Raw genomic sequence first — 51502 nt, forward strand, 5'->3', positions numbered from 1 at the left:
TCACACACTGTTTGAAATAATATTCTCCCTGGAATGACTCTTGTTTTCTGTGAATCCAAACAGGCTCTGGTGAAATTATGCCAGCTATCACTTGAATACTTATAGGAGGTAACAGGCACACTATCCCACCGCCACCATCTTTTCCCCCCCAAGTGCTGTAACTTTTCATTCCACTAGTCAAGATAAAGTTTTCTCATAGACTCTCAATCAATGACAAGTTTTTATTTCAAAAATAGAAGTCCATTCTTTCATTTGGATATTCTGAAGAACCGAGCTCATCCTGGGCAACCCGCAGGGTGGCTATCCAGGTACTGAAAAGGGAGGCATTTGGTCACCATGATCCAGCAGTAAACTCTTCATGGGTTAGGTTTTGAGTTCTTAATGCTGCTCCTGGTCAATCAGTGACTGTGATTTTTATCCAGACGCCATCCAAGGAGAGCAAGTGTTGAACCATCCTTAACTCATACCCAGATGGAGCAACTTCCGCAGGAAGGCTGGTCCTCCCCAGTAACCCCTGCAAGAAATGACATGGAAAAGAGATTTGCCTCAGAAAAGGTGGGGGTGACTTCAGCCAGCAGGATGTTGAAAGGGAAGGCAGACTGCTCACAGAGCATGATTATTAGCACATAAAGCAAGATTTCTTTAGTGAGGTAGAAAGATCCCGTGACAAGGAAGGGACATCCTGCTTTGGGTCCTGGCTTTGACACTGACTTGATATGTGAGCCTGGATAAGCTGACTCAGTTCAAAAACCTGTATGAAGCCTCTAATACATTCAAACTGCAATCTTCTCTACGCTCATTTGCTCAGAAGTTAAGTATATGTCAGGGTTTCTCAACCTCAGCTCTACTGACAATTTGGACTAGATATTTTTGTTGTAGGGACTGTCCTTGCCTTGTAGGATGTTTAGCAGCATCCCTAGCCTCTGCTCACTAGGAGCTAGTAGCATCCCCTCCAGCGTGACAACCAAATATGTCTCCAGATATTGCCAAATGCCCCCTGGGGGGCAAAATCACCCTGGTTGAAAACCAGTAGTGTAGATATCATGAATTACCTATCTCACAGGGGTTTGGAGAAGTCAAATGAGAGCTTTATTTTTTGGAACAAAGAAGAGGAATTATTAGTTTTTATTACTCTATTTGCTTATTGAATGCCTACTATGTAGCTGTGTTTTATGTGTTATCTCATTAATCCCCATCCTGTGAGGTAGGCAATGTAACTTTCATTTTAAAGATAATAAACCTAAGCACAGAGAGTTTAAGCAACTTGCCCTAGAACACACAGCTAGTAAATGGCAGACACATGAGTCAAACACAGGTCTGACTGCAAAGCTTATGCTTTTAATCACTGTTTTATTTTTCTTATAATAAAAACAAAAGTAAGGTAGCAGATGAAAAAGTATGTGACATGTGAAAGTGATTTACTATGATTATTATTATTATTTATCCAGCAGCTAGAGAGAGCCAGAACATGGAAGACAAAAGGCATGGTCACTGCCAATAATGTAGAGAAGAGGCCATGTCCCCTGTGGGTGGTAGATGTGCCACAGCCTTTCCCTCACCCAGGCAGCCTCTTCCCACCAAGTCTGGCTGAGGCTTCAGAATCCTTCACAGGCTGCCCTTACTAATCCGTGAGAAATGGGACAGCAAGGTGGATCCCGTTTGTCAGTCCTGCTTTGGGTCATGGTTTCTCCCAAAGCTGGAAGGCGCCCTCAAAACAACCACCCTGCACAAGTGGGTGCAATATGCTAAAAGGCATCCTCTACCCCAGGCGATGCACTTACCTTAGCATCATGTTCCAGTACAGGAATGGCATCATGTTGGCCTTCATGAAGTACATGGTAAGTCGCTCTTTGCTCTGGTCAAAGGGAAAGGTTTCCAGTGGCTGACCGTTGTAATCAAACTCAGCAAGAATCACACGGTTGTAGCCAGTCACGAGGGGACACGATGTGTAGCCATCATACTAAAATTGTAATGGGACTGAGTTAGAAAGTGGCTTTTTTCATAGTATCATATAGACACTTTAGAACTTATTATTTACTCTGAGAAGTTGCAAGTTTTTTCTTTTTGTATATTCTAATATTTTGTACAATGAAAAATGGAAATTATATAACAAAAAATATACTAATTCCAAAAATCACTGCCTGTAGTACAGAAACTAAGAAAGTGGCAAAACCCTGTTTCCATGCAGAATGGAAGACAATAATTAGGACAGTGATTCTTCCAAGGCACACAAACCTTCTTCCTTGGGGTTTGATTCTTCATAATCCGAGAAATTGTTCTGTCAAGTATTCCTGACTGGGCAGCTATAAGAGAAATGGAAAAGTCAGAAAAATATAAGCATCCAGATTTTCCATGAAAACTAATTTGCAAATAACTTTCACAGGAACCAGTTAAGAAAGCTCCATTCCCCATCCCTTTAGATTTAACTAGACCACGACCCTTCTTACCACTCAAAGTTCTGGCTGCCCGAAGGGGTTCTTCAGTACACCAAAGGCCCTCACAGATGTCTCCTTAAGTTTGAAACTGAAGAGCCAGCTCCCTCTGGCAATTTTGAATGAGGGGACTAGAAGGGTGGTCCTCCCCAACCCTACCCCGCCTCCTCCTAGGGGTCGATGGTGTCAGCTTGGACTGTGTGCCCAGCATGCCCTAGCCATCTGGGATGTCCCTGTATCCCTATTCAGACAGCCTAGCTTGGTAGCCCCAGGTATATCCAATTAGGCAACACACTGAGCTTTCCTCTCTACTGGACTGCTCTGGCTGAGGCTGGACCAGATATAGACAGACAGACAGATGGATGTTTTTAGTCTTTGATGGCAAGAGTGGGAGACTGCCTTTTTCCTTATGAAAATTTTCAAACTCTGCAGTTCTTGTTTCATCTATCCCATCATACATGAGTTTTCTTTTTTCTTAGAGTATTTTTAGAGCAAATCATAACAATTCACCCATAAATATGTCTGCGTATATCTCTAATAGATGAGGAATTTTTTAGACACAAACACTATAGCATTTTTACATGCAAAATACTACAATAATTCCTTAATATCATCTAATCCTAGGCTGTGCTCAATTTTGAATACTTAAACCTGCCCTTTTACAAATACAAGCAGTTTGTGTCTCCAGAGGTGGAAGACTGGATTTACTTTTGAGGAAAAATAGGTTACCTTTATACTGTAAAATGATCAGTAAAGTGGTTATTTTGCAATCCCTGAAATCAGAGGTCAGCAAATTTTTTCTGTAAAGAAAAATTTAGACCTTGCAGGCCGAGAGGCAAAAATCAAAGATATTATGTAACAAGAGAGAAAATAAAAAATTATATTAACAAAAATTCAAAATATAATAATTTTTGTAATACAGGTCTACTAATGAGAAGAATGGACTTCTTTTTCTTAGGATAAGAAAAGGAGTTATTGTTTCCTACCATCAAATCGATTATAAATGTTCATTGGTAGAAAACGTCCTCAGCCAGCTGTACAAAAGCAGGCAGCAGGTGCATCTGCCCAGCAGGCTGTGGTTTTCTCACGCCCAAATCAAAAGAGAAATGAATTTTTTTTTTGGAATGAGGGAGTTCAAAAACTGAGGAGTAAATAACTCTGTTTAAAAATATAACTAGTTGTCTTCACTGTGGCCCAGGTAATATGCCCTAATGATCATATTTTCCTTTTGGAAAACTTTGTTCCTCTTTGAGGACCATAAAGAGTTTGGAATCTGGACTCAGAAGACCCCAGGGGCCGCTGCAGCAGGGCATCAAGGCCCACAGAAAAGGAGAGAAGTTGGCCAGTGGGTGCCACCTGCTTCCGAGAGGTTAGGCACTCACACTGCCCAGGTTGAAGGTGTACGTGTGTGGAGGCGTATGTGAGTTGGTTTTGTTTCTGTTTTAATCCCCTTCTGTTATGCCCAAGCCTTCGTCAACTTTTGTTAAATGCCACATCCTGGTCTTGGCTGTGCTGTGGGTAATGAAGGCAGAATCTCAGGGCAGGGAAAAGCAGAGGAAGAGGCATGAGCTGCAGAAAAGTCTGATTCAGTGTGGTAAGATGGGGTCTGGCTCACAAAAGCATAGTGGTCCGGATTGAGGTAAGACACCTGGCTGGTGGCAAGTAAGGATGGATTTGTGGAACAAATGCAAGCATGGCCTTGGGATACTCAGGGGACTTGGGGAGAAGAACCTAGTGAGAAATGCAGATCCACTTGGCTTGGGGAGAGCCAGGACTATTGTTCTGTAGACACTACAGAGAAGAGCAAAGAGACTTTCACACCTGTGAAATGACATACAAGGAAGAGCATTCACTGCAGGACTGTTGGAAATAAAAATGAGTTGGAAACAGCACAAATACAAATTAAGTGTGGACTTCTTAATAAATTCTGGAGCAACCATATAACAGAATACAAATTGTAAAAAAAAAAAAAAAAAAAAACATGTAAAAACAACAAAGACACTCTCCACATGGTCAGGGGGAATGTAGGAGCTGAGCAGACGGAAGGCAGGCTGGGAGCAAGACTTTTCACCCATAACTTTTTGTTACCATATTTAATATTATCCATTTGGAACACTGAACTAAATGTATGTTTATCTGAAGTAGGCCAAAAGTTGGGTAATCTGGGCCTCACACACATCACAGGAATTATATATTTTCCACACATAAAATCAGCCGACTCACATTAAGAGAAATGTAAATTCAAAGGGTCACCCCACCGGCTACCCATAAATCACAAAGAGAAAAGACATTTGTACAGTGGAGAGAACCAAGGGGCACATATGACCTGAACCTAATCTTAAGGAAACAACTAGATGATTCTAAATTGTGAAATATTCTACAACATAACTGGCCTGGACTCTTCAAAAATTCCAATGTTATGAAAATAAAGTAACAAATGTCAGAAGGTCTGTTCTAGATTAAAGGAAACCAAAGAAACACAACATCCAATACAGTGTGTGGCCCTTGACCAGCTTATGGATTTAAGGGGAGTGTAGGGAGCAGAAGGGAGATAAAAGGATATTTTTAGGAAAACTGGAGAAATTTGAACTGGATTGTATATGAGATGATTTTATAATACAATGTTCAATTTCTTGGGCACGATAATGGTGTTGTGGACAGAGAGGAGAAAGTCCTTTTTCTTAGGAGATGCAGGTTGAAGTATTTGAGGGTAAAGTATCACAATGTCAAAATTTACTTTCAAATGACTCAGCAAGAAAACGTACATAGAGTGATAAAGCAAATGTCACAAAATATTAATAACTGGTTAATATGCGGAGGGTATATGGGTATTGATTGTACTTTCTTTCAAATTTTTCATAGGTTTGACATTTTCGAGATTAAAAGTTTAGGGGTAATTACCGCTAATAATGAGAAAGATGTTCAGTGGATTTCCTAGAAAGTCTTTCTCGGGTTGACATAGTCAGTGAAAGTAACACATGTTCTGCAGGTGTTTAATTCACACAAAACACCACCACTCCCATCAGCAGGGAGGTCTATGTTTTATAGCAGCTAAAGAAGACAGTTCCTATCTATCGAGGCCAGAATCTAAAAGGCAGTTCTCCCCATCACTGCTGGTGCAGAACATCGAAGTGAAGAATTTAGTTTTCCAGGCTGAGGCCTTAAACCAATCAGGGCACGCTCCACTGTATTTGTCCTAACAGAACAATTTTCTGGTCTGCAAGCTTTCATTGACTTGCATGTGTTTTCTGGGGAAACAAATGTTTCCCCAGCTCTGCGATGTTTCAAGCAGAAGAAAAATTGCCAACTTGTCTGGTGTAAAGGGCGAAGAAGGCCAGAGATGCAAGCGCGGCAGTATGAGAAGTAACAGAATTCCTGAGAGCTGGAAAAGTGGTACCCTCTCTCTAATGCCTCCTCCCCTGTAAACAGCCTCTCTGACCTAGAAAAGGCAGATGAGGTCATGTATTCTTGTGCAAAGCACTCAACAGATACTTTCTTCTTCACACAACACTAGGTTCATTGACAACTTGCATCTGTGTCAGGGGGGTCAAAGTCATTTTTAGGCCACAGAAGTGTCCTCATTATTAATGCAATGCTGTTTGTGCCAAACTTTTGTTTTGGTTATGATGGTGACTTAGGGTGACATAACCTTGAATGGGAAAGAAACATAGCTGTCATCTTACCTACTGCAGCAGCTGTCTTTGATGTCGGAAGATTGGTGCAGTCCCCAATCCCGAACACATTTGGGTATCTCCTGTGCTGCAGAGTTTCTTTATCCACATCCACCCAGCCAGCAGCATCAGCCACAGGACTCGTCTTGAGGACATCTGGTGAGCTCATAGGTGGTGTAACATGAAGCATTTCATACTAAAAAAGAGAAGAACTTCCAAATTTGTGTTTTTTTCCATATTTCTACAGCCCCACAAGCTCTCCTGCCATCTCCCTTACGCTGTACTATGGCTGCACAGAGCACTATACAATTAGTGCTGATACTGATCCGCACTCTCTCCAAGATCTTACATGCTCCCATGCAGTATGGTGACAAAACAACCATTCTCTCGGTTGACTTGGTCTCCCCATAGAGTCCACGTGATCCCTTTGGCAGTAAGCATGGGGGAATCTGAAATACTGGGAATCCAAAATACCTCACTAACATTCTGAAAGAATCCATCGATGTTTCTACTATTACTAAAACAAAGGGGGTGGTGTAACTCAGCCACTCTCTCCCTGACTCTCAGCTGTCGCCTCGTGAAGTTGGGTACTTCAGTTTTATTCTGCAAAGAGGTGCTCAGAGTCCCTGAAATTTGGAAAGGCCACGTTAGGAGCTGGTAAATGAGCATCATTCCAAAATAGGGTCAACTCTCAAAACACATAAGGGAAACCATAGAAACACCAATTTAAGATGGAATAAAGGGTGGTGAGAATATTGGCTAGCACTTTGGAGGAGAGAGGGGTCTGATTGAATACTGGGTTTACTGAACAGTGTAGTGGGCAGAGTGGACTTTTTCCCAAATACCTATACCAAGGTTACCCTTGGCAACAGTGCACTGACCCATCCTGATTGATTTTGATGGCTCATTTAACTTTTTTGTTTATGAAATATTCTTTTTTGTTTATGTAATATTTTTGCAGTTTTTTTATTCTTTTATTTAGTTTTAATAAACTCCATATAACAATTTCAAATTGATTTAAACGTGCACAGAACATTTCATCATGGTGAAAACTTTAGCATCTTAAGATAATCCCAAACTTGTGATAGTCAATAGCCCCTGGTTTCCATAAGGAGGTCCATGCCTTCATCAGGGCTTGGCAATCATTGATGGCAGGGGGAGTTAGGAAGTGACCTCTATTTATTCCCACTCTCAGATAATTATAAGCTTAATTAACCTTCAGGCAGAAAATGTGCTGCAAATGGTCAGTGCTCCTCTGCAAGGTAATATTTACGGGCATGGGTCCCTGAAGCTGGGTCTGTTAACGAACATGCAGACTGAGCACATGTCTGCAAAATAATGGATGGACTGGTCAACAACCATCATCCGCTAAATTATTAAGGCCATGTCTGTAATTCTGCAGTTAACTAGAACCACTTTTTTAGTTGAGAGCTAAATCTTGTTAGAGTCATCTCTATCTGAGTTAATTGGCTTGAGTTACAGAAGTACACATGAGTTCCATAGATCTTTTCTAGAAGGAAAGTTAAATATTTCCACATCATCATTGTGGAGACATGAAGTTTTACTTGAGCTAATATCCTACACAAGAGAAATACTAGAGTCTGCTTTATAGATTTATTGAAAATTAACATTGAGCATTTAGTTGTATGTTGTTCTTTATCCATTCTTTCCATAAACTGTATAAGATAAATAACTTGGTTTTCCTTCACTAACGTAAATAATCTATTCAGAGTAGTGGTTTTCAAACTTTAATGTTTATAAGCAGCATTTGGAAGACTTGTGGAAAATGCAGGCTGCTGGGCCCTACCCCCCCGAGCTGCCAATCCAGCAGGTCTGGGTACAGTACAGGAATCTGCACTTTAACAAAATCCTGTAGTGATTCTGACACATGGAACCTGTAGATGACAGTCTTAGAAGCTCTGGTTGAAGGGACAGGTTCATTTACAATGAAAAATAGAATGCTATTACTCGGACAAATGACTTCATCTTGCACTTGCTTGTCTATAAAGAAAGGCATTCTACCAGATAATCTCCAGAATCCCTTCTCGTTCTAGGACTCCACGATATAAAACAGGCTTAGATTTTTACAAATCTAGGAGATTTGGAGCCGTTCACAAGCTGTCTACAAGTGATCACCGGGTGCATTTAATTCTTTTACAGTGGTGGTTCTCAATCCTGGTTGTACATGAGAATCAATAGCGGAACTTTTGAAACTCTCAATTCTCAGTCCACATCCCAGTCTAATTAATCAGAATTTCTGGGGGTTAGACCCAAGTATCAGCATAATTAAAGCCCCTCAGGTGATTCCAATGTGCAGCCAGGGCTGAGACCTACTGCTTTAAAGCCTTTTCATAGATTTTTTTAAAATTCACATTTTAAGAGTGAAATTGGGTCCAGAAAGAAAATCTCATCTGAAATCTTATAATTCAAAGGAGGCACAAATATCTTCTTTCCTTATAACCCTTTAGGAAAACAATAATCATTTATTTATCTCAGTCCCTGTCTGCAACCTCAGCTATCCACAGCACAGCAGGAACCGAAGTAAAAAAGACTAAATAACAAAATTAAGCTCATGCACTCAAGCTCATACACTTTGTTCATAAAAGACCAAATCTGGGACAGTTACAGCACCAAAATAATTAAGGATGGTAATGAATTATAAACCATTGAGGGGAAAAAAGGAATTCATGAGTTCATACCAATAATTAATTAATTAAGAGAGAAGGGAGGGCTTTTGCTAACAGAATGCCAAGAAGCCTACCAGTAAAGGTGGAGGGAATGCCGGATTGGAAAATCTTCATTTTGCAACCACCACAGTAAAGACTGGTTTAGGCAAAAATCATCAGTGGATGCTAAATCTAGTGGGAAACTTTAATGAGTAGGGAGTAGGGTGTTTGCATGGTCAACAGTGTCTCCCCACAGACTTCTTATTAGTAACAAGGGAGAAAAAGAATAATAATTATACAGTGGAGAAACTAGACCATATCTTGACAGGTGATCAAAATGAACATAATCAATGAGGGGCAGATGAACATAGTGTGCTTTCAAATGTGGTACCCAAGAAAGACACAACGTCACTTATGCAGTATTTCAGTCTAAAAAGCATAGCCTGAAACTAGCCATAAGAAAACATAGACGAACCCAAAATGAGGAACATTCAATGAAAAGATAAAAGCGGTGGGACGGGGGCTGTATTATTCCAAAATGTCAGCGTCATAGAAGACAAAGAAAGGCTGTGGGAATGTTCCAGATTAAAGGAGGCTACAGAGAGACATCAATTAAATCCAACACCCGACTGTATGTAGACTGGGTCTTGTCCTGGAGGGGGAAATACAGTCGTGCGTCACTTACCGCCAGGGATACATTCTGAGAAACGCATCGTTAGGCGATTCTGTCACTGTGCAAACACCACAGAGTGTACTCACACAAATCTAGATGGTACAGCCTGCTACACACCTAGGCTATAAGGTGCTAATCTTAGGGACCACCGTCGTATATACAGTCTGTCACTAACTAAAACATCATTATGTGGCACATGACTGTGCTATAAATGCTATTGAGTCAACCAACAAAACTGGAGTACAAATGGTAGATTAAAATATTGTATCCATGCTAAATTTACTGAATTACCTATGCTGTGGTTATGTAAGAGAATATCCATAACTCTTAGGAAATTTATTGAAGTTTTTCAGGATAAAAGACCATGATGTATGATGGACATAACTTATCTGTAAAGCTTTGGCAAAATTATATTAAATTATATTATATTATATTATATTATATTATATACACAAAGAGAAAGAGAAAGAGATCAAATGATAAAGCAAATGGGATAAAACTCTGTAATAAGTGAATCTAAGCAAAGGTTACATACAGTTTTCTTTGCACTATTTTTATTTTTGCAACTTTCTCTAAGTTTGAGATTACTTCCAAATAAAAGTTTTAAAAAATTATGACTTTGAGTCATCAGAGACATTTTAAATGATAATTAATACACACCATTTAAGAAAGGAACGATGTATGTAATACATTTTAGAAAGAGCTTGCACTAAAAAGCTTAAAATGTGAAGTTTTAATATTTGGAAGATTAATCTTTGGCTCACCTCAAAATTTCTTTTTATGGAATCCTTCATCCTTCTAAAAAATGCTAAATGAATAAAATGTGACTGTGCAGTTTTCTCATTGCTAACATCTTTCCAGAATGATATAAACAAATGACTCTTCCATGCGTGCATCTCCAGATGCCTTTACAGCTTGTTCTTAATCCTCATACACCTCTACAAAAGTACTATTCCCACTTCCCAGAAGAAACAGACATAGAGGCCAAGCCCATACACAAAGGCTAGCTCTTTCCACGTAGGGTGTATCTCCACCAGATCTTCAAGGATTTTAAGTGCTTCCTTTTAGGCTCAGGTGAAAGATGTTTAAAGACAGCCTCTTCCACAGGCAGAAGACACCCCTGTCATTCTTGAACTACCCACAGCAGGGCTATTTCTCACATAAGGTGAGACAGTCACCAAATCCTGCATTTAAGGAAGCGCTTCCTGAACTCTGGGTAATCATGAAGTTGTGAAATATTTTTTGGCTGCTTCAAGTGACTCAATGCCAAGAAAAGTAGAGACACAAAATAGGATAAAAATTCCCTAAATACCCCTAGATAAACCCTCCTCACCTCCCATGGACACAGCCTCTTACCTCTCTCTCTTCTCCACCCATTTTGGTCCACCTTCCCCCCCATCACTGCCCTAAGATGCTCATTGTAACCAGCCTCCTGCAGCACATGATGATGGCAGACAGGAAGGTGGGAGCCATGGTGTCGCCTGCGTCGATGGCATTGTTCAGCTGACCTCTTAACCTCGCCACTCACTGAAATCACTTGGGTCTCTCCAGGTTTGTCCAGATTCTCAAAAACAGCCTCTTGTTTATCGGCTCGGACTTCAATGAGGTTTTGCTTGTAGTTAACGGCGAGGTTCCTCTCCTGGATGATCTCCTTCAGGGCATCTGCATACTTCTTAACCCCAAAAATTGTTCCCAGAGAAGTGTTGAAAATGATATTGGCCTTGGATCGCTTCCCTGTCTGGGAAAAAGGAAAGAATAGAAACAACCAACACCAAAGCATTGCTCCAGCAACCTTTTTTTAACCTAGACAAAAAGTGAAACCCTCAGAAGAGAACTTATTGGCTTTCTCTGTCACTATTTACTGGCAGGGTGAGGTGTGGACCAATCCACTGCCTCCTCCTTATTTTCTGTCAGCGACACAGCAACTAAGTGTACACTGGAACCAGGGGTTGAGGTGGACACTGTTCAGTTAAGGGCCAGAGATGAAGGTCAAGTCCAGGGAAAGATGGAGCTGAATTGTTTATTCATATACTCATTTGTTCATTCACTCAGTAAATATTCAATGAGGTCCCAGGGTTGGCCAGGTCCTGTTCTAGGTGCTGAGGAGGCAACAGTGAACAACACAAAGTTCCATCCCCTTGGCTCGTACGCTACAGGACTGTTCACATGTTTCAGAGAGGCTAGTATTCTCCTGAAGGCCTAAGATCTTATGGCAGCTGGAAGAGAAACTTCCTCTCGGGCCATCCAAGACTTGGGAGAAAAGAGTTATGAACAGAGTATTGTGGGAGGGAAGAAAGAGCTAGTCTCTTCCTCTTCTCCTCTGTTCAGCTCCTTTCAGGATTTGCTCACCTGGATCACACTATTTGAAAGAAGTTAGGTGGGTAAGAACCTCAAAAAAACTCCAGGTTGTGCCAACCCAGAGTTTTCATGAGCCAGAATGGCCTCTCTTAGAAACAGAAATGATGACTGGAACTGTTCCTTCATTCTGCACCCCACAGGGTTGGTGCAGGTTTACAGAACTCAGGTGAGGGCTTCCCAGTGCTGGTTCCAGGCGCACATGCAACACCTCTTCAGTCCCATCTTCCCTCCCCTTCTCCCCACCTGTGCCACCTCTTCAGTCCCATCTTCCCTCCCCTTCTCCCCACCTGTGCCTTTACAGAACCACAGGCTGCTTTGAATCCTGCCACCATCTCGAGTCAAATCACACTTTGGTAAACCAAATGTGAGATCTCACACAAAGGCAGGAGGGCGAGAGCAGATTCCCCACAGCTTCACACCAGGTGTACTGGAGCTGCAGACACTGGCTCTGACACAGGGTGTTTGAAGAATGCTGAGAAAGCAGCCCAACCAAATATCTCTTTTGACTAAGTTTTGTTTCTTTTTTTTTTTTTTTTTTTGACAAGAAAGATTGGCCCTGAGCTAAGATCCACTGCCAATCTTCCTCTTATTTGCTTGAGGAAGATTTGCCCTGAGCTAACACCTGTGCCAATCTTCCTCTATTTCATACGTGGGTCACCACCACAGCATGGCCACCCATGAGTAGTGTATGTTTGCAACCGAGAACCAAACCTGGGCCACCAAAGTGGAAAGCACCAAACTTAACCACTAGGCCACAAGGCGGCCCCATCCACTAAGGTTTGAAGTTCTACATGAACTTTCTATTGCCTTTAGAATTGGCATTTTGCCTATTATATTTCCAAAAATATATATCAAGAGCCAGAAAATATTCATAACCTTGAACTTAAGGTGGAGCAGTTGAGGTCATTATGTATAAAACTAAACAATATGCAACTAATTGTCTAACTATATGGAAATATTTAAACAATCTTTAACATATTGCTCCAGTAGACTTCTATATACACAATAAAAAGTATGTTACAAAGACTATTTAATAACATGCAGTACACCTAAATTTGTATACATAGTATGATTGTAACCATGTTAAAAAAAAAAAAACAGGTATAGGGAAATAATGGAAGGACATGTCAAATTGATGACAGCAGCTATATTAAAGCAATTGGATTATGAGTGATTTCTTCCATTTTCCATTTTATAAAACTTCCAGTTATATAATTTTGTACATATATAATAAAAGTTTAGAAAAGGTAATTTGACACAAATAAAAATGGAATTTTGGCAGTCATTGAATTAGCACCGTCTGCCTCCTTGCCTCTGTCCCTGGGAAGGAAGCATACCTTCCTGAAATAGGCTTCCGATAAATACATGATCTTCTGTGGGGCTCCAGCACACTTGACCGGAGTATTTGGGAAGGTGAAGATGGCATTGCCCTCCTCGAAGTCCTGCAGGGCTTTCCATGTCTTCTCTACTGTCCTAACTGAATAATTGGACCCTATTTTGGGATGGTCAAAACCTTCAGGTAGGCCTTTAATCTGCAACAAAGCACACGAAGAAATTATTTTTTAACAAAAGTGCAAATGGAGTTCTTGTTTATAGGCCTTGTTCTCGGCCATTTCTACAAGCTCTCAAGTATTGTACCATGTCTCAGTACAGTTATTAGCCCCCAGTACTCACACACAATGGAGCAGGCAGGGGGGTGGGAAATCTGCTAAGACCAGAGCTGTGGTGCCTGGAGTCACCTGTCAAGCTGCAGAAAGGGCTTGGCCCAGGGGAACCCCTCTGCCTCCCTGGCCTTAAGACCATGATTGAACATATCTCTTTCCACCACGAGAGTGAGGACAAGAAGCCAGCCACACCTCCTTTTTGGAGAACCAGCTGCCTTACTGGGAAGAAGAAGCATGATAAGCAGAACCGAGAGCCACGTTGTCTGTAATTGCAAACTTAAATTCCCCTTTATTAGGTTGGACAAGATCAAACTCTTGGTAAAGGCAGGTAATTAAAAATACGGACTTGTGAACCCCCAGACCTTGCTTGAGTTCTGGATTTTCCACTTATGAGCATTGTGACCTAACGCTAATACCTAATGCAAATTACCTTATATCTCTAAACCAGTGGGTCACAATGTGGTCCCCAGACCAGTACCACCTGGGAACTTGTTAGAAATGCAAATTATCAGGCCCCATCACAGACCTACTGAATCAGAAAGGTGGAGGCAAGCCCAGAAATGTTTTAAGAGGCGCTCCATGTGATTCTGACACACATGAGAAGCTTTTGTTCATCATCTGTGAAATGGGGATAGAAGTAACTGCTGCATAGGGCTGTTGCCAGGAATAAATGAGACCATGCATGTAAAGTGCTTAGAAAAATGACATGCACATGGTAAGAGCTCCATGAGTGTTAGTGCACTCCTGCCAGGAAGATTAACTGGACACTTGTCTTAAATGTTAGAAGGTTCACAGAGTGCAGTGAAGATGGCAGAGATTGAGTTAAGAGACTTGAGCACCAGTTCTTCCAGCAAGAGCAGGGAACCATCAAAACTCAGTCATCAAGACAGGCTGGTCCTTCAGAACCTCCCAGGCTGTTCTCCAGACTTCAGACTGACCATCTCTGGAGTCATGGACACCTATCCCTCAGGTCCCAAGGAAACAGAGTCCTGTGATCGTGTCTATAACATTCAACGTTAAGAGCAACTATCCCCCTGATTACTGATCATATCTCCCACTAAGTTCAAGTAATTATATTAGCAACCTCAACAACAATTATTTATTATTATAAAATCACCTTGCCTTTTAATGTTTCTGCAGTTTCACACCTATGATAACTTGGATATTCACTATGCTCCTATGAATGGGGTAGGGAAATATTATCAGCCCATAGACATAGATGAGGAAACTGAAATAAAGCAAGTTTGAGAGACCCACCTAGAATCTTATAGAACTAGATGCCAGATGCCCCGATCCCCACCTAGGGCTCTTCCCACAGGACCTCCATATCTCCTCACTATTCAACTCACTATTCAAGAGATAAATAAACAGCTGATCTCTTATGGCCTTCATTGTTTTTCTCTAGTTTGAAGAAGTCATTGCTAAGGGAAAAGGTGCCATAAAGTAGTAACCAAGTCATTTTAGGGACAGCTGGTCATAAAGGGCAGTTTATGGGCCCTCATCCAATGCAAGTGGCCTCCTGGGGAACTCTGAAGCAGAAGGAGGCAGTGAGGGTCAGAGAAAGAGATGAGATCTGCCTCCCCCTTTGCTGAGCAGGCAGCGAGAAGGTCATCATGCTGCAGAGACTCCATGGAGCCAGTGGAACAGACAGACAGAGACAGGTGGGCAGAGAGGCTGCCTGGGGTCCAAGAGAACTCAGATCGGAAATCCAGCCCTTCTGGAGGCCCATCTACACTCCTACCCTGGAGATCCAGACACCTTGGTATCCCCATCAAATAAATCCCCCTTTTTGTACACTAGCCTGAGTAGTACTTTAGGATCTGCAGTCAAAGAGCACCAAGTAATACAGTAGCCCTGGTAACATTACCTACATCCTCTTAGCCTCAGTTTCCTCATCTGTGGAGTGGAAATAAGAACATCTACCTCACAAGCAGTTGTGAGGAATCAATGTTAGATTCCTAGCATGGTCTCTGGCACGCAGTAGAGACTCCATAATAATAGCTACTTTTAAATATTGTTGTTTCTTGGTTTGCTGCAAGAGGTTGCAAATAATTCTCAGCACTGGTCTCTTCCAACAGGCCTCCTCACATGGTACTGGGGCTGCGGGGAGACAGTACCATGGAGATGCGCTGTCTTTGCTGAGGCAACCCTGGTGGGGCTTTTCTTAGAGGCATGGATCTCCCAGAAGTTGTAACTGGCACCTTTCTCTATATTGCCTACTCCACCGTTGGTCCTTCTGTGAGACTCATGACCCATGGCACCAAGACTCAACCTCATCACAACGTTCACACCAATGAATGGCTTCTTCGAACATTCACAGAACACATACCAGGACATTTTTACCACCCTCACCCTGGACATGGCATGATTAGAGTTTTTTAGACAGAAATACACTTCAAGGACCCTTACTGAGCCAGCTCCCCTGGGGCCCTTGCCTGGACCACAGTCCTGCAGTTTGTGACCTGGGTACCACTACACTTTACGTGCTCCAACTGTTTATGTTATCCACAGTGCCCAACAAGCTTCTGGAAATTGTAATTACTGACTTACTCTGTGATATTTTAGAAAAATAAATTTGAATCTCACAATTGTCTGATAGCATCCAACTTCCTAGCTCAGTGAAAAGGGAGATCTAAGGAACTTCTAAGGTAGCTTTATATGGCATCGAGCATTGCATCAGTCACTTTGTACCAAAAAACCCAGCTTCTACACAACAAAACCCAGACGTCCTCCCAGTCCCTGATGAACGAACGGCTGGTGTTCTACCCTCAAAGTCTGCTTAAGCTTTCACAATTGAAATCTTACTTTCAAAGGAGAATCTCATCTGTAATACAGCCAACTCAGCCCTACATAGAAAAGTAGTTTTCTTGTAAGTGTGGAAAAGGCTGCTGTTTTGCAAGAATCTCTATGAGGGCATGGACATGCTGAACTCTGACCAAAGCTTAGAGCTAAAACATATTATCATTGACAGAATATTAGAGAAGATTTTTTTTTAAACCATAAAAAGACTGCTGAGAAATAAAACTAGAAGAGGGTTTCTTAGGACTCTTTTCTTGTCAAAATGAATATAAAGCAGCTTAATGCAGTGTTTGATCTTGGCCTAAGTAGGCCAGCGTAATAGAGAAGTAGTTTAAAACGGTACCTTCTCATAGTCCAGCTGGATTCCGAGAGCAATGATAAGATATTTGTAGGAGATCTGCAACACAAAACAATGTGATTTTAGACCAAGATCCCAAAAGTGGCCACCCAAGGGTTGACTCAGGCCCCAGACACGTGCGGCCACCACCATGTTTCCATTTCTGAATGTGAAGGGCTTGGGGCTGTGGGTGGAGGGCAGGGCGGGAGGGAGGAATGCACGCTCTAGTTTGCCATCCTGCCCACCATTCTCTGTTGCCTCACATCGCACTGCTTTCCAAATATTGTATAACGTGCGTGGCCCCTGAGAGCTTGAGCCTCCTGTGCTTTTACACATTGGAGAGCGATAGCAAAGAAAGCGCAATTATTTGTGTGGTGCTTGTGTTAACACTTTTTCATGTTGAGGCGTGGGAGAATGACTTCCTAACCTTAAAAGACAATCAACTTTCTTTAAAATGTATGGGGCCATGTGTGAATCCCAAGCAAATCTGACCTGTCATACGGACTGGATCAATATCATAACTGAGAAACTGCTCCTTTGAGGGTTATTGAAAAGGATGTGACATAATGTACCTGACCTTATTTAATGATCTGTTTGGAACTTAAAATTTCCCTCTTTAAATATGGGTATTGTGATTATTCATGCTGAGGGCAAAAGCACCCGTATTTATCATGATGGAAATGTGGGTTTAGGATCAGAAGGAAGACAAGTTGAGGTCAGAAAGCGTAAGCAAGAAGGATGTGAATGAGAAGGACTTGCCTAGAAAACTGGAGGTGGAGAATGATTGTGGTGAAGGTCAGGAGCCCAGAAAGAAGCAACAGGTGGTGACTGCCACAATCTTGTACTAAATGGAGCAGCAGGCTGAGCAGATCACAGTTGAAGAGTGAGGACTCCAAGACCCAAAAGTGCTTGGCTCAGGCTGGGGGGCTAAGGGGAGCAAGCTATTGGACAGGTCCTGTCCTGGGATCCAGGAGACCAGCTCCAAAGTCACCTCCTCAGTGAGGCCGTCCTATGACTCTATCCCCCTCCCTGCTGGGCCTTCCCAGGAGCTCCCTCAGCACAGTGTACTTGATGCTCTATAGCACTTGTCTATAGGAGTAATGTCTTCCGTACTACGTTGAACACTCCAGAGGATGGAGGTTAGGTCTTATTCCTCATATCCCTAGAATCTAACGCAGTCACTAAATTAAAGGGAGGAACTCAGTAATGTTTGTTGGATGGATGGATGGATGGATGTATGCTTTCAGTTGTTTGTGAAATACACCATTTATCAAAGTGGATAGGTAACATACACATCTTCCTCTGTGTGATTTGCCTATCCATAGAGAGCTGGTGCCCTGAAATTCCTTATTCTGCAGGAAATTGTATTGGGCCCATTAAATGGCTGACTGAACTGTGCTGGGTCTTCAAGGTATGTGAGGTCAGAGGTGGCATGGGGTCTGGGGGTGATGATCCACAGGCAAAACATATGAACACTGTCAGTGAAAAACACCTTTGGTTTGTTCGTGCCTTGAATGTTTTATTAGAGCACAATATTGATTATTTTTAAGGACTAGTAACAGACAAGTTTAAGATTATGAAAAAAATCATGAAGGGAGAATAAACCCTAAGGTAGCAAAGAACAAAAAGAAAGCCTCAAGCTTCTTGAACGAGCTCCAGTTTCCAGGCCAGATGATCTAAACTCTAAGGAATTGCAAAAGCTTGTAGACAAGCCTCTTGAGCAATTTGAGCAAAACAGAGAACAGTCCAGACCTAGCCAGAAGGCTAAATATGGGCAAGTATTCCCATTTTATACAGGGCGTGGGGGAGGTAAATTCTGACACTAACAACTTAGTAAATGGGATGTTCCTCTATTGCAAAATTCTAGTCTCATCTGCTAAATAGATGTCTCTGAGTAATTTAGAAAAAGAAGAACACCAATATGTGTTCACAGACTGCAAACCTGCTTTCAGTCAGTCAGCAGTCAAGAACTATGCTGGCTCACAGTGGGTCCTCTCCCTTTTTTCATATATTCTTTTAAAGGTAATAACAGCAACATTTCTGGAGCTTTCACCTTGTGCAAGGCACTGCTCTAAGTGCTTTACATGTTTTAATTCATTTAATTCTCACAACAACCTAAGGAGGTAGGTATTATTACTAATCCCATATTCCAGATAAAGAAACTGAGACACAATTTGCTCACAAATATTTACTGAGCACTTCTATGTGACAGATATTGTGCTAGGTAATGGACATACAACATCAAAGGAAGACACAATTCCTACCCCTTCAGGAACTCAGTCTAGTGGGCGAGATGGGCGTTACCAGATAACCACACAAATAGTTACTAAATCACAGAATGCTGTGATAGCATGTCTAGGGGGAACCTGACCTAGTCTAGGAGGACAGGGGAGGCTTGCCTGAAGGAGTCACATCTAAGCTAAAGATGAGTAGGGGTTAGCTAGGGGAAGAGGTGAGCACAGCACGTAAAAATGTCCTGGGGAAGAAGGAGCCCGAGGCATTGGAGGAAATAAGAGGAAAGTGTGCTGGAGCAGGAACAACGGAGAGAGCAGATCCAGATCAGGTCTGGAGAAGGAGCAAGGACCAGTCTCCACAGAGCCTATGGGACACATTCTAGACATATCTCTGGGTCAGGGAAGAGGCATAAACATACTAAAGTCTGGATTCAGCAGTACCTTCAACTCAGTCTTTCACCTTGTGAATAGGATAGAAAAGTGTAAACTAAGAATGGAATGATTTGGTCAATTTAAAAATATTTGCTAAAGAATGTTGATTTATGTAAGCTAGGAAAAGCTCTCTAGGGATGTGTTACAGAATTAAAACCTAGAACTTAAATGAAACCATCCTGAATAATGGATAGGGGAAAAAAGCTAACTGGATGACAGAATTGTGAATCCAAAAGATCCAGGCAAGTTGGGAGGAGGAACTAAAACCAACAAGATGATATCTCCCACGAGATGTTATACGCAGACTTCTGATATCTGTCTGTGGAATAATTTCACTTAAAAAATCTTGGAATAGAGTCCCACCAGCTCACACCGACTTCTTCCCCAAGCCTAAAACAAGACACTACACCTTTCCCAAGGGTCTAAGCCCTAGCTGTCTAAACAGGGCTCAGAAGTGAGAACACCCACCAGTGCCTCTCACCTTGAGAGATAAGACAAGTTTATGCTCCTTAAGACGAGCAGGAACTCAACCACAGAGGGTCTGAGCTATTCCTGCCATGCAAAGGGGTCTAATCAAGGAGGCAGGCCCTGCAGTACCAAAGGGGGGATGGGTGTCATAAGGCACAAGGCTCCTGGTCCCCTGAGCCGGCAGCACACCAGCAAGGGAAATGAGCCACGAAGCTCAGTCTTGTGAATTGAGAACAATCTTGTGTTTAATTCAGTCTGCTCTCCTGGGGACGCTGGGGAAAATAAGGAAGCTCACCAACAGGAGGGAAATAATATATAAAATTTTTTATTTAATTAAAATAACTAAATATGTATGTATGTATGTATGTATTTTAGGATGAAAGAAGTCTGACTTGACAGTGGATCATGTGAAAAAAAGGCCCCCGAGGTTTGAACTGACCTCAAGCCCAGCACGAATCAGCACTGTGGTACATGCTAACTTCACTATATCCCACGGTGGGAGAGAACGGTCCCACTCTCTTCTGGGCTGTTCTGTAGAGTTGCCTACTCTTCCAGGGCCTCTTTCATGGGGGCACTAACAAGCCAGATGACATCTAGAGCAGGGCAGTGACGGGACTGGAGACCATGAAATATGAGGAAGAGTTGAGGAAAGTGGGGACAGGGGGACAATCTACCTGAAGAATAGATTTACACAGACGATAAGAGCCATCTTCAAATAGCTGAAGGGTTTCTCCACGGAAAAGAGAGAAGACGTTCTCTCCTACACCAGAGGAAGGACAAGGAATAAGAAAGGTATTAGGGCCACTAACGCCCTGGGGCCCAAGAGAGAACAAGAAAGAGACTACAGGAAGGTGGGTTCTGACTCGGCAGAGGCGGAACTGCCATATAACCTGTCTGTCTAAAAAAAGTCCAGAGGAATCATGTTGTCTGAGACCTCCTGGGCTGGGGATGTGTGAATACCAATCCATCTTAAACTGAATACCAATCCATCTTAAACTCCACTCTCGACGCCCATGTGCCCCAATCCTAATTACTTAGCTCTATTTTTTTCTCTTTAATATATATCACCTTCTAACACACTATATAATTTACTTACGATGTCTATTGTTTATTGTATGTCCTCCTCCCACTAGAACATAAAACCCAGCGTGGTAAGGATTTTTGTCTGTTTTTGCTCACTCATATATCCCTAAAACTGTACCTAGCTTACAGTTGATGCTTAATAAATATTTATAGAAAAGAGGAAGGAAGGAAGGTAATCTTGATCAGGGTTCAGGGACAGACTACAAACAGTCACTGAACTCCTTGAAATTAGATGCAAAATGTGGTACATGTATGCATTTTTCTAGAGCGGTTTTTATCGGGTGCTCAGAAAGAGCCGTGACCCAAGGAAAGGTTGAGAATGCCCACAGCCAATGAGTCCCTGCCTTGAGGAAGGAGCTGGCCTTGAAAACCTTTCAGATTTCCACCAACTCTCAGATTCTAAAATTCTGTGAAGATGCCAGAGTGCCCAATTTGGAGAGAGAGGAGGAAGGGTATTAAGGTTAATAACACCCTGGAGGCCCAAGAACCACGAGAGCCTGGAACAGGCCGGGTGTTGCATGATGGCTGCGCTGCGGGCCACTGTCCTGGGCTCAGCAGCCGCTGAGGAGGCAGGACGTGGCAGATGGCTTCTAAGCCTGTCTCACCATCCTGCTCTCATCCCCTCAGTCAAACACAAGAGGCAGCAGTTGCTGAAAAACTTTGATCCCTGAGTGGTGATTGTGGGAGGAGACTTCTAGAGGGTGCAGAGCAATTATGAGCCTCCAGCTCCGGCAGCAGCAATTCTCAGCCCTGGCACAAACCTGAGAGTCACTCGGTTCCCTTACAACTCTGGCAGAGCGCCCCCTAGTGTGACTGGGGTGGATATTTTCCAACAGCCCCTTCAGGTAGAGAAGCTTGACTGCTTCAAAGGAAAAAGGAAAGAGATGCCTGCTATTTGAACATGTAGCAGTAGTATTTGTTTAATAAACATTCAGGTGCAAGACACTGTACCTCAAGCAATAGGGCAGATGGTGGGTGTTCAACCACAACTTCCTAGTCATTCATTTATTAATTCAACATCACTCAGTCCTTCCATCTATCCCATCCTCCATCCACCACACACCCTCCCGTCCCATGTGGTATTCAACACGCACACACACACATATATACCACCCTCCCACCATGAAGCTGTCCAGTTTGATAACCACTGTGCATTTAATACAAGCCCTCAGATTAACAGAACCCAAAGGAACCTGGTGTTACCTCCTTGCCGTTGTCTGTGTGGATGCAGTTCTTGTCTGGGTTCAGCTCAACCACTCTAGCTTTGATCCATTCTACACCGGATGGAATCACACTCACGGTGGGATGGAAGGATGAGGACAACTGTTTGGCACCAGCACCCACCAGCGTCCAGATTGGCTGGTAGAAATGTCTCTGAGAATCAAAGTATTTGGAGATTCATTTCAATTTGATGCTGATCAAAAGGGTCATAGCTAAAGCTTCATGAGCTAGACTCTCAATTACTCCCTCCTACCTCTTGGCGCATTGCACAGCAAAGTCTCCAGGTTAGCCCTCCCCAACTCCCTCCCATCCCCCACCCAGTGATGTCTCCTATTGCGTTAAGCTCTGAAGGGCAGTCACCGACGCAAGAATTTTGCCGAGATCATCCAAAAAAGCCATAAACTATCCTTAGTAACCATTGTATTATTTATTGCTGAAAGTTGACTTAGTGTTTAACGTGTACATATTATACATATACACACACATTACGGATACGTTTATGTCCACAGATATAAAGAAAAATTAAGCCCAGCAGCCTAAATATGGTTCCTCAGAAGTTTGTGGGACTATGGTAAGTCTGAAAAATTTACAGCCACTTCTGGGGATCCTTGAGACTTCACTAACTTCCAGCTGGGTTTCCCAGGCCCACGGCGGACCGCAGGCACTCCCTATCAATGCTACCAGGCCCTCTTCTCCATTCTCGGAGCTTTTACATCCAAAGCCAGTGGGCACCAGATCCTATCCCATAATGCAACAAATGTCCAAACCTCCACTATTTTCTGGAGTTCTCTTGCTTCAGATGGGCCACTCTTGATCTAAGTTAGTTGTGAAAGTTCTAGACTCAAGAGCAAAAACTAGATTGGTTTAATGGCCTCTGAGAATTCCAGTTGACTCATGGAGTAGACTGCGGGACCAAGAGCTCTCAACATTGACAAAACGCCTCGAATCAGCTGGACAGAATTGCCAATACCCACAGAGAGGTGAAGAGAACAGAGGAATGGCCTTGCAATGTCCCTAGAGCCAGTGATGGATGTGCTCAAAGAGGAGAGGGGGCAGAGGTCTCCAGTTGTGAGAGCTCAATGATTTCAAGTCCATCTTGAACAGAAAAAGGAATGAAAATACAGGCGAGGATTTTTTCAGACTACGAACAAGCATCAGCTCCAGCAATCGCTAAACCAGACGCAGGAGGGAAAATGCCAAATGCCTGAGCCACTGGCAGTTCCTTCAAGATTCCTGTCCTGCATCTCCTCATGGGGCAGGACAAATGGGATTCTGGCCTCCTGAGTTAAATCCAGTGCCTCAGAGGAGCTCTCGTTTGATGACAAAGAGTAGCCCCTCTGGGAGACCTCCCCATGGGTTAGCTACAACACACCACAGGCCTCCTGATACAGCTCTCAGACCATTGTCGTTTAAAATGTCCCTGAATTAAAGTCACTTTAAAAAGGAAAGTGAGAGAGAGAGCCCTCTACTGTCCTCTCAGATCACAGCATAACAATCAGAGATTGCAACATAGCCCTGGGCAGCCTCATTTGGTACTGGGGAGACTTCTGGAAAAGGATTGTGCCTTTCTTGCCCTCTCCTCCCCACCAAACAGGCACCAGGTCCATTTTGCTTTTCCCTCCCAAGGATACAACTCCCAGCTGGTGCACATCTGGTTCCTCGGGAAACATTAGGCAACCCACCAAAGATCTTGAATATTTTTCTGAAGCTTTTGGATAATCCTAAAATGTTTTTCATGAAATAGTGCCTTACCAACACTTCCCAACTTCCCCCCAGGTGTCTGCTGCCTTTTTCTTCCTTATAATCTGTTTATAATCCCCTGTACTTAAATTTCTCAAACCCACTGACACTTTTCCAGAGGCCTCCTCAATGCATCATCCTTTCTCCAGACTGGGACAGCCATAGGAAAGTACAATGGCCACTGATTTTTCTCTGGACATGAGGTGGGAGGTAGAGGATTTTGTGAGTTGAATTGTCTCTCCCCAAAAAGAAATGTTGAAGTCCTAACCCCAGTACCTGTGAATGTGACTTTATTTGGAAGTAGGGTCCTTGCAGACGTAATCAAGTTAAAACGAGATCATGCTCATTTTACTCATACTCTTGCTCAAAATGAGGATCAGATGAGCCCTACACCCAATGACTGGCGTCCTTATAAGAAGGTCACCTGAAGATACTAGAAACACACAGAGAAAACAGCATGTCAAGATGGAGGCAGACATTGGAGTGATGCCACTCCAAGCCACGGAACCTCAAGGACTGCCCACAACCACAAGAAGCTCGAAGAGAGGCGCGAGACAGATTCCCCCTCCCCTCCACCATGGCCCTGCTGACTCCTTGGTTTTGGACTTCTCGCCTCCATAACTGTGAGAGAATGAAAATCTATCTTAAACCACCCAGTTTCTGGTAATTTGTTATGGCAGCCCTAAGAAACTAATCCAGAGAAGAACAGAGAAAGCCAAGAGATCTGTCCTCTCTCTCCCTCCCTCTACCCTCCCCCAATCCCTTTGAGGGCCTGTTTTTTGTGCCCAGAAGGAGAAGCACTAACCTGGGAACATGACAGCACACCCCTAACACAGACACACACATGCGCACACACTCATACACTCAAAAAGAGGAGACTTACCTCACTGGGCTCAATGATGGCCACGTTGTCTGCACCCACTCTCCTCTTCATGCGGGCAGCCATGGAGATCCCACCACTGCCGCCACCCAGCACCAGCACCTCATAGTAGTTCTTGGCTGCCAGACTGGCTCCTGTGTGCAGCTGAAGTGAGCTGGCCTGCTGAGTGCCCAGCCTGAGGAAGCAAGCAAAGAGCCGAGCACGGGGGCCCGACACCACAGAGACCAGGGGGGTCATCTTCAGGCTGGATCAGACTAGAAAGGAACAGATAAGGCTATGAGTCAGGAAGGGATCACTATGAGACCAAAGCATTTTCTTTTTGGGAGGAAGGGGAGGCTGGCATCTGGCCAGCTCCAGTTGGTGCCCACCATCTCACTTCAAGACCACCTTCCCATCTGGCTGTGGTTCCAAAGTGTCCTGAGAGTGTTCAGTTGATAACTAACAATCGGCTAAGCTCTCCCTTTCTCCATTTCTCCCTTTCCGCCTTTCAGGACATCTAAGACTTTCTTTGAACGAAGTAAGCCTTACTTTTTAAGTTCTTTCTATTTATTTCTCTATACCATCCTTGTCCACCCAAAAACTCTAGGGCATCATGTGGTTGTATCCAGCTGTCACCCATTCTCCTCTCAGGCACACTCTATCTTTGGCTTTTCAATCCATCAAAGATGTATGAGTCTGCAGATAGAGACCTGTACAATCTCTTGCCATCAAGGGCTCCTAAGACTTTGCTGAAACAGAAATAGTCCAGCAAGAAACCCACATTCTGCAACCCAGAGTTCAGACCAAGGTAATCAGGGCCCAGAGTCTCCTAGCTTTGCTTGCCCAGGGACACTCAATTTAATCAAATCACTGGTGACAGAAATACAAGCAAAGGCCCTCCACACCTTTGACAATTTCAACCAGATGATAAAAAAGCCATAAAAGGAGCCCTACCTGGTATCATTAAGTTATATTTTATGTAAAGAATATGCACATGCTGCTAACCAGTCTTTTATTATATCCAATTCAGTAAACAATCTTCCCTTAATAGTTCCTCTGAGAGAGACACTTTACCTCTAGGAAAACGGGTTTCTGCTCTGAGCACTCAGTGCTTTGGCAATGAGGAAATAAAGGCTTCTCAGAAACTGGCCTTGGCTCACCCCATCCATAGAACTGGCTTTATATCTTGGATATACCATCTACTTGCATAATTTGGAGGGCCCAGATGCAAAATATCTCCCTCTCTGGGTATTACAGCGTCCAGATTCCACCATCAAGTTCAGTCCTTTGGGTTCAACAAAGCTCCAGCAACCCTTTATTAAAATGCAAGTACCCAGCTGAAGGATAACACTTCTTGCTGCTAAGGTCACTCACTTCTTAACAGGAATGATTTAATTACATGCATTTCCCCCTACTAGAGAAGAGGAAGCCTACATGAGGGGATTAGAGGAAGCTGAGAGGGGAAAAAGGCTATGAAAGGAAGAAGGAAAGGTCCTGGGGGAGGGAGAAATGACTGGGAGGAGAAGGAGGAGCCAGAGTGCTGATTTCAATCAGGATTAACTCTATTCCAGTGTTTTGGCACCGCGACAACCTCCTCAATATTTCAGATCTGTGGGGAGGGAACATGGGGGCCCCCAGTAAGCAGGACAAGCTTGTACATTGTTGCCACAAGTTTAAAATCAATATGAATCTTCTAGAAAAGAACATTTCTCATCCTTTGACCCTGCATTTCCACTTCTGGGACTCTTGTCTTTTAAGACTCAAGAAGACAAACCTTTGCAAAGATATTTCTCATATATTCAGTCATAATATAGTCAGCCCTCAGCTATCTGGTTTGAGGATTGGATCTGATTACAGCCTGGTTACAGAAAAATGTAGGCTCCACACTGGCCAAGGAAGGCTCAAGTTCCAGAGTGTTTTAACCAAGCTTAATTTATGATTACTTCAACTGAATATTGGGGGAGGGGCAGAGATAGCAGTCTGAATGTTGAAACTTTGGGGAAAGGTTAAGTAAAATATGGTTACACAAAATTATATAAAGACTATTGTAGGGGCACTAGGCAGCATGCCCCCCTTTAAAACCATGTGTCCTTGAGGCTCCTTGTCTGGGCTACGTGCCAGCACTCAGGATAATAGTCCTGGGGTTGGTTAACCCAGCCACTTTCTTGTGGGCTAGTTAGCACAAAGATCCTCATGGTCTGAGGGAACATGGAGGCCCTCCAGGGGGGTTCTGGTCCTTGGAATGCAGGTGAGACAGGGACAGTCTCCCTTGGCAAGCGGGTGGCCTTTGTTCCTCTGCCTACTTAAGCCAGCTTCTCTCAGAGGGCAGTAGCAGGTGCACATTTCCTGTCCAGCTGGCCACCACTGGATCTTCCCTGTAAGTAACTCCCAATAAACCCATATGTCTCATTTGCTGTCTCTGGGTCTTTTCTTTGGTCTCTCGGCAACCCATTGTGCACTGCTCACCCAGCTGGGCATGTGGCGGAACAACTATATAAAAGACTACATAAGTCTTTTAAAATTATGTTTACAAAAAGCCTATAAATTTTTTGTGTTATGATCACTAAATACAATATGAACTCAACTATGTCAGAGAAAATGCATTTAAAAACAGATAGCAAAATGCTGACACTGGGTACGTGGTTTTCTCTGGGTTTTAGAATAAGAGGTGATCTTGATTTCTTCTGCTTTTCTGTATTTTATTAAATTTCTACTATATACATATATATTAATATTATAATAAAATCTATTTTGATGATAATCACTAACATATATTAAGTCTTTTACATAGTATTTAATTTGCAAGTTGGCTGCCATTATCATTCCCATTTTACAGACAATAAAACCAAGGCAAGGAGCAGTCAAATGACTCCCTCAAGGTCATACATCCTGTAAGCTGTAGACTGATTTGAACCCAGGCATTCTGGTGCCAGAGGCTCTATGTTAAACCACTACACTCTACTATCTCTGTGATCTTTATCAACAACAGAACAATGCTAATATGTTAATGTTAAATGGAAAATTATATATATATATATATATTCTGTTTCTCCACACTTCCCAGAAAAGGGAAACCATTTTTCATGGTACTAACACTTAAATATTAGCAATGTTTTGCTATAACTATAATTGATTTTTTTCCTCTTCTTTGTGTGTGCTTTTCTCAAGTTTTCTTTAATGAATTCTACATTTTAAATTTTGAAAACCACTCAGTTTGATTTTTTTTGTTTTTTTTTTTATGGTTGAGGAGCAGAGGAAATCACCAAGCAGGATGATAGGGAAGGAAGAAGATATTTTATGGTGGATAGAAAGCCATCACATCCTGCTTTTCTAAACGTCCACAGAATGACAGAATCACAGCAAAACTCCTCACTTCCCAGAAAAGGGAGCCCACTTTTTCATGGTCCCGACACTACATCTTAAGCCTATGGAAAGAGTTAAAAAACAAGGATCTAGAAGGAGGCCTGGCTAAGCTTCCGGTTTCCTGCCACTCCATCGAGTCTACTTCACCCCCGAGTTCCCTTTCAGCCTAAGACCCCATGATCCCTCTCTTGAAAGAGGAAGCATTGGGGCTGGCCTTGTGGCATAATAGTTACGTTCACATGCTCTACTTCAGTGGCCTGTGGTTTGCGGGTTCGGATCCCATGCGCAGACGTAACCACTGCTCATCAAGCCATGCTGTGGCAGGCGTCCCATATATAAAATAGAGGAAGATGGGCACAGGTGTTATCAGGGCTAATCTTCCTCAAAAAAATAAATAATAAAAATAAAAAATAGTTAATAAATAAAAAGAAAGAGGAAGAACTTTTGCAAATATTTCCCACATTCAGCCAAGGAGGTTAGTTCTGTTTGCTTCAGGCCTATTTCTGGATTCAATATTTACAAACACAAAGTCCTTTGAATCAGTTTCATCAACTTCATTAATAACAGTCATCAAGCAGAATGTCTTGCCCTTGGAGTCGTCAGCTGTGAACTATAAACAATAATTTCAAAAACACAAAAGACTGTTAGAAGAAAAGTTCCAAGTGTCAAAACACCTGAAAATCTCAATGACACTCTCATTCTAACAATGTAACAGCATCTAAACATCCAGATCAGAAAAAACCAGAACCATAATCTAATGCTATTTGTGGAGAAGGTGGGGCATGATACAAAGCCAAAGATAGAAACAACCCAGGGCAATAATGCATAATCATAATTTTGTAATATCCCACTTTGGAACTGCAGTACAATAAAATACATATATAGAGAGAGAAATTTGGTCTTTGTCCCCTGCTCCTAGCACAAAGCTCTCTCTAATACCTTTGGAATTTCCTAAATGATAGGAGTTATTTGTTATTCAATAACATATAATAATTTTGAGCCCCATTCAACCATACTGGAGTTTATGTTAATGAAGTGACTCAGAGTGGGACCCTAGATAGCTTCAGGATGGAGACTGGTCACCAGAAAGACCAAACATGTGATTAGAGGGTTGGAACTTTCAGCCTTACTGGAGATTGAATTCTATAAAAACTCTTGAACAGCAAGATTCTGAAAACTTCCGAGTTGGTGAGCACACTGAAGTGCTAGGAGGGTGGCACCGCATACTCACCAAGGGCATGAAAGCTCTGTGCCACCTCACCCCTCATACACCGCTCTATGTGTCTCTTCCATTTGGCAGTTCCTGATCCTTTATAACAAACTGTTATAGCAAAGTGTTTTCCTGAGTTCTGTGAGTCATTCTAGCAAATTATCAGACCTGAGGGAGAATCCTAGGAACCCCCAAATTTGCAGTCAACCAGACAGAAATATGGGTCACCTGGGACCCGATTTGCAGCTGGCATCTGAAGTGGAGGCATTCTTGTGTGTCTGAGCACTTAATCTGTGGGGTCTAGTTACTGCTGGGGGTTATCGTCAGTATTAAATTGAATTATTGGTCATCCAGTTGGTGTCGGAGAACTGGTTGTGTCGGAAAAATCATACATTTGGTGACACGAGTAGTATCAGAAAATATCACTCAAGGAACCAATCAGAATTTCTGACACTGACCTAAATCAAGTCTATAGCAACAACCGAAAAAACAGACAAATTGAAGGAAGCAACGGTCACACAATCTGAACCACAAGACGAAAAAAAAGAAAACAAAGGCCAAACTTGACCCTGCAGTCAGCAGATTAGAACAGAAAACCAACAAAATAACTAAGGAGTATAAATCTAATATGACTTTGTAGTTTCCCTAGAAGCTAGCCTGAAACATATGTACTTGATAGGTTAAGAAAGAAGAATTAACTATCAATAATACCAAAGAAGGCAGCCACTTTCTCTCCACATTCTTACAAGGTGAAACACACATACTTTTAAAATCAATAAGTAAGGCAAATTTAACTTTCATTTAACAAGTGGCCATGCAACACATTTTATAATTACATAATACTATGCCCCTAAATTGGATGAAAAGTCCTCAATTAATCCTAAATCAATTGAGTGCCTCCTTCAAAGGATCAAAACAAATGCTTTGCTCTCCCTGTGATCTAACTGGAGAAGTAAAATCCATGCTGACTGAAAGATAAGACAGCCTCCCAGGCATCTCCTATTCACATCACTGGCTGCTGGCTCCAGGCCCTGGTCCAGACAAGTCTTAGAGGCCCCATACTTTCCCACAGCAGGCTCTTCCTGGACAGGCAGTCCAGATCGCCTGTGTCAAAATCTCCTTAATCTTGGGTAATGTGACATGCTACTCACTGGGTGTCAGCTAGGACACCTGGCAGAGTTCAAAGAGATCTGGCCCATAAGCAAGGATTATTCAGAGCATTTTTAATGAAAGATCCATCAGGCCAGCAAGACCTGTAGTCAACCTCTCAGCTATTTTGCTCTTGAGGAAACAGTGGGCCTTTGTATGGTTCGCAGTTGTTTTCTCTCAAGCCTACACCAGGCAGGGCCCTCTTTGCTTTCGGTTTCAATAACCACAAAGCCAACTTTTAACATATTACCTTCGTAGAACACTTCCAACATCAAAGAGGAAAACAGACAACCAAGAGCCTCCAGCTCTCACCACCCACTCCCTTCCTCCTACCTAACCTCTCTGCCTCCGGTTTCCCTGGACCAAGGTTACTCTGAGCTGTTCTGTCTTGATGGTCTGGATCCCTGTGGGCTCCAATCTCAGAGACACAAGTGAGTCTTGACTACACAGTACAGGCTGGGCTTTCACCTAGTGCCCAGGTGGTGAGACTGCTGGAAGGCCCCTCCACTAGCTCCTCCCCTTTCTGGGCCTGTTAAATTAAATCAGGTGTAAGGCTTCATCAGTTACAGCTCTCAGCCAAATTACCAGAAGGCAGAACTTGATAGGAAAAAGTAGGGAGAACCTGTCATAATAATAATAGCTAACATTTACAGAGTGTGACTAGTTGTACTTTACTTATGCTGTCTCAGAGACTCCTTACAATAACTTTGTAAAAAGGGGTGTTAGTATCCCCATTGTACAGATGGGAAAATTGAGGTTTAACATAAGGTTAGAGAACTTGCCTAAGCCCACATCACTAATTTAAGCAGCAGAATTTAATTCAAACTGATTCCTCAATTGAGTTCTCACAGCGTTAGACCTAAGAAATAATTCAGGAAAAATGCCTACCAGCTAAATTTTATTTACATTCCTTTTTTTTTTTTTAAGATTGGCTCTCAGCTAACATCTATTGCCAATCTTTCTTTTTTTTTCTTCTCCCCAAAGCCCCCCAGTACATAGTTGTATATTCTAGTGATGGGTCCTTCTAGTTCTGCTATGTGGGACACTGCCTTGGCATGGCTTGAAGAGCAGTGCTAGGTATGTGCCAGGATCCGAACCTGCAAAACCCTGGGCCACCAAAGCAGAGCACATAAACTTAATCACTTGGCCATGGGACTGACCCCTACATTCAAATTTAAAGTAGTTTATGCCACATGGAGTGGGGTGGAAGAGTATGGTATTAAATTTTAGTTTATAAGCAAATTAAAAGAAAATATTTTAGGTTTTTTGAGGGAGAGGCAAGGTAAAATAATAGTATTGATATACAATTTTTTCCCCTTTGGTGAGGAAGACTGGCCCTAAGCTAATATCTGTGCCAATCTTCCTCTATTTTGTATGTGGGTCACCACCACAGCATGGCTTGATGAGCAGTGCAGGTCCAAGCCCAGGATCTGAACCCTCGAACTCTGGGCCACTGAAGCAGAGCAAGCAAACTTAACCACTACACCACCAGGCAGCCCCAATGATATAATTTTTTAAGAGCCTTTATCTTTTAGAAATACTGGGATTCTTACAGTCAAAATGATTTGGAATTTGATTGAAAATCTTACAGGAAGTGGAGTAGGTGGGAAATGTAGATGACACAAGATTGGCCATGAGTTGATAATAATTTGAAGCCAACTGATGGATTTATATGGGCATTCCTTGTGGTAGTATATTTTTGTATATACTGAAACGTTTCCCCAATAAAAAGTTAAAACGAATGAATGAAACGGCAAAAGAAAACATCAAAACAGGGTGTCAGAGTGGGCATTGGCTTTGCTCTTCAGTCACTGAAATGTTAAGGTCTGGGCACAATTATTTCAAGTAATAGCAAGATAATAGAAGTACAAGCAACAGCAGCACAATTTCAATACTTCCCTCCCATGTGCAGAGAGCTTTACACTTAACAAGGCCCACACCTGAGCCACACTGGAGGTCTTGATACCACTTTACAAATGGGGAAATTGAGGCTCAGAGAGGCAAAGTGATCTTCCAAAGGTCACACAATGAGTCAGCAGTAGGGCCAGAGCTACAATGAGTCCTTTCTGTGAACAGCAACTTTTTCTGAATGCTCTTTGAAGCAGCAATTCAAGGAGGAAAAAATCTTCTGGTCTGGACCTTCTCCCAACTCCGGATCTCAGGACAGCCTCATTGCTAGGCTGGGCACCGCGCAAGAGTGCTGCAACCCCAAGTGGCCCCACACGTCATCTTCCAGAGGGGCAGGCCTCCAGGCAGGGGCAGATCCAGGTTTTATGAGCACTGAAGTCTATACAATTTGAGGACCCAAAATTACAAACATAAAATTAGATACAATAGTTAATATCAATTTTCAGTGAGAAAATAAATCACAGTAAATGTCTGGATCCTGAGGTCTCCTTTAGGCAGTTTATCAGAAATACAAGCACAGAATTGCTTCCTGGTCACAACCTGGCTACCCCTCCCCGCCTGGAATCCCCGCACCCACAGGGGCCTGTGCGAGAGAGGCCGGGAAGCTTAAACTTCATTTGTTTCTGGGTAAATCCCCCTTAGTGCCCTCCCACCCCTCTGGGACTTGCTGAACTTGCCGGCCCCTCCTTCTACCAGTCCTGAGCTTTGCCAATCCCCTCCATCCCTCCCCAACATAAATGGCTGCTTTGGACAATCCGAAGCTGGATCCTGATCCTTACTGTAAAACTGGCTCATCGCTGCCCCACCCCAGACTCCCATGTTCCAAGCCCCATGCTAGATGCTTCAGGTACATACCAACCCCATTTTACAACTGAAAAAAGTAAGGCTGCAAGGACACTGGTTACATCCTCAAGGCCACACTGCCAATAAAGGACAAAACCAGGTGGAGGAGATAGAAAAAAATGAGGGAGGGAACCGAAGCAAACGTCATCACTTCTCTGTTACATGGCGGACACTCCCGGGAATTGGCTCACACAGTTATGGAGGCTGACAAGTCCTGAGATCTGCAGTCATCAAGCTGGAGACCTGGGAGAGTCAGTGGTGCAGTTTCCATGAAAGCTCAGCGGGTTCAAGACCCAGGAAGGGCTGATGTATAAAGGCAGGAGAAAACCAATGTCCCAGCTCAAGGCAGTCAGGCAGACGGATTCTCTCTCAGTCACGGGACGGTCAGGCTTTTTGTTCTGTTCAGACCTTCAACTGACGGGATGAGGCTGCCCACACTGGGGAGGGCCATCTGCTTTACCGAATCCTCTGGAAACATCCGTATAGACACACCCAGAATAATGTTTGACCAAATATCTGGGAACCTCGTGACTCAGTCACGTTGACACGTAAAATTAACCTTCACACCCTCTGCCTTAAACTATAAAAGGGCAGGTCCAAATCTGGAAAATCTCAGGAAGGGAACTGTTACTCTGACCAGATTAGTACCACTTTGGATGCCAAGAAAATGCCAAGCCTTGCCCCATAAATGTTATGGTTCCTGAGATGATCTCATCTTAAGCTGAAGTACATGCAGGTAAAGGATGTGGTCATATTCGTGGCACTTATCAATGGCACTGGATTAGACACTTCATGGAAGCTTCCTGGAGATTTTTCGAGTCCTATTGTACTGATCATGTTTTCAGTTTTCTGATTTTATGATTTGACATTTGGGGGCTTTGTTAATCCTAAAGAGATGGCCTTTCCCAGGGTTAGCTAACTGCTAAAGATAGTAAACAAATTTGTCTGAGACCATACCCTTGAAAAGTCATCCAACCAACCCAGAGCCCATACTTGAACCCCCTCCTCCTGGAGCCAGACATCAGACGACTAAGGCAGTCCTTACACCACGGAGCCCAGTAAAATTACTCAAATTGGCCGATCCCAAACCTGGTCAGCCTGTTCACCCTACCTCATGAAACCACAATGTAGGTTTGCCACGCTTTCCCCTCAATTTTTCTGCCTCCCGACCAACCTGGGTGCTTCCCTGTGTGGCCCCACACCTTCTGTTCCTGAGGAACTCAGAGTAAAACCTTCCTCCACAGGAGTCACCTCCTGATGTGCTGGCCTCACCATCCCTGATTAAAACAACTCCCAGGCAGGTTCTAATACACCTACATTTAAAAGCATTCACCAACTGTTGAGTCAGATGGAAGATTTTACATGTTTAACAAATTTTGGCTCTGCTCCTTCTCCTTACATATCCGCTGAACTGCCAGGCAGCATTTAAAAAGCGATTTAATTACATATTACTTTCGAATGTTATAATTACGTGGGTGAGTAGGCCAAATTTTTGCAACTAAATAACATAGCTACAGTATGATTTTTTAATGCGATGATGACTCTGGAAGAATACATCACCAGGCCTGCCTTTCCTTTGTCACACGCTCTATCAGCTGCTGTACTGAAACCTGAGCTATCTTCTCCACGAAGGAAAGTTCTCACATCTCTTTTATCCATTTAACCTTGATGAAGTGGAAGTGTTGGGGCCAACCAGTGGCACAGTGGTTAAGTTCGCACCTTCTGCTTTGGCGGCCCGGGGTTCGCCGGTTCAGATCCTGGGTGGGGATCTACCCACCACTCGACAAGCCATGCTGTGACAGGCGTCCCACATATAAAGTAGAGGAAGATGGGCACAGATGTTAGCTCAGGGCCAGTCTGCCTCAGCTAAAAGAGGAGGATTGGCGGCAGATGTTAGCTCAGGGCTAATCTTCCTCAAAAAATAAAAATAAAAAACAAAGGGGAAGTGTCCTCAGCCAGAAGTGCTCAGAAGGGTGTCTAAGGAAGAGTCTTCTACAGGCTATAAATATATGTACAAATCCAGGTGTATACTTCTTCTGAACTTGTCTCAATCATAGCATGGCTAAATATGCAGAACCAAAAATCAGGAAACATAATCAAGGTTATATTTTTATTTACAGATTTATTGCCTGCACAAAAGGTATGCAAATTAAATTACATTTAGCTATGCTAAATGTGTAAGTATATCTTTATGGAAACAATAGAGTTACATGAAATCTGCATGGTCACAATTCTGCCATATCTAAGAATGTTTCCACAAGTGTTCATTGAGTATCTGCTACATACAAAGACTGCGCTGATGAACAGAAATTTCCCCACCTCAGTCCTGGTCCCAGTCCCAGTGCACTAGCTTTAGATGCTAAGAGAAGAACAGCAGAGCTTGCCAGCTACTGAAAATGTAAGCCAAGAATAAGGTGAGCCAAATTTGAGGGGAAAGTATTTTTAATGTTAGAAGGTCTCATTTAAATATTGGCATGTTAAGGGTAGTTAGAAAGTACACATCCTTCTCTTTTGAGCTTGAGTAGGTATGTCCCAGTGCTTTGGGTTTTCCTCCAAACTCAATACAGTTTTTTTGAATGAACTAAGTTCCACTTTCATTCATTGTGTACACATCTGACATGTAAAGGTATTAAATAAATCCACTTATTTCATTAGTTCATTCTACGGTCTGAATGATTGTGTCCCCCTAAAACGCATATGTTGACATCCTAACCCCCAGTGGTGATGGTATTAGTCGGTGGGGTCTTTCGGAGATGATTAGGTCATGAGGATGGAGCCCTCCTGAATGGGATTAGTGCCCTCATAAAAGAGGGTCCAGAGAGATCCCAAGCCCCTTCTACCATGTGAGGAAACAGTGAAAAGGCATCGGCTATGAACTGGGAAAAAGGCCCTCACTCGACTATGCTGGCACCTTGATGTTGGACTTCCAGCATCCAGAACTGTGAGAAACAAACTTCTGTGGTTTGTAAGCTACCCAGTCTGTGATATTTTGTTACAGCAGCTCGAACAGACTAAGACAATTACTGAGATCCTTCATCGTGCCAGGCCCTGTGATAGGTGCTGGGAGAAAAGCAAGGAATGTGTCACATCAGGTCCTTGTGCAGACAGAGCTTCTGTTCTAGTGAGATGGAGCACATGTCAGCCCCTCGTCCTCCCATTACACCCTCCCGAAATGCCCTTTCTTTTTTCCTCATCTTATCCATGGCCCAAAGTCCAGCCCAGCTTGATTCTGCTTCCAGGCTCTGGTCCCATCTGTCCCCATTGACACTCATAGAGTGTCTGGGCCCTTCTTGTCATCCCCTGGGATGGTCCAGACAGTTGGTGGCAGCAAGCAGAAAACCTCTGCAGTCTACCAAGAGTGAGCACAGCCACGTCCTCAGGAACAGTTACCAAAAAGTGAAGTACCTTTATTTTCCAACACCTATATCATCTCTGGATTAGTGGAAGGAAAGTGAAAGCTTGGTGAAACAGATAGAATCTGAGCAGGAGGTTAAAGACTGGCAGCATGTTGACAAATGGAAATGCTATGGGAAGGGACACCCAGAGGAAGAACAGCATCAGTAAATGAATCAGAGAGATGGTGGCTGCCCTCCAGATCTCTCTCCAGCCTTCTGTGCCCTGCTCTGAGTCCTGAGAGCTGAGCTGTAAGAGAGGCATCAACTGGCCTCCTTTGTCCTCTGGCTTCCAGTTGGGTTCAGCCAATGGGAGGCACCAGTAGACTAGAGGATGCCTCAGTTCAGCAACGGCTGTATGCCTCAGCTGAAGGCCTTGGCTCCTGTGGGGTAGCCCTCAACCACAGCTCTTTCTCAAGGTTCTAGTAATCACTCCCTCTACTTGCTTCTTCAGGCGCCAAATCAATCCAATTGCTTCACCACTCTTACTGGCTCCCCTTAACCCTGCCCACACCTTGATAAATGGTTATTTTACTAAACCCTTCTTAATAACGCTGTTCAAATATGCCATCTGTTTCCCAGAGACCCTGACTGATAAGGTAGGAAGGCCTAGAGCGTGTCTGGGCAATGGAAAGCCAACCAGACTTGACTGATGTTGAGAAGAGACAAGGAAGAAATATGATAGCCCAATTATAAAGGGCCATGCCAGGAAACTGAGGTTTTATATTGAAAATCAAAGTTTTAAGAAGTGATAGAACAGAGGGGGCAGCTTTGAGAAAATGACTCTAGTGTCAGGAAGCAAATTAAATTGGAGGGACAAAACCAGTTGTGAAAGTCAGTTAGGAGTAGTCTAGGTGTGAGTGATAAGGGCCTGAATAGATGCTAGCATCAAATATACTAGGAAGATTCAGATAAGACCAAGGTGGGAGGAAGAGAATAATTGGATGAGAGGTAGGAAGGGATCCTGGGAGGAAAAAATGTCAAAGCTGACATCCAGGCAGCTGAGGAGAGAGGAATTTTGTGGGCAAAAACCAGGCAGTCAAGGCAAGGGCAAGTTTGGGACAGTTGGGTTTGAGGTTTGGGAAGCAGAATCTCCTAGAATGAGCATAGCCATAACTGTGGACAAGGAGGCAGGCAGCCTAGGGCAGATGTCCAAGAGAAGAGGGAGAGAGAAGATGGGATAGGCACATGTGCGTAAAGTTCTGGTTTGGGAGCTTAATCCTAGACAACTGTAATTCCATCCTTAGATCACAAAGTGGCAACCTGCTTGCCAAATATAGACCTGAGCTGTGTTTTATTTGACACAGAGTTTTCTTAAATTTTGAATTAGTGCCAACATTAAAAATTTGGGACATCTCACCAAAAAAATTCCAGGTGGTTGGCCTCTGACAACACTGAGTCCACGTTCTCACATGTCAAGACTTGGCTGGAGCTGAGTAGTCATTGCCCATCTAGACCCTGCATGAGGTTCCAGGTGACCCCAGCCCCACTCAGCATCTGTTAGTCATTTATGTCACCTGCTCAGCCCTGGCGTGCATTTGAGCTCGTAGTCCCCGCTAATGGAAGTGAGAGTCCTTGGAAGTTCTTAAGGAAACTGATATCTTAGAAGACCCCCTGGCGGAGGCTGAGAAGATGAAGTGGAGCAATTCAATTGAATTCAGCATTTTTGAGTGTTTGCATGTGCCAGGCATCGGGCGAGGCATTGTGGAGACTACGCTGAATGAGAAGAGTCTGTCTATTGTAACAAGAGAGACCAGGATTATGAAGATCTGGCAAGTGGCTGTTTCAGAAATTCAGGCACCAGTGAGGGTTTGGAACAGACAATGAGAACAGAGATGAAGCAAAACACATGCTGCAGGCATTTTTGTGACAAGTCAGCTATAGAGGCTAAAGAAGGAAGAACGTGAACTATGACATTGTACAGGTGGCTATGTAGAGGGTATCTAAAGATACTGTAAGTAACAGTATTGTATTACTCACAGTGCAGTAAAGGTCCAAAGCAGGTGAGTGAGAAGGAAACCACCCCCCTTGACAACTGAATGGGTGGTGTTCTGCAGAGAGATTATACGGGCTGCGCCCTTCCTCTTGGCACAGCTCCTCTTGAGTAACGGCAGCTTTGTCATCGCCTATGTGTTCAGGAACTGGGTTACTATATTGTTAACAGACACAGAAAATTGAGCAATCTTCATTTAGACTTGCTGGGCCACATTGGAACTCGATTTCAGAGCTGTTATAAGGCCAAACATTTGTTTAAACATTAAGCTGGGAAGCAAGTTCTCCGATAGTGGACCAGGAGCGAATCATCGGGGAAAAAGAACAAGAGTATACAGCTCCTTGACGATTCAGGGTCTAAGCCCCATTGGGGTTCTTTAGGCTCCCAGCTCTTCAGGGTCAAACTGTAGGAATTTTCTTTAAAGAGTTACTAAGAATTACTAATGAGGACTTGGCAATAAAACAGTGGCTTCCTTTGCTGCTCAGAAATTTCCTACAAGTTTCCCCAGCCTCCACCCATTCTACAATTAGAAAGCATTATAATGGGGAGGCAATGACAATTTCACCAAGCCATCCATTTGCCAAGCAGAAAACAAAAATTACATTTGCAGAAGGAAAACTCTTGCATTCTGACTCCAGAAAAGAAAACAATAAGTCAGTCAATTGGATTATTTCAACTGAAAGTCAAAGGTTTTGAATGAATTACATAGGGAGAAAATGCCTTGTTTTTCTGCTTCCTTTAGCCAGTGGGAGCTTGGCCACTCAGGTTCTAGTGTATAAATAATCACAATCTAGTCCCCCGTCCCCTCTATCATTCGCAGCTGGCCTCTAGTCACGTCTGCTGAAGATCTGCGTGTGCCTGTGTGTGTCCATCCCCAGACTGCAGAACACGACCCAGTGGAGAGGGAGGCCTGATGTGGAATTAACTTGCTCCCAGCCACACAGCAGGGATCAGCTCATGCCTTGGCCTGCAGAATCTGTTAAATGATCACAGTAAAATTACTCATTAGCCTCAGGAGCGCTGGGATTGCCACTCAGTTTCACAGACAGAAGACTCTGAAGGGTAGAGTTTCATTACAAATAGGACTGGCCAATTAGTCAGATCTGTTACTGCCTGGAATCCAGTGTGTGAGGTCTTAACGTATCAAGAAAGACTCTTTAATTACAAGTTATACATCTATTGTTTGAACATGATTGAAGGGACGCCAAACTCAATCCTTTAATGGTTCGGACAGAATGAGGGGTAGGCTAGGTAACAGGTGTGCCAGGTTCCCTAAGCTCATGTCCTTCCTATGTCTAACCAAACGACACAGTTCCCCATCCTAGTGAAGCCTTGCCTGAGGGCGTGTCAGGAGTCAGGAGACTCACGTCCTCATTGCAGGCAGTGCCAGGTAGGGCTCGTCCTTAACCATTCTGAGCCATGCTTTCTCCATCAATGAAACACAGGATTGGACTGGCTGTCTTCAAAGGCCCCTTCCTACATGTTCTACTAATGCCTTAGATTGATCAGAGCTGTAAATTATTGCAGCAAAGACTGACAAGGGTTTATAACCAGGACAGAGGTTGTGGAGCCATGGGCAAGTCACTTAGCCACGTTAAGCCCATTCTTTGAGTATAAAATAAATTGACTTTAAAGGTCCTTCCTACTCTATGACTCAAAACAAACTTCGATTTGATCACCTAGACCTTGAAAGGCTCACGATCATCAAGCAAACCCAGATGGCCATAAAATGGCATGGCCTCTCCCCATCTCAAGCACCACTCACATGCTCACAAAGACACAAAACCACATTTACTAGACCCAGAACCTCCTTGGGATACTCCCACAATCTACACTATAAATGAGGTGGTTGTTAAAACATATCATTTTCCTATGGAGATATCATGGTTTGCCTTAAAGCAAACTGCCAGGGAAAGTATCGTGGAATGAAAGCACTACAGGCCCCACTATTGAGGCCTCCCTTCCAGAAGTCAGGGATTGGTCCCAGGATGTAAACACAGATATTCCTTCTCCACTACTGTACGTAGGGCTGGAGCTGCTGGTTCCCAGCTGGACAGAATGAAAGCTCCCTGAAGGCTGGGTTAGGGCCAAAACTTGCAAATTCATTATGAATAGAAGAGAGTCACCCCGTGGTACCTAAGGATGATCATCAACACCATCACCCTATCATCCACCGTGCATTTATAAAGCACCTACTACATGTAAGGCACAACATGGCCCGGTCATTGACGAGGCCTGGTCACTTGTTGAAGATGCCGAGTTCTGCTTTTCCTAACAGTCAGAATCAGGAAGGTGAATAAGGCCGACAGGCTCCCAGGGACCATACAGAGTGTCTGTAGAAAGAGAGTATGAGATTCTCCTGGGTAGGTGGGGAGAGGGGTCCTAAGAGCAAGTGACGGATATGTTGGGATCATGACTTAGAATAGAGGGTGCGCGTATTAATTTGCTACAGCTGTCATAACAAAATGCTACAGACTGGGTGGCTTAAACAACAGAATTTATTTTCTCACAGTTCTAGAGGCTAGAAGTCTAAGATCAAGGTCTCTTGGGCCTCTGTGTAATTGAATCAATATAATCTTTTGATGTATTAACCAACTCTTTTCACCTCCATATTCCCAGTTACCCTGTGAACCATTTATGCATTCAGACATGAGGCATCCATTGCCTCAAGAATTGATCCCATGGAACTGCAGAACCAAAGGGTCAGATGCTTTTGTTTTCAAAAGGCAAGGTCCAGGTGGAATTAGTCTGCCTGTATTAGCATTAGGCCATCCTACAGCAAAATTGAAGCAGAAACACCAGCAGGTTGGTACAAAAAACTTATTTGGGTTGGGCTTTCCTCTTCCACCTTTTAGCATCATCATCTGCAATACACGGCCTGAAAGGTCAGTGGAGCAGAGGAAGAGAGAGAATGGGGAGCTCACGCTCAATTTTAAATTCCCCAGCCTGTATATTAGTCTGCTCGGGCAGCCAAAACAAAATACCTCTGACCGGGTGGCTCAAAGAACAGAAATGTATATCTCACAGTTCTGGAGGCTGGAAGTCCAAGGTCAAGGTGTTGGCAGGTTTGGTTTCTCCTGAAGCCTCTCTCCTTGGCTCACAGGTAGCCACCTTCTTATTGTGTCCTCATACGGTTGTCCCTCTGTGTACACATGTCCCTGCTGTCTCTTCCTCTTCTTATAAGGATACCAGTCATATTGGTTTAGGGCCCCACCCTTATGATCTCATTTAACCTTAACTACCTTTTTAAAGGCTCTACCTCCAAATACATACAGTGACATTCCGAGGTACTGGGGGTTCAGGCTTCAATACATGAATTTTGAGGGGACACAATTTAGTCCACAACACTAGTATTTGCCCTTCCCAAAGTTATAGGCATAGACAGCTCCAGTGTGTTCCAAATTTCCTGTTCTTTACAAAGTTCTCTCCCCATCTTCCTGCCCCAATTTAGCACTTTCACAAACTACATCAGAGGGATGGCTAGCAAGACCTACTTTTCTTCTTCCTATTACCATCCACATTTGTTGGATTATGTAGACTTCTAAGGTTGGGAATTAAGAAGCAACTAATTGACTTCAGGTCTAGTCTGGGCAGCTTCTAGCAACTTACTCCCACTGCTCCTATTTACAAAATCTTCAGAGTCAGAGAGGAGATATGTACTGGGTGGTGGGGCAAGGAAAGGTGAAAAGAAAAGAGGAAAGAGAATCTATGCCCAGAATTGCTTCATCATGGATCTGTCTTCATTCCCTATATGACATTTCCTGTGTTACAACACATCAGACTAACAAGCCTAGACACAGTCAAGATGGAGGAGACTGTTCTGCAAAGAAATCCTAGTTTCCTATCCACACTCGATTTCATTTTCTCTAGCAGAACACAAGCCACACAGACCCCCACACACACACCCATGGGCCCTGACATTTCAAGTATTCCAGCTCCAGATGTGTTTATATATTTGTTCAGTCAGTATAAAAAGCCCAAATTTTAAATAGAGTCATTTCTCAAACCACCAGCTGCCTCCTTGATGAATTTTGGTTTTCTAGACATAATCACAAACAACCCTCTCCAATCCTCTTATTCATTCAATAAATATTTATTTAGTACATTCCATGTTCCAGGATTGGGAATACACTGGTGATGGCCAGAAGCCTGCAGCCCAGGGACAGACTGGACCAGGTGCAGTGCTGGGCACCTTAAACTCATGGGAAGGCACAATTATCTCCCCCATGCACGGAAGAGCTAAGGCACAAAGAAGTTCAAAAGCCAAGGTCACGTTGCTAGTCAACGGAAGTGTCAAGACCAGAAGCCATGTCCCTTGACCTCCTGGGCAGTGCCATTTCCACTATCAAGGGATCTTAACCTGGGGCTCACGAACTTAAATGGAAAAAAAAAAATTTACATCTTTATTTTCACTCATCTCTAACTGAAATTTAACATTTTCTTCCATTGTATACGTTGGCAATAAACCATTAGCAGGATGACTTTGTCACCAATAGAAATCACAGACATGTTCTTATACTACAGGTGTTGCCTATATCTTGAAATATTGTTTATGTTCATTACTACTTCAAAATTATCGTAGCTATTGGATCCACTGCTAGCTCTTGTTATTTAACATAGTTTTTTTTTAAAGGCACACGTATGACTACAACATAAACGCTTTTAATATTTTGACACGTGATTTGGAAACAGTTTCCTTTCTAATACTCTGCCTTTTATTTTACACCTTTAAAAACATTGTTCTGAGAGGGGTCCTTAGTCCGCCCAGAACTGCCAAAGGGGTACATGGCATGAAAGTGGGTCAGAACCCTACACTGTAGCAATGGGCAGCGCAGGCAAATCCAGGGGCTCTGCTCATCATGTCTTTGAGCAAGAAACTAGGTTGGGGTTTTTATAATTAAAAGAGACAGAAGAGGAAGGGCAAGGAGCCCCACTGCAGTCCCACTAGAGGACCCTTTCTCCCATTTCCACCAAGTCCTGCTCCGCACGTGCCCTAAACGCTCTCCTCCGCTCGTTCCAGCCGCAGCAGACTCCTCGAGCGTCCCCCTGTCCCACGCGCAATGTCGGGGGATAAATGTGTCCCCGCTGCAGGCAGATGGGCTGACGTCAATCTCTGACCCCCGAGGCTGAGCACCCACTCGCGCCCCGGGGACGGCGCTGAGGAACACATTCAACAAGTGAAGGGCCAGAAATTCCCACACAGTAAAACGCCGAGAAATTCTCACACCCCGAGACCACGGATACTTCGGGTTTTAACCGCCCCTCGCAGTTCGACCTCTGGGCGCCCCCGAGGCCCAACACTCCTGGAAGGAAGCAAGAGTCCCAGGACCCGGGATCCGGACAAGGACCGCGCGGGCCCAGGGTGTCGCGGCCCGGGGAAGGAGAGCGTGAAGCGGGCTGGAACGCGCGGCGCCGGTCCGCCGAGTCCCAGCTGCGGGAGCAGAGTTGGACCAACAACCAGCCTCAGGGGGGACCTCTGTCCCCGCCCGGACCCCTCCCCTGATCAGCCGCCGTGTGCTTCTTACCCAGCGGCGAGCGGAGCCTCCGGCCACAGCGTTGGCGCAGCAAAAGCTGCCGCTCCCTGCCGGGCTGGCCCCCCCCGAGGGAGGCTGGAGGCGGGGAGAGCGAGTCTCCCCCAGAGAGTTCCGGAAAGGTCCCGCCGCAGCCCCGCCCGGCGCCACAGCCTGGGCACCGACGCCAAGCGCAGACTGCGCCCGGCTTTGAGCCGCACAGAGGACAGGGCCGGGGACGCGGGTACAACTGGCCCGGGGCGCTGCCCGGGAGCAGACTCGCCCCTACCCCTAGCGCACTCTGGAGCGCGGCCAGCGCCCTCGTGCGCGACAGCGGAGGGCAAGGAGGCCACCTGTCACTATACCACCCCCGCCCCGTGTCCCGGCCCCTACCCTGCCCCGCCTCACCTCTTCCCCTTCCGCCCCTACCCCTGCCACTGCTCCCTCCCCCCCCCCCCCCCGCTTTTATTTTATATCTTTAAAAGCATTGTTCTGAGAAGGTGTCCTTAGTCCTTCCAAAACTGTCAAAGGGGTACATGGCACAAAAAATGATCCCCCCTCCTCTGCCCTCTCCCTTCCCCTCTCTTTTCACCCCTCCTCCGCCAGTGCCAATAGCATTGCGTAACTGGGAGGGACAAAGGTGGAGGCGGGGCTGTGGATGGCGGCCAGGGTAGTTTGGCGGGGTCCTCCAGGGCCTCCTGTGCTTCTCACCTGGTTCCCACGACTGCCCAGAGAGACAGCTGCGCCTGCGCTCATTTCACAGATGCGGCAGCAGAGGCCCAGAGAAACCCCAGGACTTGCCTTGGTGAACGCTGGAGCCGTGCTTTTCCCTCAGGGCGTAGGCCCGGGTCAGCTGGCTTCCAGCCGCTGGCCTCCGCACCGTGTTCCTACTTTCATGACTAGACAGACATTTTCAACTGGCTGCTCTTTCTAGGGGGTTGCAAAGTGTAGATGAGGGGTTCTCCACCATATCAGATTTAGTAGCTCCTTTTTAGAATAAATACGGGTGCCGTGAAAGTCTTACGCAATTTTAAGCTGTGAGACATTGAAGACTGTAAGACACTGACGAAAGAAAAGACAGAAGACACAAATAAATGGAAAGATAGTTCGTGCTCATGGATTGGAAGAATTAATTTTGTTAAAATGTCCAAACTACCCAAAGCAATCTACAGATTCAATGCAAATCCCTATCAAAATTCCAGTGACGTTTTTCACAGAAATAGAGCACACCATCCTAAAATTTGCATGGAACCACAAAACCCCAATAACCAAAGCTATCTCGAGAAAAAAGAACAAAGGTAGAGGCATCATGCTTCCTGATTTCAAATTATATATTACAAATCTATAGTAATCAAAACAGTATGGTATTGGCATAAAAACAAACATGTAGATGGATGGAACAGAACAGAGAGCCCAGAAATAAACCCGTTCATACATGGCCAATTAATTTATGATAAAGGAGCCAAGAATATACAACGGGGAAAGGATAGTCTCTTCAACAAATGTTGCTGGGAAAACTGGACAGCCACGTGCAAAAGAATGAAACCGGACCACTATCTTACACCACACACAAAAATTAACTCAAAATAGATTAAAGACTTGAATGTAAGACCTGAAACCATAGAACTCCTACAAGAAAACATAGGTATAAGCTCCTTGACATTGGTCTTGGCAATGATTTTTTGGATTTGACACCAAAAGCGAAGGCAACAATAGCAAAAATAAACAAGTGGGACTCCATCAAACCAAAAGCACAGCAAGGGAAACCATTAACAAAATGAAAAAGGCAACCTACCAAATGAGCGAAAATATTTGCAAATCATACATCTGATAAGGGGTTAATATCTAAAATATGTAAAGAACTCATATAACTCAATAGCAAACCAACGATCCAATTAAAAAATGGGCAGAGGATCTGAATAGACATTTTTCCATAGAAAGACCTACAGATGGCCAACAGGTACATGAAAAGATACTCTACATCACTGACCATCAAGGAAATGCAAATTAAAACCACAATGGGATGTCATCTCAGACCTGATAGAATGGCTGTCATCAAAAAGACAAGAAATAACATCTGTTGGCAAGGATGTGGAGAAAAAGGAAACTTTGTGCACTGTGTAGAAATGTAAATTGGTGCAGCCACTATGGAAAACAGTATGGATGTTCCTCGAAAAATTAAAAATAGAACCACCATATGATCCAGAAATTCCACTTCTGGGTATCTAATCAAAGAAAATGAAAACACTAACTCTAAAAGATACATGAAAGACATGTTCACTGCAGCATTATTTACAATAGCCAAGATATGGAAACAATATAAGTGTCCATCAATGGTAAATGTGGTGTATATATAGAGAGATATATACACACACACAATGGAATATTATTCAGACACAAATAAAAATGAAATCTTGCCATTTGCAACAACATGGCTGGACCTTGAGGGCATTATGCTAAGTGAAATAAGACAGACACAGAAAGCTAAACACCATATGACCTCACTTACATGTGGAATCTAAAAAAAAACAAAAACAAAAAACCCAACCTCATAGATACAGAGAACAGATTGGTGGTTGCCAAAGGCAGGAGATAGAAAGGTGGGTGAAATGGATGAAGAGGGTCAAAAGGTACAAACTTCCAGTTATAAAATAAATAAATCATGGGGACATAAGGTACAGCATAGACTATAGCTAATAATACTGTATTGCATATTTGAAAGTTGCTAAGAGAGTAAATCGTAAAAGTTCTCGTTACACACAAAAAAATTCTGTAACTATGAATGGTGATGGATGTTAACTAGACATTGTGGTGATTGTTTTGCAATATACATAAATATCAAATCATTATGTTGTAACCTGAAACTAATATAATGTTCTCTGTCAATTATTCCTCAATAAAAAGAATAATTTAGGGGCTGTCCCTGTGGCCGAGTGGTTAAGTTCGCACGCTCCACTTTGGCAGCCCGGGGTTTCATCAGTTCGAATCCTGGGCACAGACATGGCACCACTCATCAGGCCATGCTGAGGCGGCATCCCACATGCCACAACTAGAAGGACCCACAACTAAAAATATACAACTATGTACCAGGGGACTTTGAGAGAAAAAGGAAAAATAAAATCTTTAAAAAAAAAGAATAATTTAGAAGCTTTAATAACTTCAGATGTATTACAAACTTTCCCTCCAAAAAAATTCCTTGAAAGTATAATTATTTATATTTCTTTTACATTTATTTCATTTTGTGAATTTTAAATAATTTTTAAAATTTTTTTGTCTCAATCAACATTTTCCACCCTCAGTTAGAAGGACTGATTGCATCTCTGGTAAAATCACTGTGAACGCTGTAGCTACAAAGGCAGACTGTGAACTTTTATTGGCAACTCAATTCCACCTGCAGCATTGCTTCTGTGACATGATTTGCTGAAATGGTGAACAACTGTGGTATAAAAATCTCTGAACAAAATAAGTATAATCTCAGTTTTTCCAATAGATGCATTCCTGGAAATTCCAGTGTATTAAAACCATGCAAAAATGCATGATATTTGTAATTATCTGAACTAGAACCTAATTTATTTTACCCCCAAAATAATGTAGTTTCTGCATACTTGAATGTTGAGGCAAGAGGGGACAGACACCAGAAATCACGCAGGACTTGTGACCGTTAACTGTCGGATGGCACTGCCCACACTGCACAGGATGTTGCTATCCCTGGCTCCCAGCCTCTAAATCCCAATAAATTAGGTCCAAATCATCTTGCAAATAAAAATACCCCCCCATATTTCCAAAATGCTCCACCCAACCTCTCAGCCCCAGTTAAGAAGCCGTGGTTTCGATGGGAAGGATATAGGCAGGAAAAAATCACAGGAGATGTGCTGCTTGCTGGGTGGTTCGTGGTCGGCAGGTGTGGAATCAAATTCAGAGGTAAGGAATGTGTCCTGAGCAGATCCCACATGCTGAAGGCTTGTACGTGTATTCATTCTCTCACCTAAAATTCCTCCTTGTCCTTCGAAGAAGAGCAGGGTTGTAACATCAGACAGCCAGCAAGGGGGCTGAGAGTTACTCACTCACTCATGCAGTCATGCTTTCATCTGATGGATACTCCCCAAGTCCCTGCCACCCACGTGTCAAGCAAGGCCTGTGCCTGCTCCCCGGTTGGATGACAGTGTTGATAAAATCAGACTCCATTCCTACCCACGTGGGGCTTGCAAAATAGTGAAAGTGCGCCTGGGGAGACGGGAATCTAGGAGAAGCATCATTAAAAGGGGGGCAGAGGAGGGGCTGGCACTGAGAGGAACACATCTCAATTCAAAAACATCCAAGAGAAGGAAAAGCAAACCAACGGGGCTCTGGGAACACACGCAGGCTCAAGAGCAGGAAGGGCTGGCAACAGGACTGGGCGGAAATAGGGACTGGACGAGGGAAAGGGAGCCTCTTGAGAACGGGAAAGGGAAGGTGCAGAAGGAAGAGCACGGTAGAGAGGCTGTTCCTGCAGGAATGCAGCTTTAAATAGTGGGACCCTTGGCTGTGCCGCTCAGGACACCCCACCTTCATGCCTTCTCTGTAGCAAATTCTTCCCTGGGTGAGTGAGTGGCTAGAGAAAAGGCTCACCCCTCCCTAGCTGAGAGAGCAGTTCAGCAGAGGTGACACCAGCTTCTCAGGAGCTGCTGTGAGACTGCGGGGGAGTGGGGATGAGTTCCTCCTATGTCCCCACTACAGGGATGGAGGAGCAGCACAGACACTGTTCATCCCGCCAGGCCACAGGCAGTCTCAGAAACAGAGAGGGCTAGGCAGACAAACAGAGCAGAATGACTGTGGACTGAATTATGCCAAGTTTTTAAAAGGCAGCCCCAACACCTCCCAAACATGCTTTTTTTCTCACAGCCATCCTGGATATCAAATAATAACTAATATTGCTACCAGGCTACAGGGTAGCTAGAGTTTCCTCATCTGTTACATAAAAGACCAAGTTGTTTCTCAGACCAGAAAGACTAATGTGTCTGGAGATGCTTCACAAATACAAAGAGTTCTCTCTTAATCAGCATTCTCTGTTGCAAACAAGAAACCAGCTCTGGATACCTTATGTAGAAAACAGATATTAAAGGCTCTCAGTTCACAGAACCTTCAAAATGATGGAGTAATGATGGCAGGAAAAGTGGACGGGAATCAGGACAGCTCTGTAGAATCAAAAAGCAGAAAGAATAACATTATCTTTCAGCAGAAACAGTCTGGCCACCCCAAGAATACTCCCATTGCCTTCCCAAATGACTCTGGAGTGAATGACACAAGTACCAAGGGAGTGAGAATTCAAATGCTCCGTGGGAGTGTCCATTGACCAAATCTATGTCAAAGGCCAGACGGTAGCTGTTGAAGCAGAAAGAGGGCATACTTGGCCCCTGTGACTTCCACCAGGACTTGTAGGATGGGTATTTCTCCCTTACGGAGAAAGGAGTTGATTTGGCAATGGGAAAAAAAGGAAGACGTCTACTATAAACTCCATAAATATAAGATCTTATTATATATTGTTTCTACATACATAAGCAAGGTAGTACAATAGTGAAAATCTTCAGTTTTAGAGGAAAAAAGGCTTCTGCTAAATACATATATATTAGAGTGCCGTAGAACAAGGGTGTGGCTCAGGCAAGCTCAGACTCCATCAAGAGGGGTCTCCTAGGATGTAAGAAAAATACTGAATCTGGAATCCAGTCTTTCTCAGAAACTTAACCCAAAACTCAGTTTTGGACAATTCTTTTTGCCTGAATCTCCTCATGTGTAAAACAGAAATAAAATATGTCCTACTACCTCAAGGATATGCTGGAAGAATAAACACTATGTCCCTTGGGCCATGAAGACCTCAGAGTACGTGGGACTATGAAGACCAAAGGTTATATTTGTGTTTGTACACTACTACTCTCAAAAAGAGTGTATTATTATGCCTCAGTTAACTGCATCAGTAAAATGGGTATTTTTCTAAGTACCTACCTCATAGGATCCTTATGAAAATTAAATGAGTTAATACATATACACACATATAAAGTGATTGACATAGAATAAGTTTTCCGTAAATGGTAGGCAGTAAACTGTAGTATCATAATTTCTGTTTTATCCAATGTTCAGGCAGATGTTATACTAGATACTGAAGAGAAAGAAGTGCAGCATGCCCACCCTAAGACAAATGGAACAGCACGAATATTGGGCCTGGTGTACGATTGTTAGACTTAGTTCCTAAAGATGGGGATTATTTGAGATGTGGAAAAGCTAACTATTTACTGCATAGGCAGATGGACTGCACTGCCAAGTGCCCCTTAAACATAACATTACACTGAGAGTGGGAGTGATGCTCCCAAGAGAGGAAGCCAGAAGTGGGGGAGGCCCAGTCCATCCTCCAGGGCAGATGAATGCTTGTGGGTGTTCCTTCTGCTGCAAGAGCAACAGCTGGTGAGTGGGAGGGGCTCCTTTGTAGCTGATGGTTGGCTCCTTGTCAGTGTCAGTTCCTTCAAGACGCTTCTTCCCAAACCTGCCTTAGTGCCAGCAGCAAGTCCCTTCCTTCCTAGTCTCCGTCCCTATGGTACTTCACGGCCGTGGTTACTTACTGCTCCCTTTAATAAAGTTACGTATAGAGGGACAAACTGTGTCTCCCCAAGAAAAATAGAAACCCTCTGAAAACAGGAACTGTCTTCTCCATCTTCTCATCCCCAGGGCTTAGCACTATGTCTTTTACTCAATAAGTGTGTTGGTTTCTAAGAATGGTTCCTACGTACGAGTATAAGCCCCAAAAAGAAGCTAAAACAGGCTGCCTCAAAGGTCTGCTAAAAAATCCGGTAAATTTATCACTCACATCTGATCAGCACCTGGAGGGCTAGTATTCAATGGAAACCTCAGGAGTTGGGGAGAATATGGGGGCTGAAGGCCTTCCTGACCCATGGAGCAGGTAGCAACTCTTCTACTAGTTCATCCATCTCTTTTCTAGACATGTTTTGAAAACACAGGAAAAGTCTATCTAGAAGGGAGCTCTGGAAGGCTATGACATTGCAAAGCTGAGGTCTGGGCAGCGAGCATTTCCCTGGAGGGCCTGGAGTGGAGCATTAAGAATGGAGGGAGCTTGGGCCTGCTTTGGGGTAACTCTGTTACACTTGGACAATTAACACAACCCCCAAAAAATAGCTGGGGGCCCAAAGAGAGCAGTGAGTGAAAGCAACTAGTCTCTTTCCATCAGTCAATAGCATCAGTCCTGGGCTGCCAACATGGAAGATCCAAAGGGGCCCTGCCCAGGGTCCTTCTCCAGGAAACACCACTTTAGGCCTCCTTGTTTTCTCTCAGCTGTGCTCTACTTTTCTCCTTCTGTCTTACTCCCGTTCTCTTTCCTCTCAATGATTTCTCACCATTCTCGGATATCTCTTCCTCTCCTAGGAGTTCTAACCTCTAATACAACCCCACGCCCCAAATACAGTCAGCCTTGTCAGTCAGGACACAAGTCATGATGAAAATGGGATACAAAAG

General features: G+C 43.7%; 1 protein-coding gene across 4 annotated transcripts; it reads right to left on the reverse strand.

Moving 5' to 3' along the window:
• Positions 1 to 201: 201 nt before the first annotated feature.
• On the reverse strand, positions 202 to 44930 carry SQOR (sulfide quinone oxidoreductase). 4 transcript variants are annotated; one of them, XM_070581172.1, is made up of 10 exons: positions 44717 to 44930; positions 24662 to 24912; positions 22021 to 22191; positions 16607 to 16660; positions 13138 to 13332; positions 10971 to 11180; positions 6116 to 6299; positions 2236 to 2303; positions 1782 to 1960; positions 202 to 514 (listed from the first exon to the last, which is right to left on the reverse strand). In XM_070581172.1, exons 2-10 carry the CDS (start codon positions 24893 to 24895, stop codon positions 457 to 459), a joined length of 1353 nt encoding a protein of 450 aa, XP_070437273.1. In that variant the 5' UTR covers positions 24896 to 24912; positions 44717 to 44930; the 3' UTR covers positions 202 to 456. The 4 variants fall into 4 exon arrangements, with proteins under 4 accessions (XP_070437273.1, XP_070437262.1, XP_008523056.1 ...); XM_070581161.1 differs by lacking the exon at positions 44717 to 44930 and adding an exon at positions 44021 to 44368; XM_008524834.2 differs by lacking the exon at positions 44717 to 44930 and adding an exon at positions 41521 to 41699.
• Between the last annotated feature and the right edge of the window lie 6572 nt (positions 44931 to 51502).

This window comes from Equus przewalskii, chromosome 1, assembly GCF_037783145.1.
Source record: "Equus przewalskii isolate Varuska chromosome 1, EquPr2, whole genome shotgun sequence".
In the NCBI taxonomy this organism is placed as follows: Eukaryota; Metazoa; Chordata; class Mammalia; order Perissodactyla; family Equidae; genus Equus; species Equus przewalskii.

Coding starts and splice junctions, on each gene's coding strand:
- SQOR (XM_070581172.1), bottom strand. CDS start 24,895: ATGACCCCCCTGGTCTCTGTGGTGTCGGGCCCCCGTGCTCGGCTCTTT. Junction 11,181..13,137: donor CGGAAGCCTATTTCAGGAAG/GTATGCTTCCTT, acceptor CCTTTTTCCCAG/ACAGGGAAGCGATCCAAGGC. Junction 1,961..2,235: donor ATCAAACCCCAAGGAAGAAG/GTTTGTGTGCCT, acceptor TTACAATTTTAG/TATGATGGCTACACATCGTG.